Source organism: Phocoena sinus, chromosome 6 (genome assembly GCF_008692025.1).
Source record: "Phocoena sinus isolate mPhoSin1 chromosome 6, mPhoSin1.pri, whole genome shotgun sequence".
In the NCBI taxonomy this organism is placed as follows: Eukaryota; Metazoa; Chordata; class Mammalia; order Artiodactyla; family Phocoenidae; genus Phocoena; species Phocoena sinus.
This window is the reverse complement of record NC_045768.1, coordinates 47,048,750-47,120,838: the sequence shown is the minus strand read 5'-3', so window position 1 is coordinate 47,120,838 and position 72,089 is coordinate 47,048,750. Positions and strand designations below refer to the sequence as shown.

At 37.3% G+C, this 72,089-nt stretch overlaps 1 protein-coding gene across 2 annotated transcripts; it reads right to left on the bottom strand.

Annotated features, from left to right (window-relative positions):
* Positions 1-17,353: 17,353 nt before the first annotated feature.
* ALDH1A1 (aldehyde dehydrogenase 1 family member A1) lies at positions 17,354-71,478 on the bottom strand. Of its 2 annotated transcripts, none has more exons than XM_032636137.1 (13): positions 71,354-71,478; positions 52,558-52,662; positions 44,560-44,700; positions 42,352-42,481; positions 40,700-40,761; positions 39,023-39,151; positions 37,277-37,390; positions 32,996-33,098; positions 31,237-31,421; positions 28,248-28,412; positions 24,811-24,968; positions 22,667-22,741; positions 17,354-17,963 (listed from the first exon to the last, which is right to left on the bottom strand). In XM_032636137.1, the coding sequence occupies exons 1-13, from the start codon at positions 71,417-71,419 to the stop codon at positions 17,891-17,893; spliced, it is 1,506 nt and encodes a 501-aa protein (XP_032492028.1). In that variant the 5' UTR covers positions 71,420-71,478; the 3' UTR covers positions 17,354-17,890. The 2 variants fall into 2 exon arrangements, with proteins under 2 accessions (XP_032492028.1, XP_032492029.1); XM_032636138.1 differs by lacking the exon at positions 71,354-71,478 and adding an exon at positions 61,590-61,595.
* Between the last annotated feature and the right edge of the window lie 611 nt (positions 71,479-72,089).

Here is a 72,089-nt window from a genome sequence, read left to right as displayed (position 1 = left end):
AGTAGTGGTCCCAGTAACTGGGGGCCTGGGTGTGGTGGTGTAGGTCTGGGGTCCTCATGACTCAGAGGGCTGGGCCGGAAGATTCTTTTGAACTCAGGAGTCCCTCTGGGTGTGGAGGTTTGACTAAGGAGCAGGTAAACAGAAGAGCATTCAGAAATAGGGCAAACAATAAGAGGGAAAAAAAGGTAAATTAACGAATGAGTAAACAAACCCATGAATGAAGAAATGACTGAATTAATTGGTGTAAGGACAGAGGGAAAGTACTGTTTTATTCTTAGTAATCTGGCTGGTTACTTACTCGGGGTTCTGATGACAGAAGAGAAAAGCCTCAAGCCTCCTGTCCCCTCATTATTTATTTTTCAGTTTTATTGAGGTATAACTGACAAATAAAAATTGTATATATTTAAGGTGTGCAATGGGATGATTTGATATTTGTACACATTGTGAAAAGACCACATTCAAGTGAATTAACACATCCATTACCTCACAGTTATCTTTTTTGGGGTGGGGGGTGGTGAGAACATTTAAGATCTACTCTGTTAGCAAATTTCAAGTGTACAATATAGTATTATTAACTATAGTCACCATGGTGTACATTAGATCTCCAGAACTTATTCATCTTATAACTGGAAGTTTGTACCCTTTGACCCATCTTCCCATTTTCCCACCCCTGGCCCTGGAAACTGCTATCCTACTCTCTGGTTCTTTGAGCCTCCCCACCTGCCTGCACCCCCATTCTCTTTGCTCACTTCTACCACAGGCTGGCTGTTCTAGATGGTTCAGGGTCAGACAAGTCTATTTGGAACACTTTAAGAAGCTCTGGAGAAGGCCTTGTGTACCCTTTTTTAATCCGGTGAGGGCAACTCCCCTTGAACTCATCGCAATCAGAGTTTGAATGCCAGCTTCACAAGCAAATGGGCTTAGGATCTGGAAGAAATAACTTATCCTCTTTGTGCTTCAGTTTTTTTCATTACATAATGAAGATTCTTAATTCCCTTGTAACATCATCAGGATGATGAGAAATTGTATGGAATACACATCTACATATACACCTACACACACACACATACACACACACACACAGCCTAGTGCCATTCCTATAGCTCAATAAATATAGCTGTCATTTATTATGGTTGAGAAGGCAAAAAAAAAAAACAAAAACTGGGAGGGGGGGATATGTCCCAATAGAATTGCCCTGATTAACATGATTAATGTAGGCGAATGATTTTCTGAGTAGCAGCTTGTCTTCCTCTTCCACTTATGTTCTAGAAAGACAGTTTCCCAACATCCTGTATTTTCTTACTGAAGGATGGGGCCATTTGATAACTTCTGTACTTCTTTTACCCTTGGGCTTTTCACAGTGCCTTGTTTCGATTAATATCTAGTTAGATATAGATTCTTCACTTTTTCCTAAACTGATTTAGAGGATTTAGAGAATCTTGTTTTTCTGACGTATCGATGCTGGAGGTTGGAGTGGTTGTTCACAGATTTAGATGTTCTGTTTGGCAGTGAGGTGGTGGAAGCACACAGATGTCTCTGGGCTTAAGTGCAGGTTCCATACATGGAAACCAGGTATCCACAAGAAGAATAAATGAATGCTTGATGAACTCTAAGTTAGACTCATCAAAAGTTTTCCTCTTCTAAACCCAGGGGTAAGACAGGAATAAAGACACAGACCTACTGGAGAACAGACTTTAGGATATGGGGAGGGGGAAGGGTGAGCTGTGACAGGGCGAGAGAGAGTCATGGACATATACACACTAACAAACGTAAGGTAGATAGCTAGTGGGAGGTAGCCACATGGCACAGGGATATCGGCTTGGTGCTTTGTAACCGCCTGGAGGGGTAGGAGGGCGGGAGACGCAAGAAGGAAGAGATATGGGAACATATGTATATGTATAACTGATTCACTTTGTTATAAAGCAGAAATTAACACCATTGTAAAGCAATTATACCCCAATAAAGATGTTAAAAAAAAAAAGTTTTCCTCTTCTAGACCTTTTGATAATAACTCTCTGTTATGGGGTGTGCATTGCTATAGTGAGGGGAAGATTGGGAAATACACAGAAAAATGGCTGAGCTTATTTAATATTTAGGAAAATGTACTCCTTTGAGATGGCTTTGCAGTATAATGCATTTTCCTGTGATGGTGGCAAGGATTACAATGCTAATACAATTTCTTAAAGTTCTATAAACCAGATTATATGTGTAATGCATCACTTCTGGGCTGAGGCAGTTGAAAGCTAGTGTGCCTTTTCCATCTACCTCTTCCCTTAAAGTGGCTGCCTTGAAGGTCCTGTGTTCCAGATGGCAGAGCTGAAAGATGCAGGAAGGCTGCAGTACTCACATGAGACTTTATGAGAGTCTTCACTGTGCAAAGCCTTTGCGATTTGGAGGTTTATCTCTTATTGCAGCACATTATGGCCTATCCTGACTAACTCAGGGCAGTTAGGGAAATGCTCATGAGACAAAGCCATGGGAAAAGAAAAGGAAGTGCAAAAACAAAGTCAGAATAAAGTCATGCAGAGATTGACCTGAATTTGAGTCCAGCGTCCGTCAAAGCCTGTGACTTTACATAACACCGCTAAACCTTTTTTCTCATCCATAAAGTGGGAATAAAAATAGTATGTACTTCAGAAGGTTGTTGTAAGAATAAATGAGGTAATTCATGCAAAATCACAGTGTTTTGCGTAGTTCCTGGCACGTAATAAGCATTTTAAAAATGTTTGAAAACATCTGAGATTTGAAAATATAAAATAATACAAAAACTCATCCTGGCTTATGCAGGATGTCAGTTAATATTATGAAAGCCAGTTCAGGCAAAGCGCCAAAAGACAGGTTCTTACATTATAAGACCTACAGATGGATTTCAGAAGGTAAATAAACCCCATGAAATTGTATGCAAAATTGTGTGTATAAGTAAATGTACTTTTATCTAAATATAGTGAATCCCAAGTGAGATTTATTGAGAGCCTTACTTGGTGTAACAGACTATAGGAACAGAGAACTAAGTTTAGATATAAAAGATATTGTAGTGAAAATACTGACAGGAAATGAAGACTGATTAGATTATTGTGAAGCTCAAGGATTTGAAAGACTTAATCATCTTGGAGTCTGCCATGGTAAAAGCTTGCGACTTGGATCTGGTTGATTTGCCTCACTTGAGACTGCTTCAATCTCCATTCATCCCTCCTCAGTCAAACTTCCACGCCCAGAGGGACTCCAGAGCTCTAAGGAGTATTTCCACCCTGCCCTCTGAGTAATGAAAACTCTAGGCTCACCACCACTATACCCAGCTCCACAGCTACTGTGACCCTACTGGCAGATTTACGATTGGATGATGGGACTGAACCAACTGATAAGAAAATACTTGAAAATAAGACCCTAATCATTTGTTTTATTTCAGTTGAAGCTTTGGAAATGCAGAAGCAAGCAATGAGAATGCTTCAGAGAATGAGCTCTGTAGTTAGGTCACTTAACTGAAACGTCCAAAGGTAGTATCTATTCAGGTATGGCTAAATTCAAGAGTGCAAATGGTAATGTCAAGACTCTGTCCATCTACTGGTATTACTTTTCTTTGTGAGTTGACTTCATTACTATCTAGGTTTCTGCCATAGAGGGTGTGATTTTATGTGTAGTTAAAAGTTTCAGCTGAATCACTGAGGTTCAATATCTATTGCCTTACAAAGGAAGTGCTAAACCATATACGAATTTGCAGAGTTAACCAAAGATGAAATATACAATGCTAAAAATAAATCACCTTTAACAAAAGGGTTGGCTTATGCAGTATTAAGGAGGAATTCAGAGAAAGATTTCTTTGGAGAAAACTGTTTGTGAGAAGGTATGAGTGGGGAGCTTTAAAAAAATACTCTGAGAGCTTGCTATGTGCCATCTACAATCAGTTTCCCCTTCAATTCACTACTATCTGACTCTCTCCTGAGGAATCTAGAGGATGAGAGAAAAGTTGACTAGCTTCTCTAGAAGTAGAATGAAGGAGAACTGCTGCTATGCTCAGCTTGCACTTCCAAAGTTTGACAGCAAGAGTGATGCAGAAGTGTCTCCCTTGGACTGTGTGTTAGTTTGCTAGGGCTGCCCTAACAAAATGCTATAGACTGGGAAGCTTAAACAATGGAAATTCATTTTCTCAGAGCTCTGGAGGCTGAAATCCATGATCAAGGTGTTGGCAGGTTTGGTTTCTTCCGAGGCCTCTCTCCTTGGCTTGCAGATGGCCACCTTCCTGCTGTGTCCTCACAAGGTCTTTCCTCTGTATGTCCGTGTCCTAATCTCTCACTATAAGGAGACCAGTCATATTGGCTCATCCTAATGGCCTCATCTTAACTTTAACTGCCTCTTTAAAGTCCCTTTCTTCAAATACAGTCACATTCTGAGGTACTGGGGGGTTAGGACTTCCACATATGAGTACGGAGTTGGGGGGCACAGTTTAGCCCATCACAGAACATGTCGGGGCTATTCATAGGAGAGGGTTGTCAGGGTAGCTATCAGATTCTGTCAAAAAGAAGCTTGACTTGCAGACATTTTGTGGCTGTGGTTAACCTGGATGAGGGCACGGATGTTATGAGAACTCCAGCACTGGAGTTTTCCAAGAACCCATGAAAATGCCCACTGGAGAAAGTCAGAAGCAGAGACCACAAAGCCAGGACACCACAGTACCAGGCACGTAAAACCTTTCCTGCCGCCATGCTGCTTCCTCCCCTTCATCCCTCCCTACCTCCATCTCAGATTTGACCCTAAAGGGTAAGAAAGCTGCTTAGCAAGTTGGGGAAGAAGGAGATAAAGGTGTAAACTGGGAAAAAAAAGAAATAAGAAAAAAAGACCATGTCCTCACTCCTTTCCAGTCTGTAAGTTTTCATCAACCACAAGCTCTGGTTAGGGGAGGAGAAGTAATGATGACTTTGAGAAAAGGTAGGCCTTTGACTAACAAGCAGACCTTGATGTTCTAAATGCTGAATTACTTCTTAAAAATATAAAGAACTTTTTATTCTCTGAGAGCGAGAGAAATTCATCGCTCTATTGAAGTTCTCATGTAGGATTAGGAGAAATTCTCCTAATAAATATATTTTAAGAGGACAGTGGGAGATAAAAAAAAAATGCCGTGTACCATTTAGATCCCTTAAGTCTCATTTATTCTATATGCCAGGTGTCTTAGTAATCAGTCTCTGTATTTCCAACAATTGTTTCAGATAGTGTTCTGACTGGCTTAGCTGGGACCATGTGCATAACTGGACACCAATCCCCAAGCCCAGGAAGTTAAAAACTCTGACCAGACTTGGATTAATGCCCATCCCTAAAGTTAGAGGAAGTGCATAGGTTCCTATTTTCCCAAACCATATGGAGTGAGAGTGGAGAAAAGCTCGTTCCTCAGATACATGCTAAGCTGGAAAAATGAAACAATGACCAATAACATGTGACCAGAAACTTTCAAGTCAGTTCCAACCTGAAGATGCAAATATTTTATGTTTAGAAACATGACAGGTAGAATGATACTGGGAAATGTACCAGTGCACAAATTAGCAATCCTGGATTTTAGTCGTGATGCTGCCACTAACTAGCTGTGTGATAGCAGCCATCCCACTTAACATCTCTGAGCCTCAGTATCTTCAGCTACATAATGATAGGTGTGGGCTAGATCCTTTTCACTTATAACCCCATCTATGGAGGTATAGAAGGACTTTGTTTCTAGAGGGAGGAGCTTGACTTTGCAGTCTTTTTTTCCTTTTTGGCTGCACTGGGTCTTTGTTGCTGCACATGGGCTTTCTCTAGTTGCGGCGAGCAGGGGTAACTCTTTGCTGCGGTGCGCGGGCTTCTCATTGTGGTGGCTTCTCTTGTTGCGGAGCATGGGCTCTAGGCATGCAGGCTTCAGTAGTTGCATCACGCGGGCTTGGTAGTTGTGGCGCACGGGCTTAGTTGCTCTGTCATGTGGGATCCTCCCAGACGAGGGATCGAACCCATGTCCCCTGCATTGGTAGGTGGATTCTTAACCACTGCACCACCAGGGAAGTCCCTGCAGTAATTTTATTCTGACTTCTTCCTCTAATCTATGGCAAACAATCTGTTACAACTTAAAAAACCCTGGAAAGTTAATTGAAATGTGGATGACTTACAGAAATGTAATTTCATTGCTTCCCTTTTACCCACTAGGTATAATCATGTCATAGCTGCCTACATTTCTGTGCTTCTAAAGCACCTTATAAACCAGGAGAACATCAGATGGGACTTTTATAAGCCCAGCAAAACCACTCTCTTTCTTTAAATTGCACCATCTACCTTATGGGAAAATCCTACCCAGTTTTCCTCCTCCAGAATGCAACTCAAAATGATTGGAGAAAATAAAGTGATACCACAACAATGGAGAGAATATCCTACAATCCTTTAATATCCTCTGCATAGTCATTTTCCACCTGTTCTTGCAGTTTGAGATCACAGGATTCTTGACAACCTAATAGCACTTCATGTCAATAAAGTCGAGACTACCTTATGTTTGATATTGTGCAGAACATGCAGTTATCCAACGGCAGGTTGTAGCTAAACATTTTTATCTACCCCAGCCCTTTCTGCCCGAGAGAGAGACTATGACAGACCTCTCAGTTTCAATGATATTAACTGGCCCGGAATTTGCAAGTTTTGGAGATTTTACCTTTCAGAATGCTGGATGCTATAAATCTTATTTGGAGGAGACTTTTTGGCTCTTTAATAGTGACAACTTTGCTTCCAATTATTATTATTTTTTTGGATGAAAGATCTAGAAATTTCCGTAGTGTCCCACCTCCATCACCATTCAGAATTTCTTTTGAAGATTCTGTCCACCTTTTAGATATGAAGGGATTTGTGATCAGATTCTCAAGTCCCGAGAGAGCACTCTGTGGGATGGAGAGATGGCGCTCTCCAACCTGCTCCTTCCGTTCTTACACTGTCCCCACCTACCCTGCTCTCTACTCTGCTTAGTGTTAGAAACACTAAGAGAACAAAGAAGAATTAGGAGGTCAACCTTCTGAAGGGAAAACAAGCACCCCTTTGGGGGTGATGGTATGGGGTTGTCATTCCAGTGGCATTGAGCCCTGTATCCCTTACCTGCACCACTTCCCCATGCAGAACTAACTCCATGCAGCTCTCCTTTGACATTCCTGGCCAATATGAAGGAGCAACGTCCCCAGGCCTCTGTGCGTAAGCACCACCTTCCTTCCTCCTTTCCACCCTTTCCCCAGCAGTGAACTATTGTTCTTTGCCATTGCTGCTTCACTGGCACCTCTGACTTGAAAAGTACAGTGAGATCAAGAACGATTAAGGATGTGATGAGATCAAGAACAATTAAGGATGTGAGAGTGCCGTCTAGGAGCCTGGAGTAATAATATCAGAAGATTTCAGCATAATCTTTGCACTATCGCACCTTACCTGTCTGAACTTGAGCAAGTCAGTAAATCTCTTAAAAGTTAAGATTTCTTATGTATCCAGTGGGATGACAGTTCCTTCCCAGCTCCCCTCAGGAGAGGTTAGAAGAATCAAATACAATAATGTGCCATATAAAATGCAACAAAAATGTTAGCTGTCACGAAGAATTGTACCACTAATGATTTCACGGCCAACTTTTATGAATCACGGACCATGGGCTGTTCGTTACTTACATGGATTCATTCTCACAACCCTCTGAAGTTTTCACTGTTACGTCCCCATTACACTCATGAGATGAAGAAAGTGAAACCTAGAGTGGTTATTTTACTCAAAGTAGCACAGTTACTCACATCAGGTTTCAGAGCTGGCTCTTTGAAGCAAGTCTGCGTGATGCTGAAGTCAGCTTTCTTGTGCAAAATGTCTATGGTATTTCTTACAAGGATTAGCATGCCTGCCTGTGGTAAGGAGGGTGTATTTCTGATCTGCTTTTGTGATTCTTCTCCACCTGCAGCCTGTGCAATGGGCTCTGGTTCTCTTTTGGCCTCCATCCTCTGATCACCGGTGTTCATATCTTTCCATTATCCCCAGATTTAGGACAGGAGAGAGCAAATGGCAAAGTCCAGTTGTGGTAAATCCAACATATATGTTTTACATGTAAAAACCATTTTTTGAAGTGTAACCAGAGCTTGCAAAAGACCAGGGTGCTAAGCACTGTACTGGATGGAGGAATGTAAAATAAAAGCACAATGTCAAATCTCAGGCTACCATTTCTCAGTCCAGTGTGAAGCAAGCAAGTAAACAGAGGGTTGCAGTTGAGAACAATGCATTCTAGGTGAGAGATTCACTGACTGATTAACTGTAGGACAGATAGGAGAGCCAACTAACTAGAAAAGTGGTTGAGAAAAGTGTGTGGGAGGGAAGACTTCTGGATTGAGGTGACCCCTGACTTAAGTCTTAAACAATCACCCAAGTTATCATTATAATATAATACAGTTATTCCTCTCTCTTCAGTGTCTGTGCCTACAATCTCCCTGGGCTTTCATTTCTTATTTCTCCAAATCTTCCCTTGATTTTTTCCTTTAGCCATAATTTAACTATTAAAAACCTTAAAATCTAAAGATTTCTTCTTCCGTCCTTTTTCCTTGAGACTTGATTTGCCTTAAAACTGGCACATCCTTTATTGTTGGAGTAGATGAGTCCTAATAAAATTCTTTTATCTTTAAAAATCAGCTGAGAGTAGCTTAAAAGTCTTGAAATGTTATAGATGTACCATAATCACTTCACTTGGCCTAAGAAGACCTTGAACGCCAGACCATTGCTTTGACCATCATTGGGCAAAGAAATATTGGGGTAAATTTTTGGCTGGTAGGGCCAATGAATGAGAGAGATGACAGCTTCCCTAATGTGCTAATGATATTCTGTAATATGTGATTGCTTGACTGGGCCTAATGCCTAGTTATTATGGTATATTGGTTCAGAATGAGGGGGATTAAGTAGTTAGACTGACTGGCTTTGAATCTTCATACTACTACTTACTAGGTGTCTACTCTTTTCAAGTTAGTTAAATTTTCTGAGTTTCGGTTTTCTCAACTACAAAATGAGGAAAGTAGTACTGGTCTCATATGACTGTTGAGAGGAGGAAATGACATAATTTTCTGAGGGCACTTAGAATAGTGCCTGGTGTGAACAAAGTATTCTGTGAGGGGTACTGTATTCTGTGATGTTCCGTGATGTTCCTTGGTGTTCCATGGTGTCCCGTGGTGTTCTGTGGTATCCAGTGGTGTTCTGTGGTGTATGGTGCTCTGTGGTATTCTGTGATATTCTGTGGTGTCTCAGTGTTCTGTGGTGTCCTGTAGTGTCTTGGTGTTCTATGGTGTCTGTGGTATTCTCAGGTGTCTTGTGATGTTCCGTGGTGTCTCGGTGTTCTGTGGTGTCCAGTGGTGTTCTGTGGTGTACTCTGATGTTCTGTGGTCTCTGTGGTGTTCTGTGATATTCTGTGGTGTCTCAGTGTTCTGTGGTATTCCATGGTATATGGTGGTGTTCCTGATGTTCTGTGTTGTTCAGTGGTATTTTCTGGTTTTCTGTGGTGTTCTGTGACATTCTGTGGTGTCCTGGTGTTCTGTGTTGTCCTGTGGTGTGTGTGATGTTCTGAGGTGTTCTGTGGTGTCTGTGGTGTTCTGTCTTCTTCTGTAGTATTCTGTGATGTTCTGTGGTGTCCTGTGATGTTCTGTGGTGTTCCGTAGTATTCTGTGGTGTCCCGTCATGTTCTGTGGTATTCCATGATATTCTGTGGTGTTCCTGGTGTTCTGTGGTGTTCAGTGGTCCTGTGGTGTACTGTGGTGTTCTGTGATATTCTGTGATGTCTGTGGTGTTCTGTGGTGTCGTGTGAGCTGTGGTGTTCTGTGATGTTCTGTGGTGTTCCGTGGCAGCTGCTCCTGTCACTCTGCAGGGTGGGGCTGGAGAGCTGCTGAGTGCTGTGGTTGTCTTAGCCTAATTCAGCAGCTGTGGGGAGAAAGAGACAGGCTCAAGTGGAGACAACCCTCCTTCTGGGTGGGGGAGCAGCTGGAGTGGACCAGTCTTTTGGGCAATGTGAGGACCAGTATGTCAAAAGTCCTGAGGGAGAAGCCCCACGTTTTCTACCGTAGCCTTTCTGGGGAGGAATCATGAGCAGAGATGTGTGAAGAAGACACAGGAGGTTGACAATCTCCTGATCTGTTGTGCTTGCCTAAGAACCGAAGTCATATGCTCTCATATGGGGGTCCTGCTCTGTATTCTTCAAGGCTTTGTTTCATTTCTGACATGGGTACGGGAAGATTTGTCCCTTCTGCTTTCTCAAATCTAACTCAGAACTTCAGAGGAGATTCAACTACATCTCTAGAAGTAGAAAAATGGAATATTCTGTGTTTCTGCCAACTGATCCTCCTCCTGTTCTCCTGCCTTTTCATTGTCATTCTATATTCACACTTGGATGGGGCACAATAAGACACTTCAACTCTACTCAGAAGTTATTACAGAAAAAAAATAACCCTCCCTTTAGAGACTTGTATCTTAAAACTTGCCAAGACAATTCCCATTAGAAGTGGTAGAATTCAATCATATATTTTACACGATTATAATTCAATACACACAATAACTTGGATAAATCTCCAGAGAATTGTGCTGGTTGAAAAAAAAAAAGCCAATCCCCAAAGATTGCATACTGTATGATTCTTGAAATGGCAAATTATAGAAATGGAGGACAGATTGCTAGGGGTTAAGGGAGAGGTGAATGTGGGAGAGACATGGGTGTGATAATAAAAAACAACATAAGGGATCCACAAGATGACGAAAATGTTCCTTATCTTGGCTGTAATGGCATCAGTGTTCTGGTTGTGATATTGTATTAGAATTTTGCAAGATGTTACCATTGGGGAAAAGTACATGTGATCTCTTTCTACTATTTCTTACAACTACATGTGAATCTACAATTATTTAAAAATTAAAAGTTTAATTGAAAAAATCTCAATGAATTTACCATTCATTTTAAGATTTCTCTTTGTCACATTTTTATGACTTAAGTTGGAATTCAAGGTTTCCATGATCTTGCCCCAAACTGCCTGTCTAACTTTATATCCCAACCAAGCAGGACTTCACTTTCCTGCTTCATCTGCACTTGTTCAGGTCCTCCTCTATGTCAGGCTGGGTCAGATGCTGTCTATTCCACAAAAGTCACTCCAGGGAGAAACCATTTTCCTCCCTCTAAACAACTGCAAATTTTTGCTATCAATCTTTGTATATTTTGTACATTCTTTTATTTCCATGATTTTGTGTATATTTCTCATTTCCTCTATCAGATGTAAGCATTGAGTGAGTAGGATCTTTCACTTTTATTCGAAGCAAATAACCTCTTAAGTCACTAGAATTGTTTTTTCACAGAAAAAGGACTTAATAACCATTATTTCTTTTGCAGTCCTTAGTTATTTTGTACACAATAGACGTCCAATAACTGTTAAATCAATAAATGTGCCAAATTTTTGTTTTTGTAACTAAATCAATGCACTTTGCTGTGTAAGTGATTGAAACTAACTTGCATCATTTGAAGACTTATTAAAAAGCTATCATTTAGAGTTTTACCTTTTATAGACAAAAGGAATAAATTCCAATAAATAAAATACATGCAAACAAAATGTAACAATGGGTATTATAGCTTCATTTTTTTAGACACAAGGAATAAAATATAAAAAATAAAGTAAAATGATGGATGCTACATATTTAATCAAGTATCAATTAAACATCTACAGTGCCACATGGGACCCAGGCAGTAGCACAGAACTAGGAGTTAGAATACAGAGGGCATTAGCCAGACTCTGCCAATGGTAATTTAGCGACCTTTCAAGTGTCTCGATTTTTCCATGCCTCTGTGAAATGAAGTTATTGGGCTAGAAGAACACTAGGTTCTTTTCTAACTCTGACATTCTGTGGTTACATGAATTTGGGATGACTGAACATTGAACACAAATGCTAAGTCATGTGCTTTTAAGTCCACTAATCCTTCTCATTGAATTCATAGGGGCTGAGTCTCTGAATCAGTCACTGGGTAACCAGTGTCATTGTGGGCTCCTGTGTGGTAGTCTGAAACCAGTCTCTTCTGTTTGTCTTTGCTTAGTCCCCCTGTCCCTGACTATTAGCTTATAGATTAATCATGATGACTGGCAACTCAGGGATGAAAGGCAGTTGAGTTCATTTAATTAGAACTAATTCCACTTTGAAATTAAATATATTCAAATTTCCAACCTCAGCTTTAGAGCCAAATTTTTGTTCACATTCTTCTCCATCCTCTTCTGACTTTGATGGTAAATGTTAACCTTTATATGAAGGGAATTTTTTTTTTTTTAATTTGGTTGCTCTGGGTCTTAGTTGCAGCAGGTGGGCTCCTTAGTTGTAGCTCACCGGTTCCTTGGTTGTGGCATGCGAACTCTTAGCTGTGGCATGTATGTGGGATCTAGTTCCCTGACCAGGGATCAAACTCAGGCCCCCTGCATTGGGAGCACAGAATCTTAACCACAGCACAGCCTGGGAAGTCCTGGGAATGATTTTTTGGGGGGATTGGCAAATCACAATTATGGGGTCCTAAATAAGATTAGTTTAGCATCTAGGTCACTGGAAGACTGAGAAAAAGAGCATAGGGAAAATAAAAGGCAAGAAAAAGATACTTTCTTTGCTGTCTAAAGACACTATTATTTTTGTTGACATCATTATAATTAATCTAAGCTATGAGTAGATTAGTAATGTGTTTGGCGCTTGTTACATCCTAGGAACCCTGCAAACATTTTACAAACATTATTTCATTTAATAGAATAAAGCAATTAGGTAAGTACTGTTATTGATCCTTCTTACAGATAAAGAAACTGCAGTTTAGAGAGGTTGGGTATCTTGTCCCAAATCTTAAGGCCATTGAGTGCAGAACAGGGATTTGAAACCAGATTGCTGGGGTCCAAGGCCCATGTGATTATGTAGAACATTATATTTCTTCCGAAATATCAATAGCCACCACTGTCTCTTGAATGATTGCTAAATGAGAAAGGTTTAACAACTGACCTAGGATAATACCACTATTGAGCAATGGAACCAGAATTTAGAATCTTTTTCCTCCAAAGGTCAAGATCTTTATATCCCCATTGTACTTTGAAAGGAAAGTCATTTAATATGCTTCCATGTGGTTAGGGATTTGTAACTAGTTCAAATTGAAGTACCTCCCCAGATGTCATCAGAATGTAGGCAATCTGTTATTAAGAAAAAATATTCAAATAAGTAAGCTAGGAAATAAAATGAAAAAGGGCAATGTTGCAATAGTACAGACAAGGGACAGTCACTAATATCCTCAGGGGAACATACAGCTTTTCTTCAAAATTGTCCAAGAAAGAAGGTATATTTTCTAGTTTATAAATATCCTTGTCAATTTATCATGGAGGATGGTAATTAATAATCAAATCTTGAAGTATTTATCCTTTAACACTATTCAACCTGCTTTTCTCTGATTCTTGTTAACTCAATAACTTTGAGTTTTGTGTGTCCTTTAGGATTCTCTCCAGGCCAACGACACAACCTGACTGAATATTAGGTGTATGTATGAGGTATAAAGCCATTGTCAAGGAAGAGCAAACAAAAGGAAGCTATGGTAAGTAAATGCAATGCATAATCCTGAATTAAGTTTTGGATCATGGGGGGAAAATGCCATAAAGGACATTAGTGGGACAGTTAGAGAAAATTATATGTGAACTGTATATTAGATACTAGTATCTTGTCAATGTTAAATTTCCTGAATTAGATAATTATATTGTGGCTTTGTGAAAGAATTACATTATTTCTAGAAAAAGATACTGAAATGTTTTGTGGTAAAGGGACATGATGGCTAAGAGTTATTCTTAAAAGTTTGTCTCAAGAAAAAAATGAATCTGTATGGAGAATTAGAATGAAAAAAATCAATGTGGGAAAATATTAAAAATTATTAAAAATGATTACTCAGCTATTAAAAAGAATGAAATAATGCCACTTTTAGCAACATGGATGGACCTGGGGATTATCATACTGAGTGAAGTAAGTCAGACAGAGAAAGACAAATATCATATGATATCACTTATATGTGGAATCTAAAAAAAAAACAATACAAATGAACTTATTTACAAAACAGAAACAGACTCACAGACTTAGAGAACAAACTTATGGTTACCAGAGGGGAATGTTTGAGGGGAGGGATACATTGAGAGTTTGGGATTGACACGTACACATGGCTATATTTAAAATAGATAACCAATAAGAACCTACTGTAAAAAAATTTTTTTTAATTAGTGAATAAAAGATATATGAGAGTTCTTTGTGTTGCTGTAGCAGCTCCTCCAAAACTTTGAAATTATTTTAAAATAAAAAGCTTAAAAAAATAGTTGGCATCTTAATCAGATTTGTAAAATATATTTTCCAAGGCCTGATGAATCTTTAAGTGACTCAACAAAAAATTAAAAAATCTAAAATCCTGAAACTCTAGTGAAATCATTTCAGGATAGTGCCATGTCAGCCTCCTATGAACTTTTCTATAAAACTCAGAGATGTCCATTAAAACACAACTAAACTAAACAAAACAAAACTAAATGCTCGTGAAACTAGTTGGCACATGACACTAAAGTAAATGTGCAAAAAAACATTGCAATACCTTTGCCATAGATATTCTACTAGGCAATAAAGTTGACTTTCTAGGGATTTTGGAATTATCCTAAGTGTTTATAGATGTTAATGGATGTGACTATTCTCCCCTGGAATAAAACCACCACCCAGAATCTAAAGACTGATTTAAAGACATGGTCTAGAGCAATCTCAATCACCCCTGGTAATTTTGTGGCCTTGCCTTCGGAGAGAGATGCCATCTCTTCTCCCCTACAGGATGTCAAAGGGATAACTGAGCTATTTCCCTCTCATTTGTATCTTGACTCACGATGATATCTTCCAGACTACCACAGTCTCAGCATGTTACAAGAGTGGCCTTCCATGCCCTCCTGGTAGTCACTGAATTTTGGTATCCAGGGAATTTAGCTATCTTCTCTAATTCTCTTTCCTATATATTCTCTCAGTATAAAAAAGGGAAGCCTCAAATCCATTTCCAGAGAGCATTAAAAAAAAAACCCAAGGTGAATCAGCAAATCAAAGTCTAATTGGGAACTTATGCTTCATGTGAAAATGTAACCTAGTTGTTTGATATACCCTGCAAAAGTCACCAAAAGATAAGAGTTTCATTGATGGTACTTGCACACTTCTAAAAGTCCAAGTGAAATTAGATACTCAAAAAATTACATGCATTGCCCAGGGAAAGGTGTCTTTGGGGTCCATTATTCCCTCCTGAATTATGTGAAGAAATGACTAAAATTTCCTACTTTGAGTTAACTCTATTTTTAGTTGACCACAAGAATTTAAGAAAAATATTTTCTCGCTATTTCTCATTGGTTATTTCAAAATAAACCCAGAAACATGTATCCTAAAAAATGAAAAAAAAAAAAAAAGATGCTAGACATTTGAGAATCCATATCTGACCTCTGATATTGACCTCTGATATTGCCTCTGCCTAAACAGTTACCTCCAACTTTGGTGTTCCTAGAGGTGAAAATACTTCTGCCAGGTGGTTTGAGACAATGAGATCACATTTACAACTGCAGAACTGAATTCTTTATGATAAAATTCCTTAATGTACTTCCTGTAGTCATGGGCTAATAAGATACCCGTTAACTTTTCAAGGTTTTAAGAATTATTGCCAGTATGGCTTTAGAAATCGGAGGAGAAGGAACACAAATAATGTCTAGAGGGTCAGGATGAGCCAATATTAAACAGATTTTTTTGTTGTTGTTTAATCCTGTAATGTCTTATTTATACCAGGAAGATTTAATTTTCAGATATTTAAACTTGCTTCTGGCTTTTGTCTTGTTTTGTGTTCATTCCTCTTTGTTCTACATTTTAAAATGTTCTGGTGGGTTGCCATTACAATATTAACTTGTCTACCTATTTATTTATGCATGGTTTTAAACACATCTTTTCATAATGTAGACACTCTGGTTTTTGGAAAACACAACCTTCCTCTGTATTTGGCTTTTTTCCCTTCTCAGTGTCCTAACATCTTTCAGTTCTCCCTAGACTTTAATTCTTCCTGTTTTCAAAATGGTCATTATGTCCCAAATTGTATAAGATAGTCCAGATGGCAAATTTTATAGGCCCATACAAGTTAGAGAAGCTCTTGCAATTGGGGGTGAAATTATTTCAGGTCTAAGAAGCTAATAAATTTCATTCGTTCACACATTGTTGCACTTGACTATGACAGCTATTAGAATGTCCTAGTAACAGTGTCACTAACTAATCTGTTAATGTAAAATGACAAACTTAATCATTTATATAAAATCTGAATCTGAAAAAGAATGTTATCCTAAAGATTACTAGGCTTAAATTTTAAGCTGCTGAACTAACGGTTTTAGAATATGTATAGTAATATATAAAAAACATTATACTTGGGCTTAAGTCACTTCCCACATGGGAGCACAACAAGAAGAGGCTCTTTGTCTAGGGCACAAATATGTAAATATGGTCCAGTTAGTTTTACAGATGACATTTTCCCAGCTGCTTCCCTTTGATCCCCAGATCTCTGCTCAGAACACTCAGTGCTACCTCGTTGCATAGAACAGCATCTTCCAATGTGGGTTTCTTAATGTTAACTGGTATTAAATGAGGGTGAGGGGAAGGCAAGGCCTCTGGTTAAACAAATTTTGGGGAAAAAAAACTATTAAACAAAAGTAAACAGTTTGTAGGACTTCTCAGAACTTAGACTATGCCAATGTGCAATCTGCAACTCCAACAGGGGAAAATATTATATAGAATTTTTTTTGATGGAACATGTCCAGAGGGAATATTTTGTAGGACTTCTTTCCTCTTTATTCACTGCAAATCTGCTCATCATTAAGGTTCATATCCAGTCAAATTTCCTTCATGAGGCCATTCCCAAGTCCGTCAGTTACTGGTATCACTACCCTTTGGCATATTACTATAATCTTATGGTTCTTCGAATTCTCATTTCCATCATATGCGCCATCATTTTTTTCAGACAGTGTCTTTGTTCTCCACATATTAAAGCATTTTGGATAATGGACCATTCACTATTCACCTATTTTCTACAACACCCACCATCGTGCCTAGAGCTTTGTAGGAACTCAATAAATGCTTGCTGAAGGACTGAAGCCATCTATCTCAAATGTTTGCTATTGATTGCAAGAATTCCTGCAGAAAATAAAATTTGTTTCTTTACCTATTTGAGAATAAGTAGATTAGACTTTTATTTATAAATATATCTTTATGCTCAGTTTAACACTGCTTTTGAGTGACAGGGAGAGTAAATCACCATAACCAAGACTCTATTTAAAAAATTCACACTGAACAAGAATCATGCAAGGTTGTTTTTATTAAGCTTTATGTTTAGATTACATCTAAGTATTTCAGGCATTACTTCATTTGACAAGCAGACATGACATTTTAGGAAACATTTCAACAAACTCCAAGGACTTCACAACTATGGGGAACAGAGCACATCTAGTCTGCAGTTAACAGGTATGGTAAGTACTTCAAGGGGTGGTCAAGGGAAAGAAGATAAATGATAACTGGTCCTCTTTCATAAAATGTTTATCCTAGACAAGTAGCTACAAAGAAAAGCACATGACTGTTACAGAGCTAGAGAGATCTTGCATCCAAATCCATCATTTTCATTACGGGTAGGACTTGGGTGTCACATATCAGAAGGCAGATGATTCCTTCAGAATAAGCTACATATCAAGTTTTCTATGTGTAGTATTAATGCTAATATGATTAGCTCGTGTTTAAAAAATGAAAGAAAGAACAATTTTGCATTTAAAACCCACTATGATATATTAGCCACTGAAGGAGGTGCTTAGCCAATGAGGAGTCATCTCTGCACTCTTGTAGTTTATGAGTTCTTCTGAGAAATTTTGATTGTGACCGTCTTGACCTCTGTGTATTCATGGAGACCATATTCTCCTCTAGAGAGAGGGGGAAAAATGAACAGAATTTAGCAGAGCAGTACAAATATACTATGGTCAATGATAATCAAAGTTTGTTCCTGCTTATCTGGCTAGGGACAATGGAAAATATTTTCTGTGTACAGAACCATTTCAAATAGTAGCTAGCCAACCGTAAGATATCTGGTCTTATATAAATCCCCTTGTGGGAAAATTTTTAAAATAATTTTTTTGCATTTTTAAATGATCATGTACCCTCAGTAGACTTTCAAAGAAATTGTTCAATTTTGACATTTTTTCTGCTTGACTATAAAAGGGCTCAACACACACACACGCACATGCACACGCACACACACACACACACAAATCGGCCCAACAAGAATTTTATCATATCTAGCTTAGGTTCAAATAAATAAGAAGGCTATATTACTAGAGGAAAAGTAGTAATTTATAATCACTTGAGTAGTATAAAACAACTATAAATTCAAGTATAGCTCAGTTTAGTGTATTTACCATGTCCAGTTGATCCAGAAATGAGGAAGGGGCTAAAAATGACCAGGCTTCTATTTTCACTCTTAACTGGCCCTAATATGGCTTAAAACAAAATATTTTCTAGCTGTAGTTCTAATATCTTTTGTTCTTGATTCTTGGCAAAAACAAAAACAAAAACCCCCAAAACCAAAACTCTGACCTTAACTGTTACAACTTTTTATTTGGGGGTGGGGTTGTTTTGTTTTGTTTTGTTTTAAGAGGGGGAGAGGGTTCATTGGCCTAAAATTCAGGGCTTTTGGGCTTTCTGTGGTTGTTGGATTTTTCTATTTATGCAACCCCTGTCATTTGCTTATATAACTCTTAAATCCAACCCAAATGATCAGGAATTAACTTGAGTCAGTCAATTAAAATCCTTGTATCTTATTATCAGGTTTATTGAGACCTATCAGTTTTGGAAACTGTGATGTACCCTTCATTAAAGAGATAACTAAAAAGATTAGGCTAAATTATTCTCTGTATTGTTTTGATGAAAGGATTAAATTACATGTACATAAGAGTACTCTTAAAATCATAACACTCATGCACATGTAGGCTTACAGAGGAAAAAGATCTTGATCTTTTTCTCCCCCTCTCCTTTGGTGAGGTAGACAGGTATGTAGAAGACATCTTTTTCTCGTGGGTAACCTAATCCTCTTACACTGATTATTTTCTTGGGCCATTAAGCTTCTGAAAATACCTTCTAAAAGCTTCAATGAGCATGTTCTTCAAAGTAATTAAAGGGTTTAGCCTCAGTTGTCTGAAACCCATTAAAGGATAATATTTTAGTAAGTATTTTATCTCACAAAGTTAGATATATTAACCCATGATTTTTGCCAATAGGCTTTCCATTGTATTTTGGGTTACATGGACACTTGAAACTCTCAGGAGAGTACAAAGTGTGATAATTGTCTTACTCAAGTTGAAATAGGCCCTGCTTCTTAGTGTTCCGATGTACACAAATTCCTATGTCTATGACATAACACAAAAACATCTTTATATTTCTCTTTATATCACTAGCCTATGAGTTATTGGTTCTGTGCTTCTAAAATTGTCAATGTACCAGTCACCCGGGACCTGATGCAAATGCTGGGGATAGGCCTGAGACTGCGTTTCCAACATACTTTTACGTGATACCCATGCTTCTCATCCAGGGTCCACACTGGAGTGATAAGATGCTAGTAACAGGTTATGCCTGTTTTTCACTCTGTATCCAGAAATGAGCCTGGCACTAATTAAGTAGGCACAGGAAAATGTTTGCTGAACTGGTTTGGCAAATATAATCAAGCAAAAACTACTCACGTTAGCCCACCAGTTTATACCACTTTATCTCTCCCCATTTCTGAAGGGGACAGGAAGAAAGAAATATCTTGTGAGGTGTTGAGAGCCAATTAAGTTTGAAATGGCATACTAGTAAAGTCTCAAGTGACCTATGTTAATCTAAGTAAAAATTAGTGCAATTACACAGAGAGAGGGATTTCTACCATTTAACTCATTCCAGGGCCAGCACCATGACCTGAGATGCAAATCCTGGTTTGGGCACTCAGCATCACCACCACATTGGGCTGTGCATACTACTATTTTCAGCTCTTTGAGAACTCTTTCCAACTGATCAATTCTACCTTTCTATCTTTGAAGATAAACTGTAATTGAACTCTTGGGAGTCATTTGAAGTTATTGCTTCAGTAATTCTCTTTAAACATCTTGCAGCAAATGACTTATTTATTAAATTTGCCAAATTTGGTTTCAGATAGACATTAACACTAGCATTCTCAGCTGGAAGTTTTGAAGTAAAAATTACAGTATAACTTTTTCCTTTGTATTTCAAAGAAGCAAATTATCTATACCCACAGTCCAGATATTTAAGAAATTACTGATGGTTGATTCTTGTTTTCATCCCCCTCTTTATTTGCTTTCCCTATGTCTAGAACATAAAGTTTGACTAAATTGTATTTAACAAAATTGATATGTTTAGTCTACTTTAATTATTTCATCCCTTCTGATTATTTTATCTATGACATTCCTAGGGAAGTGTATTAGATAGCTGGGCCAGCAGTAATCTGATCTTCAGAATAATCTAACTTTTGTTATAGCTCTTTGTACAAAGTAATTAGTGCTGCCAAGGGACTCCCCAATAATGGGTATTATAAAGACAAGGAGCTAGGGAAGGATGAAACCATTTGTTGAGTCCCCGCTTTGTGACAGATACAGTGCTAGGGAATGAAGGCGTAGTATGTTTCCTAACTCTCACAACCATCTTAAGTGGAATATTAACATTTCCCTTTTAAATAGGAAAAAATAGATGTTCAGAAGTTAGGCAACTGGAACTGGACTCTGTGGCTAGCAAGAGGTGGAGTCAGAGTTCACAGGCAGGCTGGTTAGTCTCCAGTTATGTTTACTATGCCGTGTGCACCTTTGACAAATTGATCTTTTGCCCACTCCACCTCTCCATCAACATTCTAAAGCTATCTATCGCTTTCCCTGCTCCACTAATATATGTAAGCCGATTTTCTTGAATTCAAGGCTTCTTAATCTGTATCCTATTTAACTCTGAAATCACACTTCTCACCCCCATAAATCCCCACCTGTCAGGCAAATTCACTAACCCCTCAACATGCCACATAGAACATTCCTTCAAGAATGCCCTCTTATCTGCTTCCTAACATCCTACACTTGTTACATGCCCTAGATCAAGTCCTACCTTTTCTGTTAGGTCTTCTCTTATTCTATAAACGGTCTTTAAGTTTTTATCCGCTGCATTTTCACCAGGGTTAAAACCACAAAATCTCAAGCATGGAAAGGAGCTCATAGACCTTTTACTTCCTTCTCCCATTCCTATCCCCACCACAAATGCTGAGCTTGTCTGACAGATGAAAGTAGTGAGAGTTAGCGAGGTGACGTGAATGTTATAGTCTGGTGGTGCCCAGATTTTCCGTCCTCTGATACTGCGCTCTCCATTTTAACTGCTTCTCTACCTTCGCGAGGCACAGACTCCCAGTCTGTTACTATTTATTTCATAGTGTGTGTTGGTTATTTTGCTCTCTCTATATTTTTACATGTTCCTCCTGCCACCACGATTATATGGAAGGTGGAACGTGGTACCGTGTTTCTGGGGCTCCTAGGACCTCATATACATAGTAACTACTTAATGAAAGTATATTGAGAAGGAGAATGGATCATTTTAACATGCCCTTTTTTCACTGACTCCCCAGTGGTAGTTGTTTCGTTGTGATTTTGCTGATTTATTTAAATGACAAGTACCTGGCTCTTTAAGGCACTCATGACCTTTAGAAGCTGAGACTCACTTTTACTTGCTGTTTACGAAATGAGCAGCTTTACTATGTTTGATTCCATAAGGTTTGAATATAATGTGTCTTTTCCTGATGATTTTTAAAATTTGTTGATAAATATGAGAAAATTTTAAGAAATAAAATGGTTAAAAGTGCTTGAACAAAATTGACCAAACACATTGCCACTACTTTCTGTGTGTAAATATGTATGTGCACGTTTTTAAAAAGTCAATATTTCCTGGATTGAAAAGCAACTGAAGGCTCATAAATGCATTTGTATAATATATACAACCTAGTATATATACAATCTAATATATCCTCAATCTAGTCATGACTATAAAACATGTTTTCCTTAGTTAAATTTTTCTTTCAGTTTAGATTTTAGTACCAAAAATAACTCTTTCAGGTTATTTTAGAGTCTACATCAAAAATATTACAACAAATGAGAATCATTACTCCTACACTGAAAAGTTTTTTGATATAAAGACACCTAATTTACTTATGTAAGAGGCATGTTCAAATAGCTAAACTGTTCTTATATTTGCACACTTCTTACAATCACCAATTTGTAGTTTCCACCTCCTTTCTGGAAATTGTTTCCCCAATATATTACATTCATGTATACAGCAAACAATTCTAAAAGTAAGCAGTATTTCAGTAACCAATGTAAAGTGCTTAGTATGATCCCTTGTGAATTGTAAGAGTTTAATAAATTGTATTTCCCTCTGCCATCACCTGTTTGCACTTTTTGGGGTAAATCCAGCATTTAAAAAGCTGTTTGACAGTATTAATCTCCAGGAAAGAACAGAGGCAGGTTTTAATCTGAGTAGTAATAGGATTAATTCCTTGAGAGTGAGAACCATTTTTATCAAGATAAGTATTTATCTTAATGAAAGTTAATCTTACAGTTCTCGACCATTTCCAGACATCTTGAATCCACCAAAGGGGCACTGGGCAGATACCACACTATAGCAGTTAACCCTGAAAAGAAAATAAGTACGTTATAGGTCATACTTAACCTATGAAATAACTCCTAAATTTGGAATTTTTGAAATTCAGAGAGTTCTTTAACAACTCCATTAATTTTAATATTACATAGTCATTTTTGAGCAAAAGTAGCACTATTAATTAGAATGCAGGAGTATAAGCATATGTATATATACTGCCTAGGAATTTTTAAAAAAATGGTCCAGCTCTGTGTGTGGATAGCCATTTTGGCAGTACATCATGTCCCTGAGAAGTTACAGCTTGAATTATAAAAGATAGACTACCCAACGTACCATAAGAGGAAGGATATGGTCTGTGAGAGACGAGTTTGTTGGATGGGTGTTCTTTACTGCCTATGCTCAGTAAGCCTTGTAGTTCTCTTGTGGTTGTATACTTAACAGGCTAGAATTAATTTTCTTTTATAATTGTAATATGTCTCATATTACTTAGTTCACTTTTTTCATTAATTAATTCAAAAAATTGCTTAGACAGAGGCCTTGACAGGAGTTGGATTTCATTATTAATCTGCTTATCCCTTGCCATGTTTTAAAAAATGTTTCAAAATGCTTTTATGAACATATAATTATAAAAACATGAATAATTAGAATTTAAAAAAATTAAAAGACCTACATCCAGACTCAGTCACAGAAACTGATATAATTGGTGGGTTTGACGTACACCCTCCTCTACCCAAATCAGTGTAGATATTTTTAAAGCTCCCCATACAACTCTACTGTACAGCCAGGGTTGAGAATCACTGCTTTAGAGTCTGAAATAGGTCTGAATCTCAGCTGTCATTTATTGCATGATCTCGATCAGTTATGCAACCTCACTAAGCTTCTGCTTTTCCATCCATAAATTTGCCATACCAATTAACAGTTGTAGTAAGGTAACATGAGATAATGAATGTGAAGACTGCCACGTGGTGCTTAGCATAGAGTGCATACTGACTAAATCATGAATGTCCCTTTGCTTAAGAAAAAAGATTCTAGAGCTATCAAGAGGGGCAAGGATTTCTTGGCTGTCTCTCAAGGATAGATACTTTTCAATGTCCAGTGGATTTGGTTGTGACATTATCGGGAAGAAAATAATCTTGGGCTGTTGATGGGACTGAGGGGACAAAGTGAGGTCTGATGGAAAAAAAATTACTAACAAGGCAGTCCAGAGATGGGGGGCTGGGCAGGGGATGTGACAGTTTGAGAGACATAGCCTTGGCACTTATATACTCTAAATTAAAGTGTAAACATCAGAGATATAAACCAGGTCAAAAATAAAACAGGGCTTCCCTGGTGGCGCAGTGGTTGAGAGTCCGCCTGCCGATGCAGGGGATGCGGGTTCGTGCCCCGGTCCGGGAGGATCCCACATGCCGCGGAGCGGCTGGGCCCGTGACCCATGGCCGCTGGGCCTGCGCGTCCGGAGCCTGTGCTCCGCAACGGGAGAGGCCACAACAGTGAGAGGCCCGCGTACCACAAAAAAAAAATAAAAATAAAATAAAACAGACATGCTCCTCAAAATGCAATATGTTCTTCCAATTTAAGACCTTCAGACATCTCTAATAGTCCCAGAGTAAAAAGCTGATGTAAGAACTAAATGCTTGTATACATAAGGGCACTGAATAAATACTGTCTTACTATCTGATTATCTTGATTAAACAGAACTTTTATCTCCCTTGTGTGTAGCATAGTACCAAGTGCCTAGAAATTATTTATAATAATAATACATATTGTATTAGCCAAACATCAATAAAGTACTTTGGGCAAGTAATTTCAGAAGGCTGGATAGAGTTAAATATATATATGTGTCTGTGTATATATATATATAGATAGATAGATATAGATATGTGTATATATATATATATATATATGCTATATCTATCTATCTATCTATCTATCTTCTATGCTCTTCTAAAGTTCTTCCAATACAGCAGGATTTTTGTTTGTTTGTTTTATTTTCAAACAGCAGGCCATGTGATTCCAAACAAAAAATCAAAGTCAGAAAAAATTCAAAGTAGCCTGTTAATGTGGTTAACATTGAAAACGTGGTATTACATAGGTTTGACTTACCACACTGTCCCGGCCTGCAGAGCAGAGGAGACTGTGATGGCTTTATCAATATCTTTGGTAAAAATTCCTGCTGATAAGCCATAGAAAGTATTGTTTGCTCTCTTGATTACATCATCTAAAGATTTAAACTTCATGATTTGCTGCACTGGTCCAAATATCTATACCACAAGAAATGAATGAAATAAATCAAAGTAATAGGTTACAACTAAATATTTATTTTGTATTATAGTTATAAATATAAATCTATGTAATATATAAATAAAAGATTTATATTTATTATATTTCATGTAAATATACTTATGTTTTATATTGACTATAAGGTACTTGGCACACAGTGAGCAATCACTAAATGTTTTTTTATTATCAATAAAAACAACCAAAACTGCAGACCAATATCCCTTAAACCACAGGCCAATATCAACTACAGCAAATATTCCTTAAAAATATTAGCAAATAGTGTTCAACAATACCTACAAAGAATTGTACACCATCACCAAGTGAGGTTCATTCTAGAGATGCGAGTCTGGTTCAGTATTCAAAAATCAATCAATATAATACATCATATTAATAGAATGAAGGTAAAATATCATATAATCATCTCAATTGATGCAGAAAAAGCATTTGACAAAAATCCAACCTCTTTTCCCCCTTAACAGATTAAAAATAGAAAGGCACTTCTGAACCTGATCAAAGGCAGTTATGAAAAATCTTACAGTTAACATCATACTCAATGATATGATACTGAATGCTTTTCCCCTAAGATAGGGAGCAAAGCAAGATGTCCACTTTTACTACTCTTATTCAACATAGTGCTGGAATTCTAGCAAGTGAAAAAGGCAAGAGGAAATAAAAGGCATATAGATTAGAAACAAAGGAATAAAATTGTCCCTATTTGTAGGTGACATGATTGTCTACATGTAAATTCCCAAGGAATATCCAAAAATCTTCTAGAATACCTGAGCTCAGTGATGTCACAGGATGCAAGAAAATATACAAAAATCAAATATACTTGTATATACTAGCAATGAACATGTGCATACTGAAATGAGAAATACCATTTACAATCACTCAGAAAATACTTAGGTATAAATCCAATAAAACACATATAGGACTTGTTATCAGAAATTACAAAATGCTAATGAAAGAAATAAAGGAAGTTATAAATAAATGGAGAGATCTAGTATATTCAATAACTGGAAGATTTAGTACAATAAAAACATTAATTCTCCCCAAATTGATATATACACAGTTTTAACACAACTCCTCTCAAAATTCCAGCAAGATTTTTTAGTATATATGGACAAGGTTATTCTAAACTTTATATGGAAGAGCAAAGGAATTAGCTTAGATAAAACAATTTTGAAAAAGAAGACTAAAGTGAGAGGACTCAGTCTTTCCAATCTCAAGACTTATTATACAGCTACCAAAATCAAAGGAGTATACTCAATATTTTGTAATAACCTATAAGGGAAAAGAATCTGAAAAAGAATATATATATATATTCATATATATATGAATCACTTTGCTGTACACCTGAAGCTAACACAGCATTGTAAATCAACTATACTTCAATAAAAGTAAATAAATTAAAAAAGAGGGTATAAGTAGAGAAATAGACACATAGATCAATTGAAGAGTAGAGAACCCAGAAATTGATACACACACAAATATGCACAACTGAACTTTCACAGTTGCAAGAGTAATGGAATGGAAGAAAAACACCTTTTCAACAAATGATGCTGAAGCAATTGAACATATCAGCAAAAACAAACGAACAAACAACCTTGACTTAAATCTCACACCTTGTATAAAAATTAACCTAAAATGGATCATAGACTTAAGTGTAAAACATAGACTATAAAGCTTTCAGAAAGAATAAAAAAATTACACGGAAAAAAGTATTTTTGGATTTAGGAGTAAACAAAGAGTAGTTCATAGAGTTGACACCAAAAATACTATCCATAAAAAGAAAAATGGATAAATTGGACTTCTGTAAAATTAAAAACTTCTGTTCTGAGAAAGACCCTGGTAAAGAAGATGAAAAGACAAGCTACAGCCTGGAAGGAAATATTTGTGAACCACACATCCAAAAAAAGATCAGTATCAAGAATGTATAAGGGGCTCTCGAAACTCAACAGTAAAAAGCACACAATCCAATTAGAACATGAGCAAAAAAAATGAAGAGACATTTCATCAAGGAAGTTATCAGATGGCAAATAAGCTCATTAAAGATGTTCAATATCACTGGCCACTAAGGAAATGCAAATTTAAACCTCAGTGAGCTATCACACCTATCAGAATGGCTAAAATAAAAAATAGTCACAACAAATGTTAGCAAGGATGCAAAGAAATTAGGATCATTCATACATTGCTAAGGGGAATGTGAAATCGTTCAGCCACTCTGGAAAACAGTTTGGCAATTTCTTAAAAAGTTGCATCTACCATATGACCTAGCATTATACTCCTGGGCACTTATCCCAGAGAAATGAAGACTTACGTTCACACAAAAAACCTGTATACTGATGTTTATAACAGCATTATTAAAAGTAGCCCCAAACTGGAAACAGCCCAAAGTTCTTCAAAGGGTGAATTGTTAAACAAACTGTGGTGCACCCATACTATGAAATACTACTCATCAATAAACAGGAACAAACTATCCTTACGTGCAACAACCTAGATGAATCTATAGAGAATTACGCTGAGTGAAAAAAAGCTAATCCCAAAAGATTGCATGAAGTATGAATCCACTTACGTAACATTCTTGAAATGACAAAATTACAGAAATAAAGAAGAGATTAGTGTTTAAGAGAAAGCCAAGGGTTGAGGATGGGATGGTGTAGGAAGGATAATAGATTTGGCTATTAAAGGGAAACATGAGAGATTCACGTGGTGATGAAATGCTCTGTGTCTTGACTGTATCAATGTTAACATACTTGCTGTGATATTATATTATAGATTTGTAAGATGTTATCAATGATGGAAACTGGATAAAGAGTACATGGGATCTTTCTGTATTCTCACAATGGCAACTGAATCTACAATTATCTCAAAATAAGGAGTTGAATTTAAAAAAACAGAATATCACTTTATTCTTTTCCAATTATTTTCAAATATATTATTTCCAAAGGAGAAGAAGCAACAATGAACGTGGAATTGTATTTTCTATTACTTTAAATCTGTGAAGGAAGCACCTAGAAATTGCTAAGCATCCTGATCTGCAGTCCACTGGAAGTTCTTGGCCTGCCCAGTGAGCTAGCTCCTGACTATTTTTAGTCTTAATCAAAAATAAATTAATCCTTTATCAGTATTAGAAATGAAAAGTAACATTTATTGGAAAAGGTGTTCAAAGAGCTGAGAATGTTACAGTAATACTTTGTATACATCCATGCAGACAAAATATGGCAACAAAGGGAACAGAACAGAATGAAACCATTTACCTCCTCTTTGGCAATGCGCATCTCATCAGTAACATTGGAGAAAACCGTGGGCTGGATAAAGTAGCCTTTATTCCCCCATGGACCTCCGCCACACTCCAGTTTGGCCCCTTCCTTCTTCCCACTTTCAATGAGGTCAAGTATTTTTTCATATTGTTCCTTATCAATCTAATATCACATGAAAAGGAAAAAAAAATAGCAACTCGTAAAGATAATACTTTGCCCGGCCTGTAAATAAAGGTTTCAAAATGCTAGGCTATTGTTATTAAGTTAAATATTCAACCTAAACAGCTGACAGAGGCTCAGATTTATTGTTGGGTATATTTTATCTCAAGACTTTTCTGGAAAGAATCCTTGAAGATAAATATTTGTATTTAGTGTTTGTTTCACAGCCATGTAAGAGAAGTGTATTGGCACTGCAAACGTGTAAACCTTTTCACACAACTGTCATTTATTTACAGGAAGAAATGTCTGTTAATCATCAACCACACTTAACCTGGAAACTGTAATCCTAAATGAAATTAAAAGGTGAAAGAAGAAAAAGAAAACTTTGATACTGGGTTAATTAGACATGGCAGTTGGAAAGCAGATGCTTTGTGACTTTAGGAAGATTCCTCGACCTCTGCTTCTCTTCATCCTGACCATCCCCTTGTGGCAGGGTTCATGCTGACCACAGCCTGGTTATCCCACCCAGTTTAAGTCCCCCTGGGGCAGCGAGTAGGTCTGGTTCTAATTTCTGACCTGTCCTGATTGTTGCCAACTTGCTTTGTTAAATGGACCACATCTAAATATATTACAAGAACTACAGAACTTAAATGGTTTATTTTTACAAGGAAAAGAATGACTACAGAGTTCTACCTGGGAACCTCAGGAGCCCATACTTCTCCTCCATGCACTGGAATTGGGACTACCTATTGCCTCAGTTCCTATTTGGGGGGGTTGAAGGACTGGGTGATTCTTGGACTCCAAATCACTGGTGAAGACTGCCTTGTCTCAGATGTGGCTAGGGTTAGGTTTTAAAGGAAAAACATTGGAGATCCTGGAGTTAAGGTGTGAGCCTCTTGTCAATTTGCCTTGACTCTTCTGACTACTTAAAAACTGTTGTTCTTTATCGTCCTCTATGACTCTGTAATCTCCCCTATCTTCTAAATCCCAGGAAAAGTTTTCAGAGTTCTCACTGCACACAATCCAGCTCCATATCCAATTAGATTAAATACTATTTACACATATAACAAATTCTTCCTTGGTAAAGTCCTTTTCCAATCTGATTTCAAAGACCAAAATATACATTTCCTTAAAAAGTTGGAAATAATCAGTATTTTCATTTGAAAAAGAAGTTATGATATCCACATATATATATAATTTTATATTATAAATTAGAATATATATTAAAGCTTAGTAAATGAGTGTCTCTTTCCATAAGCTCTTTCTTATAACAACAAGTGAGTATTTCAAAGGGTAAAGAAGCTTCAGGGGCTTTTCGGTCTTTTACTCAAAGTCCCAACATATCTACTTTTTCTACTTATTCAGTGCAACCTGTGACAAAAATATTTTCACTTATCAAGTTTAAATTATTATGTTAAGTAGTTAGATCACTGGATTATTTACTTAAGAACGCTATGAATGGAAATTTTCTTAAAATGAAGCATTCTAGCTCAATTTTTGAGCCTCCGGTTGAATTGTGCAGATCCCCTGATGGGGGAAAATATTGCCCAACAATGTTTAATATTAAGTATCTTCTCTTCCCTTCCTCTCTCTTCTTTTCTTTCCTCTTCACATATATATTTCTTTCTATCTATCAATCTGTCTATCTATCATCTATCTTATGTCTGTTTGATAGATGTGTATCGCAAATGGGAAACGTGTTTACTTTTACATAGATAGATAAATAGACAGATATTTAGAGAAAAACAATCACAGCTAAAGCCTTAGAATCCCATCCTTTTTTAGAATGGGAGACCAAGTCAAAATTGAATTTAATACATGTCTTGGCATCCATTTGGAAAGTTACCCAATATGATCAAAATTAGCAACTACTTCTATGTAGTTACTAAACACAAAGATAAATACAAAATATAACAAGATTAGACTTAACAAAACGTGTTACTTCATTTACCAGTTAGGTTATTTTAGGGCTTTTAGATTTCAATATTTGGTATTGCCTAAGTCCTAAAATTTTCCTACTTGGGTATCTTGTCATGAGCAGGAAAATCCAAGACAGCCTTTTAACTTTCTAGACTGTAAGCTCTATGAGATCAGGTAGAAACTCTGCTCTGGATCAAGACCTCAAAGGGCAGGAGTAAATTTAGAACCAAAGGTCCAGGAGCTTGAAAGCAGACAATGAACAGAGAACTGTGTAACAAAGAGGGAAGGATGAGCTTTGGATAAGAGAGACACTCTTGTTGACAGTGGTTCTAAGCAGACAGAAGAAAATGGGAACCCTAGGGGATCATTGAGCTTTAACAACTAAAATGGGAAGTTTGCCACAAAGCCAGGAACTCGGGACTTTTTAAGGCACTCATGCTATCTTTAGAAGGTCAAGTGACTAAAGACTTTGGAGAGAATTTATAGAGGTGTGCCAGCTGCCTGTATCTGGGATTGGAAGCCGAGAAAAAGGATTGATGCTGAGGAAAGAATAAATGATAGGATTGTTTAAGAACTTCCAAGTGGATAGGAACTGTAAATAGGGATTCAGAGGTGTACAGATCGAGGAAAACAAATTTACAGCATCTGTTATTTTTTCTCACATCTTTAATTTCCAACATATCTCTTCAACTGTTTCTGGATGTGATAACCAGGCAACACAAAACCAGGATACTTTCTTTACCATTGGGAGTTAGATTCATTATTTTTTTAATCACCAAACTGATACAGTATTGTCACCTGGGAAGATATGCGAATGGGAAGTAATCGTATTCAGGTAAAACCAAGTCTAGAGAAGATACTTTATTCTTGTGCCTGGTGAATGCTGTTCCGTCTATTTTACACTCACCTGAGGGCCTTGATTGACTCCTGGGGTTAGAGGATTTCCAAGAACATACTTTCTAGCCTGCTCAACACTCTTTCGAACAAACTCATCATAAATTGATTCTTCTACAAAGAGCCGGGATGCAGCTATACAACATTGGCCCTGGTGGTAGAATACCCCGTGGTGTGCAAATGCAACAGCACTGTCCACTGCAAAGAAGACATTCATGTTAAAGAAGAGATGTTTTCTAACGATTATATATTTTTATACATCTTTCTCAGAGGTGATATGGTGGTATAAAAATATCATGAGTCATATAGTCATAGATTCAGTATATTCTACCTCATTAGCCAGGTGACACAATAACCTTTCTGATCCTTTATTTGCTACTAAAGTGGTAGTAAAAATAGTAGACTCTGAAATAATAGTAGTTTTTAATACAACTTTAATATGCACAATTCCAAGAATGTGGAAACTATCCTAAGATCAAATCTCACTGCAAGTGATTTTTATAAATATCTCCATTTATAATTAGACGACTGTGAATATTTCTTTCAGGCCTCAGGTTTTAACTAATGACAAAGAAAATATAAAATATCCATTACATTAAATAAGAATTTAAAAACATTCTTAGATACCCTAATCAATAGAAAAAGTGATATTTCTGAAAACAAAAAACCCCATTAAACCCCCCCAAACCTCCAAACAACTAATACTCAGAATTGCTCACCCACCTTACAACCCTATTCTATGAAAACATTTTTCCAAATTTATGTAAAGTGTGCCATGTTATTTCATATATGCCTATAAATTCTTCTTATCTGTTTATTTGAGATGGTTATGTGGGTCTTAAAAAGAGGAAATAGTTTGCTTCATTAGTAGATCCTAAACAACCAGAAGAAAGTTTTCTTTGCATTTTAATTTTCTAAATGCAGAAGGTTTAATTTAACATTGTAGCAACTGGATATTGTTATCTTTATTTTGTGAACTAATCACATCTGCTTAGCTGTAGTGAAAGCAGTTTACAGGAAGATTTGGTAAAATCAGAAATCTTGTCATGTCTGTAGAATGTATAAGATAGTGTGCTCTAAAAAGCTTCGGGTAAGATCACAGTAACAACATAAGTCATTTGTGTTGATTGCCTCAGACCAATAATGCAGCTCTTAAAGAGACAGATGAATGTTTGACCTTCTTTTTCTGCTGGAAATAATTGCAGGATTCTACTTGATAATATAATCAGGATGAACCTAGGATATTGTATAATGGAGTCACATCATAATTAGAGATTTAATATATATAAATTCAACTACACCTGCTAGAAAAAAATGAGAGAAATTACTTAAATAGTAGGCATCCTTTTCCTCTTGCCATTTTATTCAATGAGCGTGTGACCCAGAGAGAAGGGAGACGACAAATGTTCAACTTGCTGTCTCTCCAGCTGGTCTCAGTCCAACGTGTCTGAGGGTATCTCACCACGCTTAAGGTGATGCTAATATTTAAAGGTATGGAATTAAGAATATACATTATGGCCCCTAAATGCAAAATAGTTAGTTTCTCTAGAGTTCAGCTGAGAAAATAGCAATCTATTCCAAACCAAGAAATTGTGTCTGTGTTGGACTTATCTAGGCGTTATAACTTTAGGACAATTTAAGAGATTTTTAAGAGTAATTTTGGACTCTGGTTAATGCCTTACACCTTGACGTTAGAAGCAAACCCTGCACTGTATGGCATTGCCAGACACCAAAAAGAAGGGTGAGAAGTGAGCAGAGTGACTTTTACTCACGGTCGGCATCAGCAAACACTATGCAAGGACTTTTTCCTCCGAGTTCCAGGGTCACCCTCTTCAGATTGCTTTTCCCAGCAGCTTCTTTGATCATTTTGCCAACCTGAAATGGAGCATTACAAAGGAGGAGGCTTAATCTGCTCTCATGAAGGCAGGTTTCTTTAGCGATTTAAATTTATACGATGTTTGTGCCACAGTTACGTTTCATTAGGGAGAAGTGGCATTTTTCCAGATTTGGCACGTTCAGATACCAAAGACTTCTCCATCCAAACATAAACATATGATGGATCATGAAAACAGATATATTGAACGTGATAGCTGATCTTGATGTACATGATCTTGATGTACATGGCTAGACAGGTTATTTTTCATTTTAATCAGAACTTCGTCATTCTTCTGATCAGTCTGACAAATCATGATCCAACCATAATTTATCTATTTTGACTTTTCATCCTTCTGTTGAAATCCAGAAAACTCTATCCAGACAAAGTGGCGTATTTACCAGCCTCGAATCTCTCTCTGCTTCTCGTTTATAATGAGACCCAAAGGTCTTACCCCGACTTGGGCTGCCTCCATTCCTACCCTTCCTTAGGGTCCAGCTCGTATCTTAGCTCCTCTTTGAAGCCATCTATGATGACTCAAGGTGAACATGACCCTTTCTTTCTCTGATCTCCAATAAGTGCCCTCATGAGGACTCGTTTCAGAGTTTCTCTTGGATTGTACTATTTGTATAAATATCAATTTCCCAAACAGATGTTGCCTCCCTGGTAGCAGTGACAATGTCCTATCATTGCATACCTTTTCTCAGCACTGTCTGTCAGAGTGGGCTCACTTAACTATTGATGAACTGATATCCCCTCTCCCCCATGGCTCCCACTCTCACTTTCCCTCTTTCTCATGCTGTCCTCCATACCTTTGAAGAGTGGAGTTTGGAGAAAGAAATTGGGTCTGTGTTCTGTGCTGCTACTTCAGTTAGCTGGAATCCTACTGTTTTTTTTGTTTGTTTGTTTGTTTTCTTATTAATGCTAGTGGCCTCTCTTCAGAGAAAGAGTTTTCATTTTTTTTCTTTATGGATCACTTCCTATGAAGATTAGTTTCTGCATTTCTTTATATTTTTCTCATTTCTAAAATCTGGCCTGTTTTATAATTATTTCTTCTTTCTTTCTTTCTTTAATATAACTATTTCTTCCTTATTATTTTTTATTGAAGTCTTAGTACACTAAAAGAATCTTTGCTTTTCTTTTTACAAGGTGATTCATTTTATGTTGCTTCTTTTATTCTCTGGATTTCTTTTCCTCAACACATCAGATTTTAAGAAAAAGTTTCTATCTCAACTGAATAAATGTTAAGTAGACGCTTGCTTGAATGTGTGTTTAAATTTTGACTGTTGAACCGACTCCTACTGTGCATTACAGAGTAGATCATTAATTAATCTGCTGATGTTTTCATCTTATTTAAAATCTTCATGCACTAAATCAAACCCTTAAATGTAGGTTAATAAAAATAAACTAAAAGTAGACTGGCAATGGAGAAACCCTGTTTGAAATTTCTCTTATATCCCATTTTGGTTCCATAACATATTTCTTATGACCACTCTCAAAAATTGAATTTTCATTTGAGGTGATTAAGAATTTTGTATTTTCTAGATAATAATCTTTGCCTTTCTCCCTTTGAATTCTCCAAATTCTTTCTCTGCATCTTTCTTTTATTTTCTGGGGGTTTTGGGGGTTTTTTTGGTTTGTTTTTAGCTTAGAAAGATTTGCTGGAGAAACTTTATTAAAGCAGATAATTTTTGTCTTGGGGAAGGGAGTAAGATCAGAGGCATTTTCCTAAAAGCTACAAATGTCAAAAGAACTAGCATGAAGAATGGTTAGCGGTACGAGTGAGAAAGAAAGGTTACACTTTTACTTCGTGCAGTTTCAGATGGCAAATAAAAGGTTCATTTGAGTTTTCCCAAAGGTCTAGCTAAAGTCAGAATAAGGAAACATCAGTTTTTGCCCCATGATTTTGTTCCCTCACTTGGAAAAAAGTAAAATGTTGTCATTTTTTCCTCAAAAAGGTCTACAATGAAGAGAGGATAAGGACTATTTAGGCTATGGTAAAAAGTATGTTCCATGATATTGTGGCGTTGCCCTTGTGGGGCAGAAGTAGCAAATGCTCAAAACAATGTTCTAACTTAGCACATCCTGCACAACGTGGGTTGGATTCTGTTTTAAATGAATCTAATGGGACATTAAAATTCTTACCATGCCAGAAACATTTTTATAATGAGCGTGACTGCTACAATGAACCACAAAAACATAAAATCCATAGTTTGCCTCTTTCATGACATTTGGCAAGTTCACTACTATCTTCAAAGCAACGAACTTAAAGCTAAAAGAGGACCCAGAAAGACTGATTTTTTGTGTGGCTTCTAAAATCATCTTAGTCACACTTAATTCTTTAATACTCAATCAGAAGTAGTTACTGTACTGGTTTCTGGAGATGAGAATGAATAAGATGGTCTTTGAGGATAGTCAGCAAAAGGGAGAGAGATACATAACAAAGCAAGGAGCACGTGCTATCATAATTATATATCAGGGACAATGGGGGCACAGATGGAAAGTTTTTAAATTCAGGATGCTCCTGAGACTGCGGAGAAAGCCATAGAGGGCATGTGATGGGAGCCACATTATAGTAGGTGTGGCCACGCATGAGCAAACGCCTGCGGGAATGAAAAGATGCATGAAATAATCAGGAAGTGATGGGGCAGCGATGCAGAAATATTTTGTGGAGAAGGGACCTCTTCCCTCACACCTTATGAACTAGTGTGAGAAATTAAAGAGTGAGGGAAGGAACAAGGGAATGGAAATGACTCTAGAACACACAATAATCATGCCATTTAGTGACTACTCTGTAGGATGCTAAATGTTTTACTACTCGTTAGCTTATTCAGTTTTATTTGGTATAACTCAATAAAGTAGATATTATTATTCCCATTTTACATATGAAGAAACTCAAGTTTAGTAAGGATACTTAACTTTTGGAAGACATACTGCTAGGAGGGGTAGACTGAGAATTTAAACCAAGATGTTTCCTAGTCTTCTCATACCAAAGTTTTCTGGGGGAGGGGGCAGATAAAGTACCCCTAAAGTGCTGTAGGGGTTCAGGGATGAGCCAAGACAAACAGGCAGTGATGCAGAGATGGCATCGTGGAACAGTAGCCTCTGGCTCAGACAAACTAGAGAAGCGTGTGGGATCTAGAGCAGAAGCTGTATGTGGCGTCCCTGTTGGGAAAGGTCTACAGTGCTAGGCTGAGAAATTGGTACCTTCCTGCTTTACCTCCTCTGCTATGATTTCAACCTGTGACTTCATCATGTTTTAATTTATTGCTGTGTCTTGACCATTACCAATTGTTTTGTCCACAGACTCCTGATTGAAGAATTGGTTTTCCCCTACCTCAATTAGGAGTTTGTAGAATGTAAACTTTTTCTACTCTATGTCTAAAAAAAACAAGAAAAAATTATATATTGATATATCTAGTTTAAAAAAGATCAAGAAAAATAAAATTTTATTTTCTATCATTTTAGTTCTCTATGTAAACTACTCTTTATATTGGAGTGGCTAATTAGGAGTATAAAATAATCAAATTAGCCTTTCCACACTATCTGGAATGTTCTTCCTGTTTCTCCAGAAAGTTAAAAAAGTAACCATTTTCAACACCCAGAACATTTAAAGAGCATTTAGCATCCCTCCTCTCCCCCATCCCTCTCCTCTGAAGTGCCCACGGCTGGGGTCCTGTTCTTTAATCTTCTGGATAGCCAAGCTGGAGCTACTGAGGCAGAAAAGTTAGGTTGGATCGGGAAGCTGAGCTGCTGACTCCTTTTCAGAATGTTCAGGGAAGAGAGAGCCCCAAATAAGGAGCTAAGGGTGAGGCTCTGCTCTTTGATTTCCCTAATCCACAGGATAAAATTACAATTCATTCATACAAATCACTGTGGCCTAATTTATATTTTTTATCATAAACCTTACTAATCATACAACAAGGTCTAATCAGCCATATTTCTCGTCAGAGAAAGTAATAACATACTAAAAACAGTTTACTCCAGTCCTTCTGCTTTTGTAATAGGTATTTCGTTTCATCTCAACGACATCTGCTTATGTTCTATAAACATGTGTGAAGGCTAGAATAAGGAACAAATCATTAAAAGAACTTTTGTTTTAAGGAAATGTCAGCTTAAAAACAGTAACATAAAACATGCTTCCAACTGCTTCACTGCTGGCCTCAGTAAATGATGTTACCTGTGTTGATCCTGTGAAGGCCACTTTGTCTACATCCATGTGAGAAGAAATGGCCGCCCCTGCAGTAGGCCCGTAACCAGGGACAATATTCACTACTCCAGGAGGAAACCCTGCCTAAAAGATAACAAGTAAAATAGTTAGAACAGAACTGATCATTTAATTCTACAGAAAAAAGAGGAGAGTATGGGATCAAAGCTGCCTCTTTATGCTAATCTTATGAGTTTCTCTACAAAGAAAGATGCATATAGGTGGTTTTATTATTTATTATTATTCTTATTTCATTGTTTAGCCCACTTAAAATAACCTCAAGGGTTGCATTATTGATGGACTATTTCTCCTCAGAGTAAGTCCATCTTTGACTTTCATGGATCATTTGCTCCAATGATGGCTGTCTCAAATTTTATAATAGTAACTCAAAAAGATAGTGTGTGTAAAAGTGGTTGGTAAATTACTCACAAAGAAGGAAAACAATGTGTTTATTATCCATTCAGCAAAAATAAGAAACTAAAGCGATCTTAACATTTTTAGTTTCTACCTGTTGATTGATCAGGGCATACCAACTAGGTTGCAAATTCCTATCAGCATTATTTAATCAGAAAAATGTTAGGTTAAAAATGGTCATCCCATTCATGATCAAGCTTCACAGATTGATTCCAATCCCAATTAAAGAATTATCAAGTATAGAGCAGTGTGGCAACTGAAACAACACATTGAAATTTCATGTTATTTGCATCAAAATGTCTCATTTTGACATCTCTTTTGCCTACTTGTAATTTGAAGTGAAGAATATTTTTAAGATATGGATTCAGATTTCCTGAATTTTAAATTTCTAGGGACTAAAGCTTATTTTTTAAATATTGGTATGATATAAAGGACAGTAACTTGTTTGCAAGAAAAAATATATTAAAACAATCTAGATAGCTGATGAAAATAAATTTTATGTGCTCTTTTGTCAGTTTTTGAGCAGGAAGGTAAATGCAGAGGAAACCGTAATAGAAAAGAGAATATAAAGGTATTCCCTCATTGGTGAATGAGTTTAGAAATAATGTAGCCCAATGCCACAAGCAAGCATATTAGCTCAGAAGCCTCCAACTGTCAGATAGACTAGTTTAAGCTAGTTTAAATTTGTAGAATTTCCAGGCTGTTAGTTGCAGTTATATACCAACTTACAGTTCAACATTTGAAAGAAAATCATAGCCATTTCAACATGAACTTGCATTCATGGGTGTTGGGCAAAAGAAATTAAAAGAGTGATCATAAGGTGCAGTTGGACATGAAGCTTTTGGTCTGGCTTCCTGTCCTCCTTTGGGCAGAGGTTCATTTGGGTTGACTGCCGAAAGTCCCTGCCAGCAGCTATGCTTAATGCTTCCCCACTGGACAGGAGCCATTGGCAGATAATGTAGTTTACAGTAGCAACAGATGAAGTCTTCCTACTGTAAATCAGGACTACTGATTTCTTGCACATTTTTTTTTTAAGATATTTGAAATACAACTTTATTCTGATTCTAAACGAAAAGAAATGGGAATGACAGTAACAAACAAGATTCCACCTCTCAATATTGTCATGTGACTGTAGCAGTCTTACATTTGAAACTCAAGGAGGAAACAACTGTGTTCCAAAACAGCTAAATATGCAGGTCCAAAAAATAAAGGTTTTTTTTTTTTTTAACGGCCACATTCACTCCAAAGCCCATCCATCTCCTTCAGCATCCAAAGATTAAACATATTTTGATTTAGGAAACGTACCTCTTTTATTAAAGATGCCATGTGAAGAGCAGTCAGAGGGGTTTGCTCTGCTGGTTTCACAACCACTGTGTTTCCACAGCTGAGGGCAGGCCCTATTTTCCAAATGAGCATGACCAATGGGAAATTCCACTAGAAAGCAATATATAACAATAGATTCTTTGTATTGCTGAAAGCCACATTTGCTAATCTAACTTCCACATTATACACTCCCTGTAGATGTTAAACAAGAATTGTAGTAGTTTTGTTTAATCATCTGGTATATTCTAATTAAGTTCATTGCTCAAAGCAACTCATAAATGCTAAAAAAAAAAAAAAAAACCCTCCAAACAAACTAGATACAGGAAGAGAGCAGGAGAAAGTCATAAAATTTTATCAAGTGCTGTTATTTTGAGTTCTTTTTCTACCAGGAAAAAAAATCACTGCATGGTTTAGAAATCAAGCCTTACTATTAAATATATTGTAAGTTACCTGTAAGGGTTTAAAAAGTGTAATTATTCCTCCCTCCCTATAGGTCTTTAAATGTAACCATTTATCCAATAATAATATATAGTAGTATTTAATTCCAAGACAGATATCTTGCTAAAGACACAGAAGTCTAGGGTCTGGAGGCTGACAGCTTGGTTCACATCAGCTCAATCACTGAGCAGCCATGTCAATTCAGACAAGTTATATGCATTTTGTGTATGATTTCATCATCTGTAAGTGCTGAAAACAGTCCTCTCTACTTCAGAAGGTTGTCCTGGGGATTCATAGAGAAAGTGGGCCAAATGTTTAATGCAGTGAATTGTTCATCACAGGCATACAGTAAATATTAACAATTCTTAGTATTCAGGATTATGTAGTTTTTATGGGTTTTATTGGGATTTTTGAACTAATGAGCAATTTCATTCAAAATGTTAATATGTATACATTTCAATCTCATTGGAGCAGAAGATAAGTCATTGCCACTTCCTCATCTAAGAACATCAGGACATTTTATCATCTTTTCGTTTGGCCTTTTTGGCCTTTCTGAATATGTCAGTTAAAGTGAAATCATTGATAGTCTCCTATTTGTTGGACATAAAAGGAAATCTTCATGATTCTGCTTAAAATGGTACGTTCTCTAAGAGGAATGTGGAGTATCAAAGCCTCTTATCTGAAGGTAGGATATATTCCATACTGTGCTCCAAATGCCTCTGGCACAGTTTCTTCCATTTAGTTAAGAAATTTCATTCAATTTGAACACTCTGGTTGCTACTATTCTCTATGTTGAGAAGTCCCAATGAGGATATATTGATAGAAAGTGTTGGAGAGTGGTTGGCCATACTATACTTCACTGAAATGCTTGGCGTCTTGCACGATGACCACTTTGCTATGTACATGTAAAGCATGGGTCTTAAACAGAGTGCACAATACATCTTCTTAAAAACAAGCCATAGAGTAAAAGGTTAAGGTTTGGTGATGCTGTATATGGAAACACACTCAAGAGATATGCCAGAATATAGATAGGTTTCTGGACTACTAGTTCGTATCCAAAGGGTACGGCCACAGAGAGACCCAAGTTCAACAATTACTATATTTGCTCCACATTTAGCAAATATCTAAGCATTCATTTGTGCCCAAGAAATCTTCATTAACAAAAGAAATAGAATTGGAACTCACTTTTTTTTAACTGAAACTTATATGAGGGCAACTTACAGGAATGATTTGGCCACACACACCAATAGGCTCATTTCTTGTATAAGTAAAAAAGTTTCCATCTGAAAAATAAAACACACAATCATTTATAGACAAATGTGCTTGATATTCACAGAATGGTGGTTTGGGGCTGATGTGAGAGGAAGGTATAGACAATAATTTTTAAAAAAGAAAGAGAGAACATATCTCTGCTTATTTACAAAATGAAAAACTGAGCCCTCAAATAGTAATTTGAAATGAGAGGAACCATAAAACTGAGTTAGGTCAAAGCAAAGATGCACAATTGGAAAAGATCTGAACAATATTTATTCTATCTCTGATCCTATAGGAGGGCTACTTTCTAAATCATACTTGTTCTCCGTTTCCTTTCTTTCATGATAAAGGAAATAAAAGGTGTGTAACTAAGAAAGAAACTGTTAGAGTTCTGTTTCTGACAGCTCTGAGTTCTACCAGCAATTTTTTAAGTGCATAATATAATTTTAAAAATAGTAAAATTAAAATATAGTAGAATTAAAAAAATATCTCCCTGTGAGTGACAAGCCTTTCCTACTGGCTTGTTCTAAAAAGTCCTCTTCTTTTTGCCTACCGAACAATAAAAGCAAGCTCTCTTAATCTATGGGAAAAAATGCCAGAAGTAAAGGACATTTCCATCTGGATTTGATTGATTCATGTGCCTCCAAGTTTGATGTGGTCATCCTGAGGTTGCACTGTGCTTTGTGTTCGTTCTAGTTCCCACAAAAGTTTCCTGGCTATCATAGCAAGAAGGCTACTTATCAAGATCGATTTGTACTTTAAATGGTTTCTCCCATTTTATCAAAGGGTAAAGTAAAAGTTTCTGAAATAACCACAGTTCTTGGTCCCATCATGGTTTCACTCTCCCCTTTCCACTTCCTGGCTCTCACATCTAACCAGTGGGATGCTCCAGTTAGATTGGAAATGCACTTCGGGGCCAGTCCTGGAGGGTGTTGTATTTCCATAGTCAATACGTTTATATGAATTAAATTCTACTTGTAATGTTTTCTGACTCGATGCCTTTTCATATTCCTATCCTGTTGTGTACATACTCTATTAAGATACTAAAATGCATACACATTCACTCACACAAATTCTTAAGCCGTAAACACAGACCCATCTTTCTTTGAAACTATTTGAAACAAATCAATGTGAATTAGTTTGTTTAATTAGTCTGCTCTAACTATACTGAGTTAGACCAGGCACAGATGACCATAGCTGACTCATACTGGAACATACAAAGAGGCTTAAATAATTACATTATAGAAAGGGTATAAATGTCACCATTGGAATAAAACCCAAATAAATAATTTCAGAGGCCAGCTCTGAAAAGTTTGAGTTCTTAGAGAGACAACTGCTTAAATCAGTAATTGTGGGCATACGAATGTTCTTACTTTAATATTTTCTAAAGTATCTATAGTGTTATCTTCTGCATAATTATGTTGAAACAATTTTAAAACCCATATGATGAATCTTAGCAGAACGTCCAGGTTCAGAACTGCATTGTCTCAAAGTCAAGAAGAAAATAATTCTGCCCTACTTGGTTGACATCTTTAAAAGGGAGAGTTTGGAATTTTTCATCTCTACAATAATCTCCTCACCCCTACCGTCACCCACGGTGGTTTCCCAAAGCTACTTACCAATGGGTATCGTGCGGCCCTGGATCTTGTCAGCCCAACCTGCACAGTAGCGTAATGTTTTTATACAGCCTCCTAAATCCATCAGATATGCATTGGAAAATAGTTTTCCACCATTCATTGACTCCATTGTCTGAAAAAGAGATCACACCCCAAATCTAAACTTCCACAGAAATTTTAGATTAAAAAAATAGTCAATATTTTGAGTAATCGTGTGCTAGAGAATTTTGAAAATACTAGAAGAAGTCCTGTAAGCAATCTTTTGTAACCTCCTCTTTTTAAAAAGGAGACTAAAAAAAGAGTTAAAAGGACTTGCTTAAGATCATACTTGCTTAAGGACATAGCAAGATCTGGGTAGAAAAGGTAGTGAGATTCTGGTTTCTAAACCCTAGTGCCCTTCTATCTCATTCTGAACGTCCGCCAGTGAACCAGCTTTCTAGGAATTGGTCACAATTTGATATACACACAGCTTGTGAGAGTGGCACTTAGTCTCCTTAGTCAGATCAGAGTTCCAACAAGATTTCACTTATTGTATGATACAACTGTGGGTGACAATTTACTGTCAGTGACCATTAATAATGCCTCAATAATCATTTTTAATTTTTACATCCCATCTGGATATTCACACAAACTTAAGTAACCCCTGGATTTTTTTTTAATCCATGAGTTTCCTTCAACAAAAGTTTAAATTGTGAAACTCTGAGTTTTGCCACAATCAAAATTATTGTTTGAATGGTCAGGCTGTAAAGTTCAACATTTTCTAGTCTAGTGCCCTAATGGTTTTAGGATGACCTATCTCTTCTTTTCCTCCTTTTCTTAAGCAGAACTGTGAAGACTTTGGGGTGTAATGTTCTGCTGGGGCAGGAGTGTACAGGTGATAAACTCTTAAATCAGTTCCTTATCTGTTGTACAGTCTTCTCTCTCTGCATTATATTGTATGCTACCTCAAAACTTAATCAAATATGATTTTTGTATGCTTACTCTTTGTTCCCCCCTTACGATCTTATGCTGACAGAGGCAGTCAACATTCTGTAATTCACAGATCAGATAAATTAGGGAATGCAAGTTTTAACAAATTCTGCTTTCTTCCTGCAGGATGTTTTGGTTATGGTTGTTGTATTGTGTATAACTTCTAATTCCATATTTTTACATACTTTGAATTATGCTGAATCTTTGATTGGATAATAAATGGCCTTTTGATTAACTATAATTGCTAATGTTGATTTTAAAAAACATAAGCCTTTCTGTTGCCGCCAGTTAAGATTCTAAAGGTAGTAAAAACTTACTCTGAAATCTGATGTTGCTGTTGCTTTGTGTTAAATTGGCTTCTCTAGGAAAAAACAAGGAAACACCTCCCCCACTCATTTTATGTGCTGATTCATATAACTGCTGAAATGTGTTTTAAAAAGCAGTATACATAAAAATAACATTTTTATAAACACATGAATGGATTTTTCTTTATTATTCGCTCTTTCACCTATAAAAAGAACATAATTTATTCAAGACCATTGTGAACATGTACATTTCAGGAAAGGAAAAAGTGGCCATTTTATTAACTGTCTTGGTGGGCTAGATTATGGAGAAATAAGGTTTATTTCAAAGAAATATCCTGGGCACCTTTAACAAACTCCATGAGATTTTTTCACTTGAGGAGTTCAGTGGTCAAGTAAGTTCAAGAAAGCTGGTATATTATTCTAGGATCTTCATGCTGCATGTGACCTTATTTTATAAAGGCTCAGAAATTCTACAGTAAAGGAAAGAAACTTGTTTAATTGGATCTAACTCAGGGTCTGCCCTGGTGGTGCAGTGGTTAAGACTCCATGCTCCCAATGCAGGGGGCCTGGGTTTGATCCCTGGTCAGGGAACTAGATGCCACGTGCATGCCGCAACTAAGGAGCCCGCCTGCCACAACTAAGACCCAGTGCAACTAACTAACTAACTAAATAAATAAATAAAGCAAAAAGAACCAATGTTTAGACTGTAGACTCTATTCTGGGAGTAGACATTAACGTCATCTAAAACCAGAGTGCAGATTACTTACTATCCGAGAATAAGCTCAATGGTACCATTCATATACAAGAGCTGGTAGAAGTCTTTTTGTTTTATTTGTAGAGAGTATATAGTGAACACTAAAATTAAAACAACTCACCAATCCAAACAATGAACGCTTTCTAGAGATTTTGAGTTCTGCGTAGTTCGGTTAATACTCACTGCCAGAAGCAGACGATCTCTTTCGATTAAATCAGCCAACTTGTTTATTAGCCGTCCTCTCTCTGAAGCATCCATAGTACGCCATGGAGAGCCAATCTGAAAAGACTGTCTTGCGGCCTTCACTGCTTTGTCAACATCCTCCTGCAAGTCAAAGAACTCAATTCGTGGGCTAAATACATTAGCAAATCCAGTGGCAATAACCGTATAAAATACACTAAAACTCCTCATAAGCTGTGTCTTCATCAGCCTAATTCCAGCATACTGTACAAACTCAACTACCATATATTGGAATTATACCTGCTGCCTACTCTTTGGAATGATGAGTACCACACACATAGCACATGCTTGATTTCCTAGAATAGAAATATTATATTTTAATAGTTCCTATTATTGGCGTGCTTACCATATATCAGGTAATGTTCTAATTGCTTTATGAGTTAATTAAATTAACTCATTTAATTCTTTTTTTGTTTTTTTTTTTTGTGTGTGTGGTATGTGGGCCTCTCACTGTTGTGGCCTCTCCCGTTGCGGAGCACAGGCTCCGGACGCGCAGGCTCAGCGGCCATGGGTCACGGGCCCAGCCGCTCCGCGGCATGTGGGATCTTCCCGGACCAGGGCACGAACCCGTGTCCCCTGCATCGGCAGATGGACTCTCAACCACTGCGCCACCAGAGAAACCCTCATTTAATTCTTAATAATTTTATGAGACAGATACGTTCCCCATTTTACAGATGAAGAAACTGAAGCAAAGAGAAAGAGGAGATTTGCCCAAGCTCAATAGCTGAAAGTGGCTGAACTGTGTTTTAAAAGGAGCCCAGCTGACTGTAGAGTCTTTGCTCTTCACCACTGCATTTTACTGCTTTGGTGATTGGTTTGTCAAGAGTTCCAGGGAAAGCTCAAGATCTAAAATAGTGAATATCTTCTTGGATCTCTGGTGACTTTATGGGTTGTGTACTCTTATGAAGAACCTACTGAAGGGTGAATAAGAACTGTGTTTTGCTGTTTAAGAGTAAACATTATAAATATGTGCTCATTCCTCTTGTTCAGAGGGAAAAAGGCACAGAGGCAGCGGGTCTGGTATAGAGAAAGGGCGGTATATTACAACCTCTCATTTCCCAATTAGGTACAAAGAGTTCCTTTCATTCCCTAACTAGGTAAAGAAGTCAGTTTCTTATTATTAAGGCACTGCTTAAAATTACATTAATTCAAGCAAAAGTCAAATAATTGAGTAATTTCACACTCAGTCTTCTTGCTGTCTCTCATCTGTCCTCACTCATACTCTTTTTTCTGAACTGGTTTATTCCTCCTGTTGTTTCCTAGTCTGCCTCAGTTAAATACTTTCCCTGGCCACTCATTCCCATAGATCTTTGTTCAGATCCCATCTGAGCACCTATAGAATACACCTACTACAAAAATCACTACCTCTTCTATTACTACTTTGTCTTTTTTCCTTCCTCCATCTAATCAGCTGCAAACACTTTAAAGGCATAGATTTTCCCAATCTTCTTTTGCTTATCAGTCTGGTCACTACATGGAGCTATATAAGCTCCACAAATCATGGTACCTCTTAGGCCAGTGGGTTGTCTTTTGTGCAGGAGCCATAGTTTCCTTAAAGAATCTGAAGGGAAAATTGTCCTAAATTTTTTTAAGTTGCTCAAATTAAGCTGAACCCATTTAACGATGATACCCCCCCCCTTTGGGAGGCATGGATCTCAGATTAATATTCCCTGCCTTTGATTATATTCAGTCAAGAAGTCCCAAGCTGGGAATTCCCTGGTGGTCCAGTGGTTAGGACTCCACACTTCCACTGCAGGGACATGGGTTTGACCCCTGGTTGGAGAACAAAGATCCCACGTAGAGCCACCAAAAAAAAAAAAAAAAAATCCCAAACTTACAAGTCTGCATATTAAAATATAAGAAAAGTAAATTATTTTTACATTATTTATCACCACACTAAGATGATCTTGGGCCAGAGGGACATTTTAGAAGTATAATTCGGTCTGATTAAGTGATAATATTATCACAATACAGACTACAAGCAAACATTCTTTCACTGTAACCATCACACACTTGTGTATCTTTTCTTTTTAAAAAAATTTTTTTAGTTTAATTTTATTTATTTTTTTATACAGCAGGTTCTTATTAGTCACTTATATATCTTACTGTCTAACTTTTGAGAGAATAGTGATTATGTACAATAAAATACATGTATTCTTACTCTCCCTTCCTGAGAAATATATATACAGTCATATTTTGGGCATTCAGTTAATCACATTGATTGCTTATATTTGGACATTGTGTTATGCCATAGGTTCTCACCTTTTCCAAATTATATTGGAAGAGCACTGTTGAAAACAATTAAAAAGCAAACCACAAGAATCTGAAATTGCCAGCATGACCTGTGGATACCACAGCTTATAAAATACATTCTGCTCTGTGTTTAAAAAGGTCTGTGTGACACAGCTTTCGTATGGATCCGTGTGCTCCGTGTTCCCTCATCAGCCTTAGCCAAATATGGTTTATCATAGGCATCCTGGCCTCTCAAAGGGATATGGAATAATTGGCTTCAAGACAAGGAACGCTGCCATATGGAAAATATGTTCCTGGAGAATGCTGCTATAAATACAGACGTTTTTGTATCATGCTTCTCCTTTTCTCATATATTTTATCTTGCTGGCACAGAAATAGAATAATGGTAGTTAATATATAGGTCTGGAACAAAACAACCCTGATGTGAATTCTGGTTCCTCACCTATTAGCTATGTAAGCTTTGGAGCATCCATCTATTCATTCATCCATCTATCTAAAGATTTGCTAAACACTCTATTCTGTAGCATTCTTATCAGGCTGCTAACGATAAAGTAGTGAAGTAAAGAGACTGGCCTTTTGAAAATTCCAATTGTGTGGGAGAAACATACAACCAAATAATCACATCATTATTATAAACCATGAGAAATATTCTGAAGTGAACTATATTGTGATATGACTTCTCTCACCTTTGGTTTTCTTATCTTTAAAATAGGGATAATGTACCTCATGGAGTTCTGTTGAAGATTAAATAAGGTGACACTTGAAACACATTTTCTGTGACAGACATTATGTTAAGTGTTCATTAAATGGTAGTAAGTGCTATTGGAATCAGAGCAGTCAAAACAACCTTAAAATAACTCTCAGCAGTTGTAGTGTGTTTTAATCCTTCCTTTCAGTTTTCACTGCCCTGTATTATTTTAGGCTGTCATTATCTTGTATCGTTGCTAGCCTTCCTAAGTCCATTTTCTTCTCTCCCCAAACTGTCTTGCCTATTGCTACCAGGCTAATCTTCCTCAAATAATTTGACCTTATCACTTTCCCCTTCCAATATTTGCAAATGCCCCCTTTGCCCACAGTCCTTAGGTCAGACTTCTCTTTCTGATTTTCAAAGCCTAGCATTTTGGGGCCCCACTTCACCTACTCAAACTTGTGCTCACATTTTTTCTGCTCTGTCTGGCCCAACTACTTCTCACCTTTGCTCCTATAATTCTCCTCGCCTAGAATGTTCTACCAGCACACCTCTTTCCTTTCAAAATCCTACATATTCTTTAAGACGCAGCTCAAATATCACAACCTACCTACACCCTTGCCAGATTAATCCAGCTTGATAATAGCTACTAGTTAAGAGCTTACTAAGTTCCTGGCACTATGCTAAACCCTTTATAACCCCACAGTTACTGCTGTAGTTAAGCATCACAGACCTTGTTTTATAGGACATGAAATCTAGCAGATAGTAGAACCAAAATTTAGTCCCAAATCTGACTCCAAAATCCAGTTGTATAGCTCTTCAAGGCTATCCTGATAATGATCTCATTTGCAATGAATACTCACTGCTATCTCTATTATAAGCTATAATACTTCCTACTATTTGGGTCTACAATAGGCAGTTTATAAATATTTAATAAGTTTATTATGCATCTTATAAACTCATTATGTTACATTGATTTTATATAAGCATGCTCCTTATATAAATAATTTTCTTATATTGATATTTACAAGATAATTCATATCTTAATTGATTCCATTATATAACAAAGCTTTTACATTAACCCAAACTATTAGGCATAAGGGGTTTTTGTAAATTATTATTATTATTTTTTTATTCCAAGACTATTACTATTTCTTGGATTTTTAATCCATGACTAGCATTTCCAAGGACATAATTTTTTAACTAACTAGAAAACAATTTGATACCATTAACTCAGATTTTCTACCATCAATAATACTTTTACCTTATAGTGTTTAAAATGTTCCTTTTTGAAGTAGGGACCACAAGTTGAAAAGATGAAATTAAGGAAGGACTGAACTCTTCCATCCCTCCCAGACCGTGCATTTGCATATGAAATTTGTTCAGATTTGGAGAAAGTAGTTATCAGACCAGTTTTACACCTGTCATAGGCATTTACTTTAATGGACATTTACTTTTATCCCCACCAATTATTTGTTAGGTCATGCTTTAGTATTAAAAGCAGTTTTCGGGATTAGTCAGTATAGCCCAAAAGAGCCACTGAAGTGAAAAGAAAACAGTTCCCACCCCCATCTGTGCTTTTCTTTGTAACCTGCATTTGTTCTTGCCCTTCCTCCTTTCTTTACAGTACCATTGAAAGGCGGTATGTAGCCCATTGTTAGCTCCATTCTACTCATCAATTAAATCCTTAAAACCTCTTGGCTCATTATCTAAAGAGTCAGTTCCAGAATATTAGGTTTACTGTGACCATGTAATTTACTAGATTTGTACCTTTCACTAAGCAACGTTGGAAGTTACTATACATTTGTCAGCAAAATTGTGAGAACAGCAATAAAATTATTTTAAAGCAAATGCTGGTAGATCATTTCAAAAAAGAATATGAGGACAAGAGCACTGGATCTTAAGCAAACAGTTGCTTACTATGGACAGTTTATACCATAAACAATCTAACTTGAGAGATCAAGTATCCAGCCAACTCCATTAGCACGGTGACCTGATTTGAAGCTTTGCTGGACTTTAATGAATGTTTTTAAACCACATTTGCACAGACAGTTCTGCCCTAGAGCAGGAATAATTGTCAATAAGCAGAGAGCAAATAGATATCAAATGTTTTTAAAGCTTCAGGTGTGATCATCAGCTTTCCCTCACTACACTTTAGGAAAAGGGTAAATCTCACCAATGATACCAAGAAAAGTCCTCAGATTGCCTGACAAGATTTCACCTGGAATTCCAGGCACAGATTTGTTTTACTGAGGAAACTAATCTCAGAAGCTAGTGGCAAAGCAAGATGTCCAAGGCCCAAGAGCTAAAGCATCAAGAATTGGTTTTTTCTTTCGTTAATGCACACTGCACACAGTTCTGCAGTCTCCCTCCTGAGTGGCATTTATACCTCTGGAGAGAAAGCGTAGGCAGCTGTCAGGGGCTCAACTCTGCCCTCATCCTGTCCTTTATTGCTTTTCCCACCTCTTCAGGGTTGTCAGAGCCACTCAAGCAACTAGAAGGACATTTGAGGTCACGTAATTCTGGGTAGACCTCTAGAAGTCTATGATAAAAACTATTCTTCTTTATTGAATGTGAAGAATCAATTTTTCTCTGATTTCTGGGAATGCCTAATAGGACCCAGGGTTCTGGGTTTCCTAGAGCACATTGCTAGGGATCATCAGTATTTTTCTGCCTAAGTTTGGTCTTGTGCCATTTCATAGAGATGCAGGGTGATTATCATAGCACAGTTTCCAATCATCAACTTTCTTACCTGTCAAAACCCATGCTTCCTCTTAAATGCTAACACCTGAGAGGAGATACAGCTTACAATTTAATACATTAGTTCAGTGGTTATCAAGGTGTATTCCCTACCCTCACCCCAAACAGCAGCATCAGCATCAGCTAAGAATTTGTCAGAAACACAAATTCTCAGGTCTCACTCTAGAATTATTGAAACAAACTCAGGATGGGTGGGGTCCAGGGATCTGTGTTTAACAAGCCTTCCAAGAAGTTCTAAAGCAACCAAAATTTCAAGAATCACTGCTTTAGTCAGTAGTCATTTTAGTACTAGATTCCTAAGGTAAGGTGTATGAGGTATATGGAAACAAAGCTTGATGAAAGAGAAAATGATTTCATTTATCCATTATCTATAGGGTGTTAGATACCATGGGCATAAAGGTGAGATGTAATGTCAATCTCTACAAGAAGCATATTGTCTCAGACAAATTAACCAATAAGCAGTAAAACACAAGGGATAGAATATAAGTGATGTTCTGTAATGACATAGAAGAGAGCAATTCTACCTTGCTTTAAAGAAGTGTAATACCTATAATGATTGAGGCTACATTATATGCCTGGCACTGTTAAAACACTACGTATTTTCTTATTTAAGCTCCCCCAAGTTTTTCCTATCTCCCTGTTTTGCACAAAAAGGAACAGGAATTCAAAGAGGGTAAATGGTAAATGCAAATGTGGAACTTCTGTGTCCTCACCACAGATGGTGACTTGAACTAGGTCTCAAGGACTGCACTGTGGCTGTGGCCCAGAGGCAGCGATCAACATGCAGTGTTTGGGGCATGGTACTGGGCACCGTAAGGTTGGAACTCTTACATTGATGAGGAAAAATGGAAGCCAGAAACAAAGGTTTCCCCCCCACCCCCCAGAGGCAATGAGAAGCCCTTGAAGAACTTATGCCCGGGTGAACTCTGGTATGTAGAAAGTGAAATCTGAAAGCAGGTGACGTGTGTCTCCATTCTATGTTGCTTCTACTTCTCAAGCTGTTGACCCCTCTGTCTAAACTCTGAATCCTTGCCCCTTGAGGCATGGGTCTTATTTCTTCTGATAACACTGCAACCTGAATCCAGGGCCTTTCCTAAATCCCAAAGAGCCCCTCAGGTCTATCACTATTTTCAAAAAGGTTTGCAAGGTGTAATACCTTGAGATTAGTTGATTGGGAAGAAGATAGCAAAAGAATGGAGACAGGACAGGAACACATGATTGCTACCATGAACTGAACATAGTGTCGGAAGTAGTATTATCCTTGGATTTTGCTGACTTCATCTTCCAATAAGTAGTCTTTTCATGAGGCAAAATATTTTACCTCTTTATATCTTATATAACAGAAATTAAAAGCTTGATAACATCTGGACAGCTAACGACCAGAAAAATCATTTCAAATTAGACCATATGCTTTTTAAGGTATGTGTTCAGATAAAAATTCTGAAGGCTTTTATACTCTCTTCACTCCCTGGCCTATTTAATATTACCCTCTATTTTATAATAATCACAAGGTAAGGCAGTAGCCCTGCCAGACACAGGCTCCGGGGACAGAAGCACAGCAGCTGAATGCTGATTTCATTATTTATTAGCAATATCTTCTTGAGTAAATTACTCAACCTTTTCATTCTGCTGTTTCATCATCATTTGTAAAAGTGGCTAACAGCAGTACGTAGGGTTGCTTTGTGTATTAAATTTTTTTTAATTTGTATTAAAAATTATCATTATAAAAGTTAGTTTTTGTTGTTAGTATTATTAGCTAGCAAGCAACAACACTTAATTTGTGATTCAATTTAAGTCACTTTAAAATTCAATTTTTAAGGTACTGATCAATATAAATTCAATGATTTTTAATGAAATAACTTGGCAATGTATCATTACAAAAGCCCTATATTAAGATGTTTTAGTTTCCTTTTGCAACTTAAAAAATTTTGTATGAATAAAGGATTTCTCTGCTTTTTAAATGTATGACCACTCACTTCATATGCAGTCTATTTGTACAATAAATACAGACACTATTTCAGTTGAAAAGCAAGAAAAATAATATGAAAAGAATCACCACACCCAGAAGCACAAGCACAGGCTCATCATCATTGCATGACTAGTGAGTACCCATTATGTACCAAGAACATTTCCCCAGATGACCTGGAAACCATGTTTTCATGACATGTCTGTTTGAACATGGGAGGAGGTTGGGAGCTCAGAATGGTGGCATAAAATGGAACTAGTGTTATAAAACTTACCTTATCTCCTTCTTCTACCTCGCATAGTTTCTCCTCAGTTGCAGGATTAAAGACCGGAAATTTCTTGCCACTCACTGAACTATGCCATTCATTGTTTATGAATATCTGCAGAGAAGGAGAAAAGGTAAATAAAAAGGTATTTAAGGACAGAGTCAAGATAGCAGTGTGGGAAGACACGGAGTTAGCATCTCCCCACAACTAGGGTGACTGCCAGCTGCTGGTGGGGGACTCTGACGCCCAAGGAGACGGGAGGAACCCCAGAGTGAACCGGTAGGATGTAGGGGGACTGAGGGGGGAGGAGAAGTGGAGACCAGACAGGATCGGTGCCCCTGAGGCTGGGGAGATCAGGAGAGGCAGGTAGGAGAGACTCTCTGGGAAGAGCGGGAGAGGAGCAAAGGGAGATTGCCTGGCCCACTTGGGCACAGGGAGCCTGCTGAGCTCCTGGGTTGATCCCCTGCCCTCCAAAGCCCCCTCCAGGCCATGTGTGTCCTTGGGGGCATAGGAGGGATGCTCAGGGAGATCAGGAGAGGCAGGCGGGAGGGATGCTCCCAGACCCCAGACCAGAGGATCAGTAGAGGAGAGGAGGACATTTTCCCCGCCCACTCAAGCCCAGGAAGCCTGCTGGGCTCCCAGGTGAGGTCCCCTGCCCTCTGAGACCAGGGGTGGGGGGGCACGCCTGTGCCCCTTCTGTTCCTTGAGCCTAAGCCCCACCCTCCCATGCCCCCAGGGCCTTTTCCAGCCCTGTGGGTCCTGAGCACGGGACCCACCCACCATTCAAACCTCACCCTTGCTTAGGCCCCACCCTCCACAGCCAAGGCCTTCCCCCCCTTTTTTTTCTTTTTCCTCCTCCTCTTTTTTACTATCGTGGCACTGATATACCTTCCAGTTGTTGATTCATCTATATTTTTACATTCTTTCTAACATCTGTTAGTTTCCTAGTCTTATTTTTTACTTTGTTATTGTTTTGGGGTGTTTTTTTTTTTGCCACCCCACACGGCTTGAGGGATCTTGGTTCACGGAGCCCAGGGTCGGGTGGAAGGTCCGTGAACTTGGAGCTCCAAGCCCAACACACTGGACTAACAGAGAACCTCAGACCCCAGGGAATATATTCATCAGAGTGAAGTCTCACAGAGGTCCTCATCTCAGCACCAAGACCCAGCTCTGCTCAATAGCCTACAAACTCCAGTGTTGGAAGCCTCAGGCCAAACAACCAGTAAAACAGGAACACAATCCCACTCATCAAAAAAAAAAGATGAGATGGCAAAATAATGTCACAGATGAAGGAGCAAGGTGAAAACCTACAAGACCAAATAAATAAAGAGGAAAGAGGCAATCTACCTGAAAAAGAATTCAGAGTAATGATAGTAAAGATGATCCAGAATCTCAGAAATAGAATGGAAGCATGGATTGAGAAAATACAAGTAATATTTAACAAAGATCTAGAAGAACTAAAGAACAAACAAACAGAGATGAACAACACAATACCTGAAATGAAAAATACACTAGAAGGAATCAATAACAGAATAACTGAGGCAGAAGAATGAATAAGTGAGCAGAAAGACAAAAAGGTGGAAATAACTGCCGAGGAGCAGAATAAAGAAAAAAGAATGAAAAGAATTGAAGGCAATCTCAGAGACCTCTGAGGCAACATTAAATGCACCAACATTTGAATTATAGGGGTCCCAGAAGAAGAAGAGAAAAAGAAAGGGTCTGAAAAAATATTTGAAGAGATTATAGTGGAAAACTGCCCTAACATGGGAAAGGAAATAGTCACCCAAGTCCAGGAAGCACAGAGAGCCCCATACAGGATAAACCCTAGGAGAAACACACCAAGACACATATTAATCAAACTAACAAAAATTAAATTCAAAGAAAAAATATTAAAAGCAGCAAGGGAAAACCAAAAAATAACATACAAAGGAATCCCCATAAGGTTATCAGCTGATTTTTCAGTGGAAACTCTGCAGGCCAGAAGGGAGTGGCAGGATATACTTAAAGTGATGAAAGCGGAAAAACCTGCAACCAAGATTACCCAGCAAGGATGTCATTCAGATTCTATGGAGAAATTAAAAGCTTTTCAGACAAGTAAAAGCTAAGAGAATTCAGCACCACCAAACCAGCTTTACAACAAATGCTAAAGAAACTTCTCTAAGCAGTAAACACAAGAGAAGAACAAGACCCACAAAAACAAACCCAAAATAATTAAGAAAACGGTAATAGGAATATACATACCTATAATAACCTTGAATGTAAGTGGATTAAATGCTCCAACCAAAAGACACAGGCTCGCTGAATGGATACAAAAACAAGACCTATCTATATGCTGTCTATAAGAGACCCACTTCACACCTAGGGACACATACAGACTGAAAGTGAGGGGATGGAAGAAGATATTCCATGCAAATGGAAATCAAAAGAAAGCTGGAGTAGCAGTACTTGTATCAGATAAAATAGACTTTAAAATAAAGACTGTTACAAGAGGTAAGGAGGGACACTACATAATGATCAAAGGATCAATCCAAGAAGAAGATATAACAATTATAAATGTTTATGCACCCAACATAGGAGAAATTCAATACATAAAGAAAATGCTAACAACCATGAAAGGAGAAATCAACAGTAACAAAATAATAGTAGGGGACTTTAACACCCCAGTTACACCAATGGACAGATCATCCAAACAGAAAATAAATAAGGAAACATAAGCTTTAAATGACACAAGATCAGATAGATCTAACTGATATTTATAAAACATTCCACCCAAAAGTGACAGAATACACTTTCTTCTCAAGTGCACACAAACATTCTCCAGGATACATCACATCTTGGGTCACAAATCAAGCCTCGGAAAATTTAAGAAAATTGAAATTGTATCAAGCATCTATTCTGACCACAACGTTATGAGATTGGAAATCAATTACAGGGAAAAACACCATAAGAAACAAAAATACATGGAGGCTAAAGAGTGTGCTACTAAATAATCAAGAGATCTCTGAAGAAATCAAAGAAGAAACAAAGAAATACATAGAAACAAATGACAACAAAAACACGACGACCCAAAACCTATGGGATGAAGCAAAGACATTTCTAAGAGGGAAGTTTACAGCAATTCAGTCTCACCTCAAGAAACAAGAAAAATCTCAAATAATCTAATGCTACACTTAAATCACTTGAGAAAGAAGAACAAAGAGAACGCAAAGTCAGTAGAAGGAAAGAAATCATAAAGATCAGAGCAGAAATAAATGAAATAGAAATGAAGAAAACAATAGCAAAGATCAATAAAACTAAAAGCTGGTTCTTTGAGAAGATAAACAAAATTGATAAACCCTTAGCCAGACTCATCAAGAAGAAAAGGGAGAGGACGCAAATCACTAAAATTAGAGATGAAAAAGGAGAAATCACAACTGACACTGCAGAAATACAAAGGATTATAAGAGACTACTACATACAATTACATGCCAATAAAATGGAGAACCACAAAGAAATGGGCAAATTCTTGGAAAGGTACAATTTTCCAAGACAGAACCAGGAAGAATTAGAAAATATAAACAACCTATTACAAGTAATGAATTGAAACCATAATTAAAAATCTTCCAACAAACAAAAGTCTAGGACCAGATGGCTTCACAGGCGAATTCTATCAAACACTTAAGAGAAAAGCTAGCACTCATCCTTCTCAAACTCTTCCCAAAAATTGCAGAGGGAGAAACACTCCCAAATTCATTCTACGAGGCCACCATCACCCTGATACCAAAAGCAGACAAAGATGTCACAAAGAAAGAAAACTACAGGCCAATATCACTGATGAACATAGATGCAAAAATCCTCAACAAAATACTAGCACACAGAATCCAACAACACAGTAAAAGGATCATACACCATGATCAAATGGGATTTATCCCAGGGATGCATGGATTTGTCAATATATGCAAATCAATCAGTGTGATACAACATATGAACAAACTACAGAATAAAAAATCATATGATCATCTCAATAGATGCAGAAAAAGCTTTTGACAAAATTCAACACCCATTTATGATAAAAAAAACTCTCCAGATAGTGGGCATAGAGGGAAACTACCTCAACATAACAAAGGCCATATATGACAAACCCACAGCAAGCATCATACTCAATGGTGAAAAACTAAAAGCATTTCCACTAAGATCAGGAATAAGACAAGTATGTCCACTCTCACCACTCTTATTCAACAAGGTTTTGGAAGTCCTAGCCGTGGCAATCAGAGAAGAAAAAGAAATAAAAGGAATACAAATTGGAAAAGAGGAAGTAAAATTGTCACTGTTTGCAGGTGACATACTATACATAGAAAATCCTAAAGATGCCACCAGAAAACTACTAGAACTAATGAATGAATTTGGTAAGGTTGTAGGATACAAAATTAATGCACAGAAATCTCTGGCTTTCCTATACACCAACAACGAAAACTCAGAAATAGAAATTAAGTAAACACTCCCATTTACCACTGCAACAAAAAGAATAAAATACCTAGGAATAAACCTGCCTAAGGAGGCAAAAGACTTGTACTCAGAAAACTATAAAACACTGATGAAAGAAATCAAAGATGACATAAACAGATGGAGAAATATACCATGTTCTTGGATTGGAAGAATCAACCCCGTGAAAATGTGTATACTACGCAAAGCAATCTACAGATTCAGTGCAATCCCTATCAAACTACCAATGGCATTCTCCACAGAATTAGAACAAAAAATCTTACAATTCATATGAAAACACAAAAGACCCCGAATAGCCAAAGCAATCTTGAGAAAGAAAAACAGAGTTGAAGAAATCAGGCTCCCTGACTCCAAACTATACCACAAAGCTACAGTAATCAGGACAGTATGATACTGGCACAAAAACAGAAATATAGATCAATAGTACGGGATAGAATGCCCAGAGATAAACCCACGCACATATGGGCACCTAATTTACGACAAAGGAGGCAAGAACATACAGTGGAGAAAAGACAGCCTCTTCAATAAGTGGTGCTGGGAAAACTGGACAGCTACATGTAAAAGAATGAAATTAGAACACTCCCTAACACCATACACAAAAATAAACTCCAAATGGATTAAAGACTCAAATGTAAAACAGACACTATAAAACTTTTAGAGGAAAACATAGGAAAAACACTCTTTGACATAAACCACAGCAAGGTCTTTTTTGACCCACCTCCTAGAGTGACAGAAATAAAAAAAAATTAATAAACAAATGGGACTTAAAAGCCTTTGCACAGCAAAGGAAACCATAAACAAAACAAAAAGACAACCCTCAGAATGGGAGAAAATATTTGCAAATGAATCAACAGACAAAGGATTAATCTCCAAAATACACAAACAGCTCATGGAGCTCAATATCAAAAAGACAAACAACCCAATCCAGAAATGGGTGGAAGATCTAAACAGACATTTGACCAAGGAAGATAAAGATGGCCAAGAGGCACATGAAAAAATGCGCAACATCACTAATTATTAGAGACATGCAAATCAAAACTACAATGAGGTATCACCTTACGCCAGTCAGAATGGCCATTATCAAAAAACCTAGAAACAATAAATTCTGGAAAGGGTGTGGTGAAAAGGGAACCCTCCTACACTGTTGGTGGGAATGTAAATTGATACAACCACTATGGAGAAGAGTATGGAGCTTCCTTAAAAAACTAAAAATAGATCTACCATATGACCCAGCACCCCACCATTGGGCATATACCCTGAGAAAACCATAATTCAAAGAGACATGCAGCACAATGTTCATTGCAGCACTCTTTACAATAGCCAGGACATGGAAGCAACCTAAGTGTCCATCAGCAGATGAATGGATAAAGAAGATGTGGCACATATATACAATGGAATATTTCTTAGCCATAATAAGAAACAAAATTGAGTTATTTGTAGTGAGGTGGATGGACCTAGAGTCTCTCATGCAGAGTGAAGTAAGTCAGAAAGAAAAGAACAAATACCATGTGCTAACACATATACGTGGAATCTAAAAAAAAAAAAAATGGTACTGATGAACTTAGTTGCAGGGCAGGAATAAAGAGGTAGGCATAGAGAATGGACTTGAGGACATGGGGTGGGAAGGTGAAGCTGGGGTGAAGTGAGAGTAGCATCGACATATATACTCTGCCGAATGTAAAATAGTTGGCTGGTGGGAAGCAACAGCATAGCACAGGGAGATCAGCTCGGTGCTTTGCGATGACCTAAAGGGGTGGCATAGGGAGGACGAGAGGGAAGCTCAAGAGGGAGGGGATATGTGTATGCATATGGCTGATTCGCTTTTTTGTGCAATAGAAACTAACATGGTATTATGAAGCAATTATACTCCAATAAAGACCTGTTTTTTAAAAAGGCATTTAAATACAGCAAATTTCAGAAACTCTTTATAAACTTAAACTAAAGCACTACAGAATGCATAGGTGAAGCCAATATTACATCCTCACCTCCCTCACCTACCTGCCCCCTCCAAGAATATTTTAGCCGTTTAAGACATTTTACACACACATTCACAGATACACACACACGCATGCACACATACACACAGTAAGATAAGGTAATACTTTAAAATTTCACTAAGATATGAGGTCATTTAAAGAATAGAAAATACAGACTGGAGAAGACAATCTAGAAAAAGATGCTGTTATCTGAAATAGCCATAAATTTGAGGTAAGAGCGAAGGCTTGAGTGGGCTTGATCTTTATGAATCACTGTCTATTTTCTACTTCAGATTCTGAACATGCTCATTTTGGGCTACTGGTGATTTGGTATCATAAGTGACTATTTTTTGATCCTTTATTTTACTGTCTTGAAAGTAGGCTGAGGGAGGATTTTAAAAGAAGATTGCTTAGAAAAAAATGGGCTAGTGACATTTTTTCATCGACTTTTTAAAGGCATAAGGGTTTCATTCTCCTTTTTAAAAGATTATCTAATAAATTATTTGTCCTCATTTGAAATCAGGTACTAGATTTCTTAGTGCTATCTATGAGAAAGAGATCTGCATCTAAAGAAACAGAAGGATCTAGAAAATAATGGAATTTTGTTTTTTGTACACAATAAAAAAATAAGAATATTAAGAAGTGTTAGTATGTCATCATTTAAAAAGTCTGAGTTTCAACTTTTGCAGCCCTGAATTTGCATTTCATTATGGAAATTAATAGAGCTTTGATATTCATCTTTTCATAGAATAAAAACATTTGATGAGGCCAAATTAAGAAGTACCACTTATGTGATGAATAAAGTTATGTTTGTCTGTTTTTCTGGTTTATCCTCAGAATAAAAAATTCCCAGCCAAAGTGTCCAAGGTGTGCAACACAATCCCAGTCCTCAAGTGGCCTTAACCTCAGTAAAGAACTCTTAAATAAATAACTTAAAATTGAATCAAAGAACCTAGAATCCAGCAGCTACGTATGGGTAATATCTATAATATTCTGCACATGAGTACACTCTGATATTTTGATTTGCTAAAAAACAAGGGGAAGGATAAGTCTCCTCCTTTGCCTGTTCCTGCCAATATAACCTATGTATTGGGAGGCGTTCAAAAGAATTGTGATGCTAGCCTGGAACTGACAGGAAAAAGATGTGGGTGTGAATAAATAAAGGGGGAGGGGTGCAAAGCAGTTCAGATAAAGAGACTAGATGTCCAAAGACACATATATGGAGGTTTGAGAAAGATAGAGGTATCAAGAAAATCCTTGTTTCTCTGATAGGGTAATGGAATACAGACGAAGAGCATAAAACTCCTATTAGCCTCCAAAAAAAAAAAAAATTGGCATCTTAGTTCAACTTGAAGAAAGATAAATTCAGATTAAAACTACTGACTTACTCAACGTCTCTTGGAGTGAATCAGCATTCTAGCTATCAAAAACGCATTTTATGGAATCCTGTAATTACTCTTAAAGAGTATTCTCTTTCATGCGTCTTTAGCCTTTACCTCTTATTTTTCCTCGCATGGGATCGCTGGGAAGCACCTCAATCTAAGTGTCCCAAGTTCAGCTCACTGTCATCTCTAGCTTTATGCTGCTCTCACCTCAAACTAAGGTTCTAAAACTTGCTCTTGCATTCTCTCTCTGTCTTACATGCACACACACTTTCCCTCTTCTGTTAATGGCACACAAAATCCCTACTCATCCTTTTGTATCACTATGTTTTATACTATCATAAAAAAGCTTTCGCCTGTTCTCCCTGCCCCCACCTCTGCCTAATTGAAATTTAATTTTTACCCTGTTAACATAACCTTCCTAAGCCAGGCCAGTTCAAATTTTGTCCCCTCCTCAGAACACTTAGGTGGTTCTCCATTCTCAAACTACTGAGCATGGCATTTGAGGTGTCTTATGGTTTGGCCCCAATGTCCTTTTCCAACCTTTTATCCCACTCTTTCCTCAATTTACCCTTTATTTCAACCTCATTCTACTGTCTCAAATACCATGCATTTTTTTCTCCTCCATACCTTGATTCATGCTGTTCCTCAGACTGGAGTTTCACTATTTTCTTCTCTTCATACTTCAAACTCTTTTAAAATGTCATTTCCTCATGAAGATTTCACTAGTCCGATTGGATTTAACCTCTTTTTTTCTCGTTCCTAACATAGCATTTGAATATCCTACTATTAAATTACTTATTATGTTCTGTTTTGAATTAAAGCTAGCTATCTACATATCAGCTCATCAAATTATAAACAGAAAACTAAAGACATCATGGTACTTGCTCTAGATTCTTGAGCCAGCCTTGCAAAACTTGATTCAGATTCACTCACAGATGTCTAATTCTGCCTCTTCTCAGCCCTAAAGATAGTATCCCCTCCTCCAACTTTATATCTCTAAACTAAGAGAGCACAAAGTCTCACCCTGTCAGAGATATGCCCAGAATTCCACCCTTCCACAGTATAATTTCACCAAAACTCTCATAAAAAGAAGAGACAGAATGTATTATATTTTGATAGGCCTGTGGTGAAGCTTTCCAGCTCCCACCTAAGTCCTCTCACCCTGATAATTTGTGGTTTCAACTTTTCAATAATACACCTTCAGTATATTATAACTTGTTTTAATCCCTTCATACGATCTCTTTTGGTGAAAGAACCATTACAATATGTATGTACCATCTATTTTTATTATCAGGCTCTTGCATTTAAACTGTACATAAAACTCCCCTTTCAGATTAAAGTCAGTGAATATTTTGTAAATGAGCATTAAAGAACACAAATTTATCTGTCAGCCTCCAGGCAACTGAAGAGATCAGTTGTGGATGATCCCAAATTACCAGCAACTACTCTGCATTATTCAGTTTTAACCTTTAATAAAGGAAAACACAGTGAACTTAATTTTTGTTTGAATTTGTGCTTATACTCACATAATCCCAAATGGTCACTTTTCTTTGATCAGAAAAGTGTTTGTCAAATAATGTGTAGATAGCTGAGAAATACTCTGTAAGGTCATATGGAAACATGGAAGATGAGTGAGCTCTGGCCCCTGCTTCCAAGTGGTTTATGGTCTAAGAGGAGAGTATATTTATATCAAGATCAGCCAGTAAAGAAAGATTGTAGAGTACAATGACCAAAGCAGTGCTTTAGTCAGTAAATTGCAGAGTGAAACTCATGGAGGAGAGGACCATGGGCTGGAAGAATGCAATCTGGAAGATAGGATTGGTAGAAAAAAAGGAAAACAAGGAGCAGAAGGAGGGAACCTTCTTGGGGTGTTTGGAACACGGTAGAGAGATCAGCCCCAAGCAGAGAGTTCCAGTGCAAACAAGTCTTAGATAAGTTCCAGCAGTGAAAATGAAGCCAGTTTGTGGTGGATCTTGATACCTGAGTGACTCTATTCTGGATGTCATAAGGGAGTGACAGGATCAAATGGATGTTTTAGGAATATTGATTTTACTGTACCCAAAATGGATTTGAGGAGCACAAACAGTCCAGGGAATTTGCCTGGAGACCATTCTAACATTCCAGGCATGACGTCTTAAGGCTTTAGAGGAGAATGACACAGCAGTATAGTCTGCAAATTATGAATGATACACATTCTCCCCCAAACAGTGGCCTTGCAGCGTAAAAACAAAACTCAGCACAGATAATGAGATGAGAGGCAAGCATTGTACCATCTTTTTCTTCCCCTGAGCTGTGGAGAAGTTATTGATAGGGACTATCTTAATCATCGTTTTTTCTGTTTTAATTGTATTGGGTTTATATTTGCCTTCCAGCTAACTGTGACTGAATGTTTTTGAATAACCATCCTTCCTGTAGTTATATAAAATGGTTATATGGAGATGTGTAGGTTAATGAATGTTTTTTATAATGATTATGAAACCTGTTTTAGGCCTGTTGAAATGATCTATCATGGTTACAACCTCATTTTCCATTTGCTATTTGCCTTTAGCAAGTTTAGGGGGAAAAGGATCATGCTATAAAAGTAAAAAAAAAAAAAAATTATTGGATCCTATTTAACCATTATGTTAACTATATTCTAATTATGAATTTTGGACTCAGGATACTTTTGAATAATATATATGTGCAGTAGACTCAAAGTTCACAATATTGATGGGAAATTATAGATGCCTATTCATACTCTTAAACTTCAAGTGCTTCTTATTTGGAGAAACAATCAATGGAAATGTTGAAGCAACTTAAAAATTGATTTTTACTCTTTAAATTTCAGATATGTCAGATTGTAAGAGATGCAGTACATAACCTTTGATAAAAAAAAAGTGGCTGTTTCCTGAATGTAGTTTAGTGTCCAACAATAAATCATAATTTTGAAGAAAAAAAGGCTTTCCTGAGGAAAAGTTATTATATCTTAGTGTGTTTAGTATAAAGCTACAATTCTAAATAAATAAGCACTTTCTTCAAAATATGTCTGGCTTAGATCAAGTTAGGTTTGACTAATAGGCAAATAAAACCTATTAGCCTTATCTGCTGATATGCGATTTTTGGAACCTGTTGGCTCCCTCTAACAGTCCCTCGGGGAGCCCTAAATTCACATTATCTCTGTAGGACTGCAACCTGGCCAGCGGCTCCAGATGCCGTAAGAGAAACCAATGCTTTCTTGGTGGCAGAGAGATTTTAACAGATTTCACATTTTCAACCTACAAAGAATTCCTTTTAAGTCATGCCAAGTGTGAGGAAGTTTGATGAGATTCTCCATTTTATGTCACCTGTGTGAAATTCCAAACCTGAGAGCCTGGGTCTCAGGCATGTGAAGTGATGGGTACTGTTGTAAACGTATAGGAAGTGATGGATGCTGTAAATGTGTAAACTTTTCTCAGCATTAGGAACCTAAAAAGCACCAGAGACCGTGAGGGTGGGGGGTGAGGGCAGGGAGAAAGAACAAGATGGGGGTTCAATAATAAAAGAGAGAGACTGAACAAAAGTCAGGTGTTAAACATTTAAAAGAATCAAAGCTAGATCTCTAGCAAGTAGTTTTAACCCAAATGCAACCCATTTTGCAAAGCAAAATGTTGAGACTCAAAGTAAAAATGTCTAAAAGGAAATTAAGGAGGAAATAACAGATGGGAAGAAAATACTTAACTGCAGTCAAAAGAATGAAAACAAAATGAGGGGGTGACCAAAAGAAAAGTAAGAGAAATAAAATTTTCCTTTCATTTCTGTTTTATATTATAGTCTGAGTTCAGTAACATGAGTGTATATTCTTTCTTGTTCTTTGAAAAACCTTTCAGCCTTTTCAATTCAATTAGGGGAAAAGAAAAGATGCTAAAGCATTTCTGTTTTGAGCCACAACTTCATTTTGTCCCATAAATGACAAAAACACTCGTCGATAATTTCCATACATCATATATACCCTATATCAAAAAGGTAAGATGCAGAAGCACTAGAAAGTTCTGTATATATTTTATATTTAACAATTATCAAGACCCAATAAGGTAATTGCTCGCATATAAGCCTTCTTCCTTCTGAAGAAAGTGCCAAATGGAGAGCATGATTCAGTTGTTTGATATTTGCATTCCTTTGACTTCTGAAAAAGTATTGGGAGAGCAGTGGAAATAGTTAATGGGATCTGGGTGAGGGAGGTAGCTGTTCAGGCAAAATTTTAAGAACTGTGCTGTTTGTGCAGACCCGCAGTCAAGAAATATACATTAATAATTCCAACATTGCAATAAAGGCATCAGGTAGAGATAACATCAGAAATCAAATATTAGCAACACTCTACATACCTTGCAAGCATCGCCAGTGTTTGTGGGAACTTTTGACAGACAGACACACACACACACACACACACACACACACACATATACATATGCACGTGTGTATACTCCAAATGAATCAGTGTGATGAAATCCAGTTTACACAAATATTTATTTTTCTGATTTGTAGATTAGCAGTGGCTCTTAATTAAATGTTTAATTATGAAGCAATTATTGCTCCTGTTCTTTTGAACATGGCTCTATGTTGCCACTTAAATCTGGTAAATGTGTAATGGGTTTGACCACAATTATAGCATTATGAAAACACAGACCACCACCACCACCACCACCCAAGCCATCTAACTGCTACCCTGAGACAGGTTTATGGCCATTTTATCAATGCCTGTATTCCCATGAGGGTTCTTTTTGGCTGATCTGGATTATATCATCCCGTAGATTACCCATGCCATTTCAGAGGCACTAATCTAACTTTGGGTTGCTCTTCAAATGAGTTGTTTCTCATACTCTTCAAGAGTTTTTCTCACCCTGCCCCCTTAGTCTGAGAAGTAGTTAATGACAAATCCATTAGGTGAAGTCCAGTTTAAAGAAATCATGTGAACACTTGTAGTCCTGAGGGTCCTCATGAAATGGGAATAACACCCTCTTTTGGGTATGTGCTATTTACTTTAGGATTTTGTTGATTAGGTTTTCTTGAAGCCGGGCAGGTGCCAGAGGACAAAACAATTTGCCAAGACACTGTCTTCAGAGATAAGCTAAAATATTGCATTCTTAGAGAATGTTTATCTCCCAGGATCAAAATCAATAGTTGGTTTCATCACTGGTTTGTGGCCATGATATAGTTCTTGCTGGACTCAGGCACTGAAAGAGAAAGTAAGTGCTTCTGACATGGCTGGGTGTGAGTGAGTTTCTGGGAGAAATAGGAAGTCAAGTCCCTAAGTAATTAGATGGTGATCACTGTAGGTAAGTTATAAGGCTGACCCAAAACTTTTAGACAGTTGCTGCTGGTCAATGGACCATGCTTTGAGTAGCATCAGCAAAACCTTTAAGTCTGTTAGAGATGCAGAATTTCATACCTCACCTCATACCTACAGCATCAGAATCTGTGTTTCAACATGGTCTCTAAGTGAGGCACTTACACAATCAAATTTGAGATATACTGCTCTAGAGTATCTTCTTTCTATTAGTCCACGTGTTTAGGGATCTAGTGTCCAAATCATCTCTCTTCTCTTATCATCCAAATTTCCATTCTCTCTATCGGATAAAGGAATGAATGATACAAATTAAATAACAGGTGCAAAAGCATTTGTTAGAGATGATCCAGTGAGATTCAAATACTACTATTTTTAATATTTAGGAAAAATATGAAATCCTGTGGAAAAGAATCAGATCTGAAATAAGATTCAGAATCCAGTTCATTCTGTGCTTGCCTCTTAAAAACTGTGTGACCTTGGGCAAGTCACTTAAGCTGAGCTCAGGTCCCTCAGCTCTAAAATGGGTCACAAGTAACATCTTCCCTAGCTCCTTCCCGGTGGTTAATTATGAACTTCAGATGAGACTAGCAGATGAAAGTAGTTTTGAACTTTGACAAGCAGTGCAAGTATTTGTTCCACTTACATTGGCAACTGAAAATTTTTAGAATTCTAGGAGTCATCTTGGGAAGGAGAGGGTTAAAGAGAACCTGGACCAAGGAGCTAATAAGTGCTGGGCACTTTACACAAATTACCTCACTTAATTCTCACAGCCACTTTCCAAGGTAGTCATTATTATTCCCAATTTACAGACAAGGGAACTGAAACTCAAGGAGATTAGAAGCTTGGCCAAGGTCATATCATTAAATAAGTAGAAGAGCTAGAAATTGAAGCCGGGTTTATCTTGTTAAGCCACTGCACCTTGCAGCCATCCAGCTATTTGTTCAACTGCTTCCAAGCCAAAAGCAAACAAAATATTGCTTCAGTCAGAGGGGACTTAAAAAGATTTCCCAAATGAAAGCAGTGCCACGGCACAATCGTCTTTGTCTTCAACATAAGTCCTGTCCTGTTTTAAGCACCCCTCAGTGGTTTCCCTCAAATGAAATCCATCAGGCAGTCTGGCTGGAGGCTCCATCTCAAGTCTTATCTCATCCATGCTCTCTCTTCCTCACTTTATTCCGGCTATGTTTGCCTTTTGATAGTTCTTTGAATATACCAAACTCTTGTCCGCAGACGTCCCTGCACGTGTTATTACCTCTGGATCTTTGTTTCCCCACTTTCCATGGCCACCTTATGCTCTGCATCCCTCAGGTTCCCCCTTCCCTGATACCTCATCCAAAGTAAGCTCTTCCCCTCATATTGTCTCAGCTTTGTTTTCTTCTTTTTAGCATTTACCACAATTTGTGATTAAAGTATTTACTTACTTGCTTCCTTCCTTCCCATCCCACACCTTGCAGGAATATAAGCTCCATGAGGCACGAATCATACTAGCTTTCTTATATCATAAGACCTAGCACAGAACAGTCATTCAATGATTTGTTAAATAAAGGGAGGTAAAATGGGAGAGAGGAAGGGAAAAAGGGAGAAATGAGTGAAGAGAGTGGAGTATTTGGAACTACATGTGGTCTGAATTTGCTTGTTGTAAGAATTTAAAAGGAGATAATAGGAGGGGAAAAAAACACTTTAAATTGTGCCTAGCACATAGTATTCAATGATTCATAACTCTTCTTTATCAAAAATATATCTTTAACCCACATGGGTTAAACAATAATACCAGAAATCTAGGAAAATATCTCCTCCTCTAACCAAAATGTATTATTCCTTATGGGTTGAAGAAACGCAGTCCACGTAGAAATTGCACACCTATGTCAAACTCCTCTGCATCGTGGTCTCTCCCAGCCCAAAGGCCACCTTTTCAATCAAAGCAGAGAGTCTGTTTATTTCCAACCTTCCTTATTGTTCTCCTCTTTTTCTAAGTTGGTGGCAAACTTCCTCCTGTTGGCCTGGGAACAGCAGAGCAACAGCTGGAAAGGCTCATGGGCATGGCCCCACCAGTAATCAGGAATGAACAAATGAAAGACAGAATAAAGGTAGAATAGGATGTCAGCAACGCCATGTCCCAAAGTAGTGATATTGGTCTTAGACAAGTCACTTGTTGGTGTGAGGGCTGAGACTGCCAGCATTCCAAGTCTAGCTTTGTCATTTGCTAGCTGTGTAACTTAAGCCAAGTTACTTAGCCACTCTGTTCTTCAGTGTCCTCATCTACAAAACAGGAATAGTAACGTCCTCATAGGGTTATTGTAAGGAGTAAATAAAATCATTGTAAAGGACTTAAACAGTCATTGGCACAGAGTAAACACAAGGAAACTTAACTATGATATTTCATGTGTGTGTGTGGGTATGGGTATGTGGGTGTGTGTGTGAAATGTCATTAGCTGATGAAGATCTTTTCTAGCATGAATAAATCATTATTCAATGAGTTACATTTAAGAGTCAAGTTAAATATTTTGGGGTTTGAATCCTGTCTGAGAAAGCTTTCTTCTTGAATTTTCTATTTGTCTTTTAAGGTAGAAAACAGTGTTATGAAGGGAGAATGGAAAACAAATTTACCAAATCCTGTAAGAGAAAGTTCTTGATCCCTGAAATCCCAGATCAACCCCTGGAACTTCGCTCCAATGCGGTCCTGTCAGGTGGGGCATGACTGTGCAAGAAAGAGTGACAGAAAGCCTTGGAAAAGAGAATGAGATGAGAGGGACACTTGTGGGAAACAGGTCTAGGAAAGGCTGAGTAAAAGAAGGCTCTGGAAAATTGGAAGGAATTCAGAAAAATAAATAGGACTAGGATAGCTAATGTTAATCGATCACTTCCCATGTGCCAAGCACTATTTCAAGTGCCTTAAATGCATTAAACTCATTTAATGCTTTTTTCCACCTTAGGAATTCCTATTTTCCATGTAAGGAAACCAAGGCAGAGAGGGGTAATGTAGTTTGCCCAAAGATCACATAATTTCCGAAGAACCTCATCATTTAAAAGCTCAACAAAACAGATGAGTTGGCAGATGTAGGGTTTGTTTAGAATTGGAAAGGCGGAAAATGAGAATAGAGATGAAATCTGAGTTTATGTGCATTTATAATGATGTTATTGAGGTTTTAAGTTCTAAAAACTTTGGTATCATTTTAGAAAGTATTTCTTAAACTCTGATCTCTGTTTTATGCACCTTAAAAAATTAAACCGACTGTACTAGAAAATAAGTCATAAGAGACAACGATGTCTTTTGTTTGGATGAGAGGCAGTCTCAAGCTTGAGAGGGCGTGTAGTTCTTCTACCATAGTTGTAATAGTTTTTGGTTACTCAATTTTGCCTGTCTCTTCCCTCCGCCTTGCCCCAGTGACCAATATATTCTAGCGATAATAAAGACGGACACTAAAACAGTGGGAGAAAAATAATAGAGTTTAGGGGCTAGCTATAGAAGGTGATTTCTCAGACAGTATAAAATCCTTGCTTATTTGGTTTGCAACCCGGAAACTTAGTTAATAACCATCATTTTCCAACTCCTCTTGCAAGTGCAAATCCAATACAATTCTTCAGTGAGGCACAGTAAAAAGAAAATGCAAAGGCATTTGAAAAAGCTCACCCATTTAGATTTAATTACATACATAACTGGTGTCCTCCCAAGTGTGAAAATGCTGTAACCAATAAATCAGACAATAAAATGGTATCTGAGCAGAACAGATTTGTAGAGAAGATGTGTGAGCAATCAAAATTCACTGACTTGCACTGGGCATTTTTACCCAGAAAAGTTCTTATATGCAAGAGTAAATTCCTGCTCTTGGAATCTAGCCTCCTTTTGAACACGAAGGTCAGTTAGTTTCCCTAGAGGGTGTTCTTGTGTAATGACTTTTAAGTGAACAGGAGACTTTAATCTTAAAATCATCTCTATGTGTTAAAGAATCACTAGATCTGTGTTTGTATGTTAGATTTTTTTTTGTATGTTAGATTTTAAGGACCATCTCATTTGTCTACTACTGTTTCTCACATGTTTAATTAATAACTACTAAATGAAGCTTAATTCAGTAGAAAGAATATTTCATACTAGATGTCCCTGGAGATTCACATATAAGGAAGAATGCAAACTTCTGCAAACCAGATTTTCAAAAAAAGTGACATGCAGACTACCAAAATATCTTCCCAGGTAGTATAGAAAAAAATAAAAAGACTCTTATAATAGTAAGGGTATAATTCAATCATTGCCAATGGTTTTGATCTTTATGAAATGAATGCATTTTTAAATGTACTTACCTTGGATCGAAATTTCTTGTGAATAACAGAGTTAAGAAAGTTGGCAAAACTGGAGTCTTGTTATCTTTTGGGCATAACTTTGCCAAGTGCAAAATTTTTGGAGGGTATATGTAGTGTCATCGCATTTTTCATATTCCCATTTGGAATAAAATCAAACTGACAAAAAATATTTTCCCTTTTAATAAAACCTTGTGAAAATAATACTTTAATACACTTTGTAGCTGTTGGTCAATCATGTTAAAGGCACAATCTGATCTCTACAGGCACTTTCCTATGGAAAATAGTCAGTCAGCTGAATAACTTCCTCATTTGTTGTGCTTATGAAAATGAAAATGTAACAGACTTTAGGATTTCAAAAGCATCCGTGGTCGCAAGTAAGGAAACAATTTAATAATAGCAGGACTTTATCATTAACGTATAATGCTCTTGGTTTCTCATTGGTTAATTCAGACAGGAAAATGGCTCTCCCTGAGTTGGAATAGTTCCTTTCTTACCTTCCTTTCTGCATCACACCACAAAGCTCACTTTTTAAATGATTTTGGTTAGATTGGTTTTGTTTGTTTTATTTGTTTTTCTGGGAGTTCTAGGCTCTGACTAGAAAGCAGGAATGTAACAGTGTGAAACAGGCAAAGTTCAGAGATACTCCTGATCGACTCAAATAGGATCCATTTCCTCCTTCTCTCTAGCTGTGGATTTTTAAATCTGGGTCTGGCTTCTGCTCTTGTTTCTGTAAATATTTATCAGCTAACAATTACATACTGGCTCCAATGGCAGCAAATTTGGCTGAAGAAATAAATAAGAATGCTTTCTTTCCCCAAATATGCTAAATAATGCAAGTCCCATGAATTTTTTTGGAACTGGAGTTTTCTTCATCAATTATCAGACTGAGGTCTTTCAATTTTGACACTCATTTGACATATATAACAATCATGTTACTTCACTGTGCTCTGTTTCTCTCTCTTTTTTTTCCTTTTTTAAAAAACATTCCCATTTGTTTGTCTGTTTCCAGTAAGTTTCTCTAGTAAGTATTTGCCTCTCCTATCACACACGCTAGGCTCTGCTGAAAGTTAATAGAACTGCTTAGCAAAGTCCCCTGAATCCTGGCACAAGAACCTTTTACAACGAAGAGAATTCCTTTCACTCAGAAATATTTTAAGAAATAAATTTATGAAAAGTTGCCTGATACAATTTAGAATTCATTATTTGATCAAGACACTAAACCCAGACCGGCATTTTGCAAGCCTTTTATTTTTATATTTGCAAAGGGCTCTTTACACAAGTTTACTTAAATTGACCTTTTATGCTTTAAATAAACGTAGTTTTTATAAAACTGAGGCAAAACAGCAAATAGAAGTTGTACTAACCTTAGTATATTGAAACTTCAAATTGGTGAGTGGGACAGGTACATCTTGCATGGCTGAGGACGACATTTCTGGTTCAGCTCCTGGAACACAGGTGACAGGCTCAGCGATTTGGTTCTGATAGAGCACTTGGCTTTATTTGTTCCTTTTTATCTGCATGGGCTAAGGTTTATTTGCATACTGGGATATGATTGGATGAACAAACTGGGAGCAAAAAGAAAACGACACTACTTATTTGTAACACCTAGGGCAGGAAGCCCTTGACTTTAAACTTAAATCCTTAAGAAACCAGTGCTACAGCATTGAAGCTGCATCTGGAGAGAGGGCACTATTTGCAGACGAATTAATTTACAAAGCCGAAACCTGTGATAAGGGTACGAAGCACAGCTGCTCTGGCCACTAAGGCCAGTTAATATTTTTTTGGCTTTTCATGCTTTTTATGCTGCTGTGAAACTTTCTGTTCTCTGACAGACTTGGAATCAGAGAATTCGAGGATTGAAAAATAATCTCAAAGGGTACTTGTTCTCAGCAGAGGCTGGTGTGTCGAGGACCCTGGCCAGGTATCTTTAGGACAGTGCAGTCAGAGAATCAGTCCATGTCCCAGAAAAGCAGGGTGCTGTTTGTAGAAGAAAGGCCCTCTATAGAGACCCTACCCCAAGTCAGCTTATAAAAAATCATACCAATCAAATGTATTTTCAGTGCTTGGTAAGTAGAACTAGGATTTCAGGAACTCTAAATT

Bases quoted from the DNA above. Each gene is read 5' to 3' on its own strand.
- ALDH1A1 (XM_032636137.1), bottom strand. From the start codon at position 71,419: ATGTCGTCCTCAGCCATGCAAGATGTACCTGTCCCACTCACCAATTTG. The intron at 44,701-52,557 runs GTAAGTTTTATA...TTTGACTTGCAG, and splicing joins AGGTAGAAGAAGGAGATAAG to GAGGATGTTGACAAAGCAGT. The intron at 28,413-31,236 runs GTGAGTGTAAAA...ATGTGATATTAG, and splicing joins GAGTCAATCAAGGCCCTCAG to ATTGATAAGGAACAATATGA.